The following is a 72,089-nucleotide window of genomic DNA, read 5'->3' on the forward strand; positions in this document are numbered from 1 at the left end:
TGGGTATTCCAGAAATAAGCCTTTTTATTGGCCAAAGTCAGAACTAGCATGTTTAAAAATATAACATTTAGGTTTAGTGTACAATAGTTAATAATGGACATTTTTGTAGCGGTAAAAACTAGGTTTCCCAAAGCTTGTCCTACCTCAACTTCTCTCAAAATTTGCTGAAGGAATTAAACCCAGACTTGAAATATGATCACCCTGAAAATCTGTATGAAAAAGAAAGTTGAATTTGGAGCAAAATCAAGATCTTTATGCCAGCAACTTTATGAAGTCATGCCAGACTTGTTTTGGCATCTGCATGATAGCAAGGGCAAACTGAAGTTAGAGGCTATGAAACTACTCAGCTAGAAATAGCAGCTTTATACCAGGTCTGAACTTTATCCAGCTTAGGTTTTTACTTTTATTTAAATAAGCAGATAGATCAGCTGCTTTCACTTTGCATAGTTCTGCTTTAGCCTTAGATATACCAGTCAGGCTTGTGCATTTGCTAATTTAGTACACTCAGATCAAGTGCTTTCTACTATTTAAACAATTTACTGAAGTTTTTGAGAGGAGTGAGAGCCAGTGACCTACCTTCTTACTAGTTCATATCACCATTTTAAACATGGAAAATATTTATAGTATTTGACACTGCAGCTTAGGAAAGGACATACATCATGGCTGTTCAGTTCTCAGGCCACAAGAGTGCTGAAGTCTGGTCAAAAAGCTCAAGAGCTTTAAGAAAGGGATATAAGAAATGCTTCCTAGCATTTTTATTCAAGTTTGATATAAAATGCAAGCATCAGTCTTCAACTACAAATACCAAGTTCCTCAGCAGTTCTCTAAAATGAGGAAATAACCTGTATGAAAATCTGATTCAAGCCTCATGCAGGGGGGAAGCCATACACATTTATGCTTCATCAAGTTGATTTTTAACTTTAAAATGCATTTCAGCTGAATAACAGTGTAAGCCAGCCCCTTCAGTGATTGTCTCCAGGTTTAAGAATTTCAACTACTTCACTACTGAAGGACTGATGCTATGGCCATGCCAGATTTTGAGAGTATATATTTAAAAGAAGTCATTCTAATAAAGTATGTAGCATTGTGCTTGTAATTCCTTGCCTTCCAAGTAGTTTCTTGACCCTTAGAAAGAAGAAAGGTAGCTAAATCTTGAATTCATTTTGATCAAGGTAACACTCTTGATAATAGCATTAAGCAGGAACTAAAACAATCCCAGTTAAATACAAATTACCCTAAATTATTCAAACTTGGAGACTGGTTCTGTGTAATATTTATGTACATTCCACATCAGGAAAGAGGTCAGTGATAAGTCTTAAAATTAAAACCACGGGCAAGATTAATACTAAAATGCATATTAACTTGTTTTATTGAGGCACAACAAGGCATTGTGAATAGCCCATACTTGAGGCAATCAATAGTGTAGTAAGCTGGACATCAATACAGTTTAGGGTAAGTGCAAACAATATACATTCACAGCTTTATTAGCAAGGCTACATCACAACTGATAAAGTGCCAAATTAGTGCTGATTCAGTACCCCAACTCCATGATTTCACCTTGCAAAACAGGACCACCATTTCCCCCCAATAATGGAACCACATATCCTCTATAAAGTCATTAGTAAGTGCAAAGCTAGTCCCACCCCCCTCACCAAGGTGTTTGGAGCAGCTCTTTTGTAAACATTGCACTGGATTTTAGTCCTGATAAAGGAGGTATCCTGAAAAGGTGGAGTATTTCCAGCTACTTCCATAGATGGCTCCCCGATGCAGCCGTAGCCAGATCTGATCTCCCTGGAACAGCTGCAGGACTGCATGGTTACTGGCTGTTTCATGGTCAGGAGCCCCATCATTTGCATATGCTGACACAAGGACCTCTTCATTCTTCATGAGATTCACATACAGAGGGACATTGACAGCCAGTTTCAGCATGTGGAAGATGAAGACATAGGTACCATTCACCGGACAGTTGAACCTACCAAACTGGATATCAAAAGTTTCTCCGAGGTTGTTCAGCAACAGGTCAAACACAATGGGCTGATCTAGAGTTCCAGGGGCCAGGTTGGATGTTCGAGCAGCAGAGAAGGCAACTCTCATCTGCTGTGGGAGCGGGTAGACATGCACCGGGAGTATGGTGGCAGCCTGGCTCGTCACTGGCACATCCACAGGGGTGATGCTGCGGGAGTCTCCCTGCCCAGAGTCCCCACTGTTAAAGGTCTCATTGTCTCGTTCTGGGCTGCTCACCTGAGAGGAGTCACTCCACCCTGCTGTTAAGAACCATTAGCAGTGATAAGTATTATAACAGAAGGATACCCTTAAGCCTGTGAGCATAATCTTAAGCAGCAAGTGTACAGGCTTCACAGCAGATTGATCTTTGAGCCACAGCAAGTTGTCAAAGGACCCCGGTGAGACCAGAACTTTGAAGCTGGCTTACACTCATCACACTTGCATTGATCAGGATGAGATATAACTGGGCTATGAACAATTACTTCTTATACTTCCAATTAGGAGAGGGCAGTAGGTTGTGATGGTTTTAGCTTTAGTATGTCATATGTCAACTTAAAAAGCATATGCTAAGTTTTGAGAGGGAATAAAATGTAATTGCTGAAAACACTGACAAAGTTAGAGCCAAGTCATCTTCAAGATCTCAATTTTCACTTCATGTTACTCAACATTGTTCTTCTGCAGTTGCATTTCTCATAGACCTTGTCAACTTATGTTGCTAGAATATTTTAAATCTGACAAACTAGTGTTTCTTTTAAGTCTTCTGCACCTCACTCCCCAAAATAAAGCTTGTTAATATTTCCAAATATCCAAGTTAAGAGGGTCTAGAGTGAAAACATTATTAGATCTGAGAAATTTAGAGTAGTTGCAGTCAAGCTGCAAACCACTGTTATTTCCACTGGAAAACAACACCTTAAGGCAGACATTAAAATAAGTGAAGTTGCTGTGAGATGAGTACTTCCATAAGCTATTAATTCACCACGATCTCCTATTTAGTTCTCTTCTGAAATATACTCTGAATCATCCCTCAAGCTAGGATATGACCTGCTTTATCCTAAAACAGCTTTCACAATATGCCATAATTTCCCTTGAGTCTCTAAAATAGTGATCTACAGCTTCTCTTCATCTCACTTCTCACCTGTAGCACTGGAAGTCCATCTTTTTCCAGGACATACTGTAGGAACAAATCATCTTGCTTCCAGCTTTTGAAAACACATGCTATTCATGTTTGGACTCAAATAACAAGCCTTATTTCTTTAGGTTTTATAGTCCACTATGGGAATACTGAGTAAACCTGTATTAGCAAATATATTTTCATAGAAAAAGTTAACCCAGTGCTTCTTCCCTGAAGACAGGGAACTGCCCTGTGTGTGTTTTCCTAGTCAGGTTATTTGTGAAGTTTGATAAGGTACCATTGTGTCAAAATTTGGACATGAAGACTCCAGACTGAGAATAGTGAAATTAAATCTTCTGCTGTGAAATGCTGTGGAATAACAGCACTCAAGCCTCCAGCTAAGCTTGGTTAACTTACACCAAACTTGATCTGGGCTTAGGTGAGTGACGGTATTCTGCTTTTTACACTGGTCCCAGTAACACCCCAGCTGCAATGCCAAGCACATACTGCACCACTGGGGTCCTGATTTTGGCCTTACCTCTTGAATTTGCTCGAGGACCACTACTTATCCCACCTCGTTTATAGCACTGCTGGTAATTAACGTCCTAAAAGAGGAAGATGGCTATAAGCAAATCTGAACTCATATGAGGCAAATACACTTTTTTGCACAATTAATCCAATCTCTAGAATAGATAAGAGCAGAGTTCAGAAACAAGGCGTAGAAAAACAGTTTTATTTATGGAAAATTTACTTTTATAATAGCTTGTATGATATTAAAAGATCGACTTTGATGCCTGTTGTAGCAAGCTGGCTTCTGAACTGTGGACTCAGTTGAGGTTACTGAGCACTACCCTTACATCAAGTCTCTTCAAAGTCCACGAGCCTGCACAGAAGACATTGACAGATCCTCCTCAAACCAGGAACTTTTGCCTTCTAACTTAATTTATGGGTTTTTTCGGTATTTTTTGTGGCCTAACCACATTGTCAGCCAGTCCATTTAGTTCATTATTTTACATTACAGAGGCATTTTAGTGAACCAACATTTAAAATAATACACCAGACTCATACAATGTTATTTGCCATCTGTTTGCATTTCAAAGATTCCTTTCAGACTAAAATCAACCTGTCATACAGAGATGTTACCTGTCTGACCTGACTTATTTCAGCTGCAGTCTGCCATTCCACAAAAAGGTTTGTCTGTGAAACAAAACTAACCTCTAGCTCGTAAGTAATAGTTCACCTGCTAAGATAATGAAAAACTACCATGTTAGAAGATTTGCCTCCTGTACAGTGGAAGGCTACTGGAAATAAATACTTACCCTCTGAGAATATGGCATTCCAGCATAATCTCTACCAGGAAACTGTAGCTGGCCATAGTTGCCATTAGTTAATGAAGGTGAACCTCTGTAAGCATCAAAACCTGTTCAAATAGAGTTGATTATTCAGTATCATTCATTGTTTGAATTACAGTACAAGTCCAGAATATAACTATAGCTCTTTTTTTGGCAATTATGTACATTAAGTTATGCAGTAACAGAGCTGTTCTTAAATTTGGTATTGAATAGCAACCTTGCTACTCCTATAAGAAATGTATTTCATTAGCTAGTCATAACTTACACACTGGCTATATCAAAATTGTATATTTAAAAATATTAACATCAGGCCTTATCCATTGCCTGTGATACTAATGGGATGTCACAGAACAGCTGAAAAGCTTGCTAAATCCAGAAATGGGATTAAGAAACACTTTCTTTTCTGTTACATACACTGAGCTATTACTTGTATACATTTAGGGACTACTATAATATTTGACCTCCTTAGCTATTAACTTAATAACTTAAGCTATTATTTAACTACCAAAGCAGAGCTGCAAGTAACTTCATACCAGACACCACCAAACCCTGGACTGCTGTTAAGTCAGAACTATAAAACTCATTATCTGGTACATGTTCCTACAGAGTATTGAAGAGACTCAGCCCAACAACTGAAGCACCTATCACAGAGTAAGTGCCCTTCCACTTCAAAGGGGAATAGGCCACAACCTGCAGCTGGTTGCTACCAATAGCCTTAATTTAGTAACTGCTTAAAGTCTGCTGAAACTCTCTATAGTACTTCAGCTAGCAGCAAAGGATTTGGTCGGCAGAGACCAAATAAGCCTCCTCTTAAAACTGTTCAGTTTGCTATTCATCTAGAAGGACTCTTCACTACTGGGAGCCTCTTTCCCATCCTAGTTTCTTCTGTGAATATTAAAGTGAGCAGTGCTAAGCAAAAAATACTTTATTTTGGGCAAACACAGCAAGTGATATCTGAAGAGAAAGATGCTTGCCCAGTTTGTCAGCAAGATGCCAAGAGAAAGAATTATGTGGGTAAAAAGTTCAGAACAGCAAATGAAATTGCCAACAAAAAAGTCCATGAGTAATCTAAGAAACTATTAGTCAAAGTTTCTATCTTCATATTTAGGCAAGCTATGAAACTGCTCTGCCATTTGGCCTGACATCTCACAAATAAAAGTAAGAATGAACTTCCTTAAGTTCTGCAGAGGGTCCCATTCTCTGTACACTCTTAGTCTTGTTTTGAGACATTTCACATGTAGAACATTAATTTAATGCTGTGTTGTGTTAAATCACATTCTACTGGCAGTACATTAGAGCTTCTTTAGGATGACAGTAAATACAGACATACCTTTGTACCCACCAGGGGAGCGATATGAGTTAGCCAGTGACCTTCCACCTCTAGCAGATCCTCTGACAGACCCACGACTGTTGAGGTAAGGCTGAGGGGGTCTGGGAATAACATTAGCCTGTGCTGGATAAAAGGCAAGGCTACCATTGATAACAGGAACAGCTCCATCAGGTTGATAGTTCACTGCTTAAAACAGAAGGCACAGATAAGTCAAAGCTTTTTATAACTGCAGTAAGTTACCCCACACAGAAGGGCAGTATTAGGACATTCAGAGACCAGTTAAGCTGTTCTGAATATTCTGTTCCTCTGTTCCTTCATTACTTCCTTTAATTGATTGGATTCTTCCCTTTGTTTTGTAAAGTGTAGTTAAAATCTACTGCAGACAGCACAGGCTCTCAGTGTAAGGCCCTAATGCATTCAACAAGAGTCAGCTACACAGGTGAGAAGTTAGCTAGCCTAGCATGAAAATACCCAATCTAGGTTAAAATCAAGTAACGTTTGATGAAGAATTTTCACCCAAACTAGGTCACCTCAGTATTGACATCCCTTGGAACAGAGACAAAATTCCATCACACTTCAATAGCAATAACTATGGAAAGCAGATGCTTAGGTTCAGTCTCTTCAATAGAGATTCCTACCACATAACTAGGCAGTTCAACTCCAAGCAAGATGTATTCAAGAAAGCTTTTCACTCACAAAGGTGAGTGAGTGGTTAGCTTTAAACACAAACCTTGCAACCATGAATGTACTTCACTAAGACCATGCTTTATTTCCATCCAAAAAGCCTAAAATTGCTCCAGAACCCCTATGTGAAGTCTGTACAGAGCCATTGCACAAGGCTAAAAAAACTATGATTTTCCACAAAAAGTCCAGGAGGCTTATCACATGTAGTCTCAGTGGCGAGAAAGAGCATTGAAGCTAAACATGCTTTCCTGACTGCTGCACTTACATTGTTCTTTTGAGTTCTTAATGTCTCATTGACTTCACACACTATCAGTCTGTTTTCAGTGTGAAAATCACTCTGGCAGTTGTAAATGACCTTGAGCTATTTCATTATATGGCCTTTTGAATACAGGTCCCTAGTTGTCACTTCCTTTCATCTTTAAAACCTCAAGACATTTAAGGGCCAGTTTCATGTCAAATTTAGTGTCAGCTATACAAATCCACCTCTTACACTACCTGAACATCAAGTCAGGTTTGTGTTGAATGCAACAGCTCAAGACTACTTACTAGTTCAGTATATCTCAGGTCAGATTGGAAACTTATCCCAGCTTTCTTACTTGCCATTCAGTAAATCCCAGTACTGACAGCACTATTACTGAGACCAAATTAATGTAGAGACCAAATTAATGGTTCCAAATAAGAGTATTGCATCATTGCCACTATTCCAAGGAAGTGATTGTTTGACTGACAAGTTTCACTGCATATTCGAATTTCTCACCTACTGGGAAATTGAGGCATGTAAGTGACAGTCTGTTCATCTAACACAGAAACAAGGCAAGCTTGAACCAGCCTTTCCTTCTGCTAGCAGCTTGGAAATTAAGTTTACATACCATCAACTACATTAGAGTAGATGTATGCCTAATATTAGACATTTATGTAACACCTGTTAAGAATTTCACTGGGTTAGAAATACTCACAGGACATGATAATGAATTTAAATACAATTTTAAGTTGAACATATCTAAAGACTAACTTGAAATACAGACATAAGTGCAGTTCTCACCGGAGGACAGAGATTCTTGTGAAAGAGAGGTTTGTTCTGCAACATGAGAAGATTGCAACTGGCATTGAGGAGGAGTCTGTGTACTTGCTGTGGAAAAACTCTGGTTATATCCTGCTGAATATGAAGAATCCTCTTTCATTTCCTGGTCTTTACGTGGAGGCAGTGGTGCATTCACTTTAAATACCTACAACATATTTGAAAACAAGTGCTTAACACCACCAGCTAAAGTCTCTGCCTAATGCCACCACCCTGCTATGGTTTGAACCCATATGCCTTTCACCATATTTCTAGAACACCAGCTGTTTCTTAGAAATAAGAAGAATTGTACATCAACCCATCCTTTTCCCTCAGTAAACTTACAGAACACACTCCTTTTTATGTAGCTACTACCCAAGGAACAGCTTGATTGACCATAGCTACTGTATTCTGTCAGTAGAACAATTACCATACAACAATATTTTCCTTCTATGGGAAATTCACTCTGAAATCCACTGACTACCTGTCCTACAGCTCAAGCTGAAGCTGGGACAGTCTATCCTGAGATGAGATATTCACATTTGGGAAGAATGAGTCTTTCTGCATGTCTTGGAACATGATATAACACTGCTATCCATTCAAAACACCGTATTAGACATCATTTGTCCCTTCAGTAAATGGAGGCTTCATCTTTCCTACTCATTTATCTTTCCCCAAGAGTAAGCACTTAACCTAAGTAAGTCTTGTCATTCAAATGTTATAGTCTGGGCACTACAATGATGAGCAGATATTACTGTTAGTTAAATTTAATAACCCAGACTCCAGTCACTCCAGTGACTGTATTACTTTATAGCCAATAACACAATTACCAGGAATAATGCTGTCAAAAGTGACAACCAGTATCAATGTCCAATACGTAAAGTCTGTTTTGATTAAAAGGATCTAACTTTCACATAAAGAGCTGTCAGCACTACTGGTACTCAGTGTACAGGTATATCTAACATTTTCCAAGGCTATAAACTCTCTGAAAACACTTGGACAAAAGCCACAGCTAGATGATGCAAGAAATAGCTTAACAATTCTTGCCATTTGCAGATCCCCTTATGATTAAAAAAAAACAAAACTTTTTTCAGGGTCAAGAAACCCAGTATTGCCTCTAAGAGGCAGTAGAAATGCCTCATGATACTGAGGTGTTGAGCATAAATTTTGAACCATTGTAAAGTTAAACAAGCTGTTTTGTTTTGAATTTTTGATCACTTCATCTGGTAAATGAAGTGATCCAAAGCTATAATTTTTCTAAAAGAAATTTGAGAATGCAGGGCAGTCAGGCTGTCAACATCCTGAAGAATTTGTAACAAGTGGTCTGCTTTTTCCTACAGTGAGAGTTACAGGTGGAATTCAAATCAAGTACTAGGGCTACAGGTCAAGCTTGCCTTTAAGTTTCCATAAGCACAATAGCAGCAATAGGATGTTTGAGGACTCAATCAGGTACTTCCATTATTGTCATTGTGATACCACTATTTGGCAGGGAGTCATCCTGGCTATCTACTCAAGTCCAGTGGCTGTGCTTTCCTGGCAGTAATGAGAATCTAAGCAATGTAGGAAGAAGAAAACCCTGCACTGCAAAGTTCAAGATTTCTACCACTACAAGAAGAATAAACATGCTCATGACTTAGTGACAGATGTTTGCCAGGTTTACCCAAAAATTCCAAGAGTAATCTCAGACATTTAATGTCTCTGAAAACATGGTATTAATTCAAGTGAACTTTCAATGGTATTGTTATGAACAAAGCACTCTGAACACAGCTAGCAAGTTCAGACATGACCAGAACATCTGAGACCAAGACTCCATATTTATACCATGACAGATGCCCATCTTGTAGACTGGGTCCCCAAAAGATTGGAGTTCCTTAATCACAGCATGCTGCCACTTCACTTTCAGGAAAAATCACCATCTAACCACTTAAGCTTAATTTAAACACATCCTGCTTAGTAAAAGAAACACCTCCCTAGTATGAATTGCCTTATTTGTAATGTGTATCACAATTCTGTGCCTCTGAGGTAGGCTCAACTTGAATCTCTTCTACAAAAACAGAAAACTAAGTAAAAAAACCCCAAAAATCAATGCAGTGATTTTACTACAGCCCACACCAGGATGTCAAATTTTAGTTAACTCCTGTGATTTGAAAGGCTATTAGATACCTTCTTCCACCAGTTTCTGCCACATACAGCTCAATACTACAAGTTGTGAACTACACTGACACTTCTGTTAAAATGGAGAATGCCTTTGGAGAACATAAATCTTGCTTTTGAGAAAAACATTAAATCAATGTTTCTATCATCTTCTGAAGAATGTACCAGAGGATTAAATAATGTTGCCTTCCCTGTACTTGATCTTAATGGAGACCCTTCCTCTAAACCTCTCTCTAAGCCAGCATTGCAGACTACCAGGAAGTAGTCATGTCTGATACTATTTTTCCAGGCCATACACAATTACTGATGTTCTATATTTGCAGTGAACATATCAGGCTGTGTGGTGTATTTCCTAGATAAGTACACTGACTACGTGTTAACAGCATAGGATAATGAGCAACACCAGTCTTCCAAAAAGACATTTTCCATGATTCCAGTGGGAGTTTTACCCACTGAAGCAAACAATAAAACAAGACAAACTCCAGCGTCTGAAAGCATTTTCTCCTAATATCGATATACTTCAGGATTCCCTTTCTCTAATGAAGTCTGTTGTATTTGAAATCTTTTCCCAAGAACAATGCAAGTACAGTCCACCTTGCTTTAGTGCACAGCTATCAATCTGTTAATTTCAGGCCTGACTTCTTCCTCTTAGTTCCTTGAGGCTACTAAGATATCCTAGTATTAGGTTTTTTGGCACTATACAGAGCAAAACCACAATCTTTGTTCTTAGATGATCTGTTTTAAGTTCTGAAGGCAGAGAACAAATCCAAATTTTATTGCTAAAACAAAATGATCTATCAAGTTCTGTACTATTCCAAGAGAAGCCAGTTCCTCAGTGTTAGTCCCAAGTTACCCACATCGTTGTCAGTCGTGTGTTGCATACTTACAGTCTGCATAGCCTGAAAGGGAGCTGCTGTTATTGTGACAGAACTGCTGCTTGCTGGAGGAGACTGAAAGCTTTGTGCTGGTGGCACTGATGGCATGGGGGTGCTTGAAGTAGGCAATGGTGACTGTGGCTCACTTGGGAGGAGAATAGTTGCCTGGGGGGAAGAATAAGTCTAATGAAAGGTCACTTGATAATTATCAGGCAGTAACAGAAGCAGTTAATTTGTTCTAAAGCCTAGACTGGCAGAAGTCAGCAGTTTCTACAGGATGACATTTGGACATAGAGCGACAAAATAGCTTTTGCTTACAATTTCAAATCTTGCTGTGCATCCTCAGCAAACAGTACTTCTATTGCAGTCTCTGCTGATTAAGTGAAATGTGCCTATGAGCTACTATACATACCATTCTTTGGAATAATATTGCCATAAAGAGACATTAGGTATTTTTCCCTACCACTAAGGACACACAGTGCTTTCTGTTCCATTTAGGAAAGGAAGATTCTTTAGCTGATATTAAAAATTACTTCTCTTTTCTGAAGGAAATTAGGAAATTTAGGGGGTCTGACTTTTTTCCCTTTCCAACTTATTTGTATTTCAGATTAGAAACAATGCTGAGCTGTCCAGACAAAGTATTAACCAGCATTAGGCCTCAGCTGTGCAGATGAAAGTGCAAAATGAAGTGTTGATTTAGAACACCAACATCTATAGGAATCAGGAGTCAAAAGGAACATGTCTAGAGCCTTACCTAAAAAGATTGAAGTTGCCCAGGTAAGCTATCACAAGTAAGGTAAATATTTAAGTTGCTGAAATGGTATCAGTGGCTCAGAAATAAATGAATGGTCTGATACAGGGGCTGGGAATTATATTTCTCATTCTCTTGAGAAAGTGATGTTGATGCCTAGAGGAAGCCATAATGCACCTGCTATTACAAGTAGTACTACAGAGTTCTGGTAAAGCTATGAAACACTAGTGCAAAAGTTGAAACAAATGGATTTTGAAAGACTGGGACAAGCATTAATTCCAAAGCCAAAGTATTAAACAGTCATCTTAACCAAAGCTTCAAGTAATTAGCTTTAGAGATTCAGATTACTCATCTGACAACTCGTTGCACAACTAGCCTTGCAAAGTCAGATCATTAAGAACAGTAGAAAGCTTCAAGCACTTACAGTGAAGTCTGCAACACATCTGTCTCACTGAATTAAATGGAAAGATGTGTTGTGCCTCTAGTAAGCTCTGTTGAACAAGGCTTTGCAAAGCCTGCGTGTTCTATAGTCAGCTCACACTTGTTTAGAAGTTGCTTAATGCTTAAATGCAGAGCCTAGGGGTAAAGACTACCAGTCCTATGCTCACCAGGTACACAGCACATTGCCTCAGATGGCACTGAGGTGTTCTTGCACACCAGGAGGAGCATTGTCACTGTGGAGTGTATTTCCTGGTTGTGCTGGGACCAAAACTAAACTACTACTTTCCCTGGAAAAGAAAGACACTAGACTTCAAGCTGAAGGGACTAGAGACAGGCTGGGCACAAGCAACCCTAATTCCAAACAATACATTTGCATTCTACTAAGTCAGATGTTCTAATTTATAGCACAGCACAAGCCTTCTGGATGCATATTGAACAGCAAAATTATTGAATTCTTATCAGCACAAGGAGTCTCATAGCACTGTAGAAGTGATAGAAGGTGTCAAGAACTGGGACAAAACTGCTAATTCAAGATGTCTTAAGACTAATAGCCCTATAGCATATATATATTATAGTATAATATATAGTACATTAAGAAATAGAGTAAGTACTACATACACAGGATGCTGATAACATGTACGTCAGGAAAACAAATGTAAAAAGCAAGAACATTTCCCATTATAAATCTACACACACTCAATTATAGAGTTCAACAGGAAAGAGCCAGCTGTGTACTTGAACACAGCAACACAATTCACAAGGGGTCTTTAAGACAGTGATCTGCATAAATTGAAGCTTTTCAGCTCTAAACCAAATGTGAATGTTATTTGAATGTTAAACTGCACATAAATACAATTAAACAAGCAAAGTTTTAGATCTTAGCTGAATATCAGGAAGTCAGTATTTCTTCAGTTAGTGTTTGAGAGAATCTCAGTCTTCAGGTTACACACGGGTTTTCCTATTTCATGACAATACCCATCCCAATTTATGCAACCTCTTTGTCATCATTAGAGGGAATATTCTACACCATAACCAAAGCAAATATTTATGCTGCTCCCATGTTCCCACAAGAATGTGCATCACACTTTTAGTGAGCATTTTTCATCCCACACCCTTCCTGTGTCAAGAAGCAGACTGTTCACTTTGCATTCATGCAGTATTAAGCAAGACTTTTCCACCCATCTTTAAGTATTCCAGACTGTAGGCTATACTACTGCTGTTACTTGTATGTTGTTCAAGTACAGTTACTCAGGAGGGCCCCAGCTCAGCATTCTGCTAGGGCTGGCTGTCACAAGATCTGGATGCCAGTGAACCCCAGGGTATGGTACCTGTGGTGTCACCAAGTCTTCAGTTTCAGAGCCAGAAAGAGCATGATCAGCAGATGCTAGGGAAGTGTTTGAACCATGCAGCGCCATGGGTGAAGCAGCAGCCTTGCAAGGAGAGAATACAGAGAAGGTTTCAGAAATATAAAATGTAAATGTTTAGTTTCACAATACTCACACCCTCAGCATGTCTAAGTAAACCTCAGAATAATGCAGGGACTGAAGTGTTTTCACCAGTCAGTCAGTCTTTTAGGAATTCTTGTTTGTGGCAAGGAAACACATTTGAAAGCAAAAGTCACAAGACATGCAAGCACAATGACCGAATTTAAGGTTGATTTAACCACAACTACCAAAGCTTGAGATACAATCTTTAGTGTGTGAAAACACACTGTCCAGGAAAGAAACTAGCTGTTCTGCACACAACTACTGGCTATGACCTTAATCTATAGGTAAAATATGCAAACTATTTCAGCATGTCCTCAACATACTTCAAGAAAGTTCAAGTATTTATTGACCCTTTTCAACCAGAAAAGCAGCCAGCTTTGTCAGCATTTGAGTGATCTTAGACTCTCACGCTATGCTGTATGAAATACAAAACTACTGGCAAGAAAAACAACTCAAGTATAAGTCCATGCTGGTAAATAACCTATCTGCCTCTTAAGGGCAGCCCTAACTTCAACTTACTTGAAGAGGTTGTTGAAGAAAATCACTCTGACTTGGCAGTTTCTGGTCTTTCGAAGCTGTAAAAATAGAATGCATTAAGCAACATTTACTTTTAAATTCAAACACTACATATCATTTTAGTGGGTAGTTCTATTTTTTAAAACATTTAGTATGTGAAGATGCAAACTATTTTTACCATGTGGAGTGCAAATATTTAAGCCTAGCATCAGCAAACTACACCCAATAAAAAACATCAGGTTTTTGGCAAAAGAAGACAGGTATTCAACGACAAAAATATTTTTAACACAGAAAAGATATCCACTCACCCAATTAAGAAAAAAAAATAAACTGGGTAATTGACTTCTACACTCCAAAATCCACCCAGTCTTTTAGCATGGTCTGTTTTTTATATTTAAACAAGCGGTCTTCAACAGGCTACTGATCTGCAGCCCAAGCAAACCCTATTAGTGCTTGCAAAATTTAGCATACCGTTCACACTTAGAGTATCACCTACCTACAGGACTACTTGCTGGAGTAACTGAAGGAGGTTGGGATGAACCAATGGCACTTGGTGAAGCTTTATCAAAATCCAGAATGGACTCCTTTAAAAAAAAAATCACCATTGGGTAGAAAAAAATTAAACTCTAGATACAAATGAATCATTCTCACTTGACAAGCTGCTTTTAGCTAATTAGGATAAATTCATTCATTCAGTGCCAACACACATTGTCCAGTACTGTTTTCCCTAACCCAGTAGGTACTTGAGCTTTGTGCTACAACAGCAGAGAAAAACATACTTGCATGAAGTTGTAAGTCCCTTGTATCTGAGTCATCAGATCCTGAAGTTTTTCCCTTCTCAATACTGGATCTTTTGGAAGAGTTGAAGTAGAGCAAAATTCTGCAGCTGGCTGATGTACAGGTTTAGGCACCTAATACGGAGAAATTTTATTAAATCTAACACTGGAAGCAAGACAAGCTGCCTTATTCAATATACTTCCAGAGTAACCTCGAGGTGTCAGACACTGCGGGCCAAGCAATTCTGTGCTGTTATTGATATTTCCTGAATCAAGTTCTCACTTTATTAGAAAAAAAAAAAAATCAGCTTCCTGTTGCTACAACTAGTTAAGCCACAGATTTCATAAAATAGCTTAGATCAAAAGAAAGCTTGAAGACTAACTCCAACCCCCCTGCAATGGACAGGAATACCTCTCACTAGATAATTCACTTCAGTTTCTTATAGTCAAATGTAAAGAAGTAAGTTGCCTACATCTAGTGCAAAATTAAGTGCTTCCATCTGAGGAAACTCACATTTCAGTTGAGGGCCAGAACAAACTTAGAAATCAAAGCTAGATCACTCAAGGTTTACTTCCTCCCAATAGAGCCTACACCAGTAAGTACAGATCTTTCATTAGGAGGGCATTTCCAGAGATTCTGAAGAAATTGCACCTAAGAGCTATATTGCAAGCAAGTAACTCAGGATGAGACCAAAGTATTTCTACTAAAAAGTCAGATAATCTCCTGCAGAAAGTATTACATCTGAGTTGGACATAAATACAGCCATGCATCCACACAAGAGCCTAACATGGAGTTTTGCAGGGCTTTATTACTGCTTGATTATTTCAGCAGGTTCCTTAAGAGTTCATCCCAACTGATTCTCACTCCATTTTAAAAGAGGGAAATGTTTTGTCAGAGAACAAGTCAGTCTAAGGTAACAGAAAAATCATCATAGTAAGCTCCTTAAGCAGCAGAAGCCTTGTTATTAATAATACTAGGCTGTCTAGATACTCTAACATGTCTTTTGAAAGCAACATGGAGAAGAGGTAGGCCCATTAGAAGTATTTTAAACCAATAGTTTGTTGTGGTTCTCTGAAGTTTTAGAGAAACTCAACTGGCCCAAATGTTGAGGTGTGCAGGAACATGTGAAAGTGTTTATTTTTCTACAGGACAAATAGCTGTTTTGCTAACAGGAGGCTACAAATTCAATATATTGTATAGTAGTGTTATTGACCATTTGCATGGAGTCATTGGAAAATACATGGCAGAAAGGTATTTGTGTTATGATGACAATTGTCACACTAAATCCACCACAAACTGATAAAGGGCTCTTTGTCCACTTTTAGGACAAGCCTAAAAACACTCTTGCATTTCTTTTGCAACAGTTTTCTGAAACTAATCTCTGGCCTTTGCAGAAATTCCAGTAGCATGCACAGGCAAGAAGCTCACAGCACATGATTAACTCTGGAGGACAGTTTCTAGTATCTATGTGGCCCACATAATAGCTGCTTGGTGAGCTGTGAGAAGTTTTACTTTATTCTATGGTTAAAAGAATGCATCTTTGTACAGCTCTATCTTAATTAGAAATCCTGCTGCTCAAGCACTACCTTTAACTACCAGTTAAATACAAGTTTATATTGCTATAGTTTCCAATAATGAACCCTATCTACAGCCTTTAAGGATATAAATGCAGGACAAAAGATACAGTTGAATTAAGTTAATCTCAGCAAGTTATAGATTAAGTTACTGGCAATCTGGATCTTTCAGTCCTCATAAAAAGTCTTAATTTTACAGCACTCACTGTCATAGTCAATCCATTATGGGTTAAAGCGATTCATAGTTTTGCTACCCTCTTGCTCCTCACTACTATTTCTACTAAGACACAAGGACACTACCAAACTGGTTCTGTGTGTTTGAAAATGGCTAACAGAAGCTTTTCACCTTTAGGTGACCTAAATAGGTCAAGTCTGGCCGGGTCTAAAGCTCTTAAGATAGGCCACTAGCTACAAGTGAGACTTGTACATCAAACATTAAAAAAAAGGTTGAAAAAGCCCCAAGAGCATGGAACCAGAAAAGACTTGTCAGTTTTGCTTCCAAATATAATAAAATTCCTGTATGCTTTTACAAACTGTCAGAGCTTTTCTCTCCTTCCCCAGCTCATACTCTAGCATTCTGTTGGTAGCATTCTTTACTTCAAGAAGCACAAGAATGCAGCATTACATATATATGATATCAGGGCTTTAGGCTAGAACTGAAACACAGACTTTGTATTCCATACAAGTTATTTCCTAGCTCATATACATATTAAAATACACCAGCCAGAAGAAGCTGCAGTGAAGTGCTCATATTGATTGGCTGCTTTGCTGGTACCTAGGGGTTAAAAATTACAGTATTTAAGTGCAATATAAGCTGACATACAGAAAGGTATCAGGAAATTAAAGTATTTCAATTTTTATGCTTTTTATGAAAATAAATGCTTTGAAGAAGAGCAGGTATTTGACATACTTAAGACATTTCCTTTCTAGCCTACAGCTAGATGCTGTTTCTGGTAGCCATTAAAAACTAGCAGACTCTGATCTATTAGTCTGGCTCAGATCAAACCTGTACATGCTAAGATCACTTAACATTAACCTGAATGTTACTTGAACCACTAGAGTTGAACAGCACCAGTAAACTCAGAGTCTAATTTGTCATAAGAAATGTTTTTGAAACCTAACTTCAACACTACTTATACATTCAGCAAAACATATCTTGACTTACATCCAGAGAATTGACTGAAAGTAGAGGTGAAACATCTAGAAATTTTTTTCTAGGACCTGTAAAATCCTTGCAAGTAAACCAATGACCACTTTGGAATTTAGCTACTCAGAATGCCAATGTACCAGGGACTCCTGTTAAAGCTGGATTTTTTAGAGACTGAAGGTGTACTTACATGCAACACTAACATACCACTTCAACTACATAATTTACTAGTGAAACTTCATTCTATGAGACAGGACTTCAACTCCTCTTTAGCTTTGTTAGTTAAATGAGGTCGAATGGTGATACCTAAGCTGCAAGCAGTGATTGCCATGTAGATACACAATTACAATTCTCTTTCTACTCAGAGCAGTATTCACAGCAGGTATGAAATAAATGATATGCTGGATGACAGCACAAACCAAACTGTTTTGCTTTCCTATACCAGGCCACAAATTCAGCTCTAACCAAGTTTACTGGTCCACAGGTTGCAAAAACACTTAAACAGAACAGTTGAACAGGTCTGCACATCAGCTCACCCTGCTGTCTTCAGCTCAGCTTCGTAGGTATTGCAGCTTAAGGTATGTTAAGTTAAAAAAGCATATTTCAATATCTCAAAACACAGTTTTTTTTAAAGACCTCAGAACTCTTAACAGTTAGTTTCAGCTCAGAGGGCATTAGCAGTGGCACAAGTCTTTTATCTGCCATGCCTGCATCCCTGCACAAGAGCATTTATATATTCTCAGCCAAACACATCCAGCTACAGCACTGCATTGCCTCTTTTTTATATAAGGAAGGGCAAGAGGAATGGTTATCTGAAAAGTTTAACATGGTTTTAATTGTTTCTTTTTATGCACCTCAAGTCCAAGATGTCTTTTTTAAAACCTGGTTATGGAAACTAGTTATGTAAACATAACACTGTTTTGTTAGTATGTTTACATTACACTGTTTTCTACTCATTCAATACACTTTCGGTATTAGGATTTCTCAATAGCTACTAAGCAAAAATATAGCCAGCTGATGCTTTCCTATGGTCGATGTAAATCTACTTGAAAATATGCTTTATTTTCTTAGTTCAGTAATCCCCCTTCAGTGACCTCACATTCCAGCATTTAGTTTAATTTTGCCAGTATATTGTACACCTGCACACTACTAGGGAGATTCTGAAGCAGTTTGCAAGTTTCTCCAGATGACTGGAGACCCTCCTCTTTACTCACTGCAGCACTTTTCTCAACCACTTAAGCCATCCATCTACTCACCCCATATTAAAACAAGAGGAAGCATCTTCTCATTAGGAAGCATCTTGCATTTACGGTAATCTGACACTAGAAATTCCAAGGCACCTTCCAAGTGCTTGAGACTATTCCAGTACTTAGTTTCAGTTACAGGAATACTGTGCATAGTGGGTGCACAACACCTATTTGTGCTCAGAGTTTAGTGAGGCAACCAGGTTTTCCACCTGTACCACCATCACCACCAGTGGACACAAGATTCTACTCAGCTTGAGTGTAAAGATGAATCAAGCTGAAACACCTTAATTCCATACTGTTACCCAGTGCTGCATTGTTACATACTTTTTTAATCTCGCATTCAACCTTCGGTTTGCGGTCCCGCCTCTAGGCACAAGAACATCCATTTTTGAGTTATGCCAAGTTTACTGACAAGATACAAGTTTAATCATTTGCCATGAGTAACATGTGATGTACTGGTTCCTGCTTTCTTGCAGGAAGACAGTAGTGGTGACAACACATGTTCAGAGAACTGCCCAATTCCCCATAGTTTCTTGCTGAAGTCTACCCTTAGATTAACATTTCTCTTAGTGACCTAAGGCAGATATAGCAGAGCTCTGTTACCTGTTTTGACAGTGATCAGTGTTTTTGCCACCCAGGCACAGGTGAGAAAGAAGGTAACGTGCCCAAAGGGTAGCAGCCTGTTCAGCTGTCAGCCATGCAACAGCTTTCATTTTACATTTCTATCACTATGTCATTGTTAGACTCCCAGGACAGCAATATGGTTTATGCATTCATCTGGAAATACATATTTAAGCCCTTGTACAGTTGGTATTGCTTGATCTAGATATTAGAGCTCTCTTGAATCAGCAGCTATTTTAATCAAAAGCCTAAAAATTACTGAAGCGATATTTGCATGCAGCCACAAAGTATTTGATCCCTGGATGAGTCATACCTGCTTTGTACTGCTAACAGTGGCCAGAGCCAAGAGCTGCAGATCAACCAAGTTAATTCTTCTGTCTTATGCATAAAGCAGTTATTCAAGGTTCAAACAAGAAATACTGTGCTGATGTAAAAAGTAAAGCAGGCCATCTTGCTATTCAAATATAAACTTGTTATTCAGATATAAATATAGCTGCCAGAATGATTTACCCCAAGAAAGAATGGAATGGGAGTCTAAATATTGGCCTGCAAAATACACCTAAGACACCTCTGCTAATAGGTGGTTTTATTCCCATACACTAATGTCAAAAGCTTATGACAGGTAATACTACATATGCCAACTCACTTCTTTGGGTTCCATATCAAACTTCTTTGGCCCCATCTGTTCCTTTGGCCCCATACTGGCAGCTGCCCAGGACTTCGGAGGGTTCTGTAACTGCGGTGATGACACTTGCTGCTGCCTGTCAGCTTTTTCCCAAGCCTCTCGAGTCTCCTGCTTCTTTTGTTCTGGCTCCTCCCTAACATGTGTAGCCCAAGCCTTCACAGGCTCCTGCTTCTTTTGCTCTGGCTCTTCCCTAACAGGCACTTCCCATGTTTTCAAAGGGTCTGGCTTCTTTTGTTCTGGTTGCTCCCTAGTTTGGGTTACCCAAGGTTTTGGAGATTCCTGCTTTTCTTCTGGTTCTTCCTTAACTTTGGTTACCCAAGGTTTTGAGGACTCCTGCTTTTTCTGTTCCTGCTCTTCCCTAACTTTTGTTACCCATGGCTTAGGTGATTCCTGTTTCTTCTGGTCCTGCTCTTCCCTGACCTTTGCTACCCAGGGTTTGGGAGACTCCTGCTCCTCTCGGACACGTGCTACCCATGCCTTTGGAGCTTCCGGCTTCTTCTGTTCCTCCTCCACACTGGTCTCCCAGGGCTTTGCAGACTCACGCTTCTGTTCCTCCTCTTTAACAGAAGCTTCCCAAGGCTTTGGAGAATCTGGTCTTTTTAGTTCTTGCTGTCTAACACGAGCTTCCCAAGGCTTTAAGGTCTCTTGTTTCTGCTTCTGTTCCTGCTCTTTAATATCAACAAGCATCTCCCAGGACTTTGGAGGTTCTTGTTTTCTAACACACTCGGCTTCCCAAGATCTGGGCTCTTCTGGCTTCTTCTTGACAGAGTATTCTGCTTCAGGCAAATAACGCCTGTTGAGAAACTATATAGACCAAAGAAACTTAATGGCTCCCAAGAACACATTTTGCTACTACAGTTCAGGTCAGTTAAATTAGGTCACCCAGCTACTGAAAACTGCTGACTAAAAGCAGAGCCTAGACAGTCTAAGCACTAGTCATAGAAACTATGTGGCCATGGCTTTATCCTACAACACTGCAGACTAACTTTGCTTGGCATGCCACAGAGAAACAGGGAACGGTGCTGAACAGCACAAGTAAAACCCAGCTGAGTGAATCTACTGCCCTTATCCTCAAAGCTACCTCATATTCCTAGACAGGGACAATATCAATACTGATTTTTATAAAGGTAGCTCTCCTTCTAGGGACCTAAAAAGCTCTCATACTATATTAGCAGACATTCTGCTATGCACCCCAAAAATACTAGGCAGTAACCACATATAACCCTCATTCTTACTGGAGATGTAATACTAAAATGTCACCAGATTCTCAGATTTAGTACCACTGGACTTCAACTGCAGGCTATGTTTAGCATCAGTAAGTCTGAGAGTTCAATGATGGTGTCCTAAGTTTTTCTATGTTACTACTTTGTCATGAACAGGAAGTAAATACATGAAGTATGTACAAGGCTCACTGGCTGAAGTATTTTTTTCTAGCTGAGTACCAGATGAGATCAGGTAACAGTGTTACCAGTAAGTTACAAAAACTTCTAGGAGTACACCCTCTAGTGGGATACCTGAGAAACAGGGATTCAGTATTTCAAGAACCAGTATTCCCACTTAAAAAGAAGACACCCTTTCCCACCTTTTGAACCAGGTCTAATGATTTCTATGCTACTGACAGTCAAAGCCTGAGTTCGGGAGCCTGAAGAGCTGCTGAAACAGGTCTACACACCCATGTGCACACAAGTCTGCCTTGGATTTCCTACTTTCCTGAGAAATCAGAATAAGACCAACAACATTCTCAACTCCACCAATATCAAGCCTACTGCAAAAAGCTTAGCTTTTAAAGACAGCTTTAGTAGGTGTGTATTTTCTCTATTCCACAGTACACAAAAGATCAGTGTTTCCACTCTAAAGGCTAATTCTTTGTTTTATTCAGGAAAGTGCCAGAGCATTAAAGTACTATACTGCTTCATGTAATCCTGCTCCATTTATCCCAAAATAAAACCCCAGATGCCATAAATTTGGGGTTAAAAATAGAAATGCAACCAAGTCTTTAATGCTTCCTACATCAAGCAACACCTAGATTGCTGTTCAGACTCCCTTTTCAAGTTTAAAAAAGGGCTGCAGAAAAGCATTTATGTATCTGATAAATCACAATACTAAAGGCAAGCAATTAACAGTAGAGTATCTTACCTCCTGTGGCTGTATTTCAGATTTCATAAGCTCCATAATGGATTCTAGAGAAAGGATGTTAATTTGTTTCAACTGATCAAATGCAGAAAGGCAGATCAAACAGTATCAACTTCTTACATCTATTTAAATAGCAGTACCAATTTGCTAAACCAGATATTCTGAAAGCTCAGCCTGCCATTCCACATGCTATTTGCAGACAAGCTTTTATTTTCTGACTAAGTTTTAGACTAAGCTGCAGAAGTTTAGAGTTAAACAAGAAACACTTCATAGTATTCATAATTGTTACCTTAATATGTAACATTTCCCACACACCAGACCGTTCCCACATCTTCAACTTGCTCAGAAGGCAAGAGCACTCTATTACTATGATTTAATGTTTTTCCTACATTATTAGCTAAAATATGGCTGCAAGCTCTACAGGTTCCATTTCAGTTTCTACACTGCAAGTAAGTTACAGCACAGCATTAGATTTAGCACCAAGCTATGCAAAGTCAGTGCTCAGTTCAAGCCTTTCCCAACACTGATATAAAAATTGAACCCTAATATTCCACCTGGTTCTTTGGCAGACTCTCCTTTTGACAGTTGTCTGGTTTTCTCAGGTTTTCTATTTACTTCTTCCAATTCTTTTACTGGCACAGTGGTGCGAGGAGTTGGAATACTTTCAAAGTAGCCAGAGTCTAGAAGTTTGGATAACAGGTCCTTCATGTGTTTATCTAAAGAGCAAAAGCCCATAAAGTTAAAATAGCAAAATCTGAAATAAAAGGGGATTCAGATTAGAGATTAAGACTCGTTGCTTCCTCCCTTTATATGAACTCCAGTTTCTCCAAGTTCACACATCTTACCAAGCTATAGCAATAAAGTGTTTTAGTAAAGAAAATGATTTATTAGACTTCAATCTAATGCAATTGAAAATATCTTTGCAATCCCAGGGCAAGACTGCAGCTTGTGTTTAAATGCCCACAAGGTAAACACTGAGCCAGCTGGTCTCTCACATGCTTAGAAAGAGCTTTGTTTTACCATGTAGAAGCTAGCAAGCATTGATACTAAAGTCATGTGAGACTCTTAACAGAGGTAAAGCTAAACAGTCACAATGGAACTACTCTACAAGACACTCTTGCTGGTACCAGGATGGTGTCTCAAAGAAAAGTTAAGAGCTATAGAAACAAGCAGGGGAAATGCAAGGGACTGATGCAAGACTGAACTTGTCTGAAGCTGGAAAAATTCAGAGTTCACATGGTTGAACAAAAGCTTAACTGTGTACTCTGAGAAGCACTACCCAGTTTGCTCCTCTGTGCAAACAACAGATAGCAGCTTAGAGGAGAGAGGAAGACTTCAGAAGTAACAGCGATTCTAGAAATTATTTTAGAGGAGTTGGAAACAGGGCAGCTGTTGAGAACAGGAAGAGCATTCAGCAGGAGATCACTCCTACCAATGACAACCACACAAACAAGAATTCTAGCTAGAATTTAATATGGCTATAAAAAAAACTACCTTCCAAAGCAATGAATGCTAGTAAAACAAGCTAACAGCTTAGCTGAAGTCTAGCTTGCACACAAAGAGATTTGAGACCGACACTAAAGGGATAGAGCTACTGATAAACAATCTATTCATGTCAACAGATATAAGGCTAAAATTACCAGCCTGTAGCAATCCAAGCTTGCAGTTTGTCCAGAACTACATGGGAAGATTTTTAAATAAACAGATTTTTAGTCAGTTCAGCTACATGTGGAAGTTAAACAGGGCACACTAATGCTCTGTTCTAACAGTTTCAGCATTGTCATCATTAACAAATGAAAGATTCCTGCCACACAGCTGCTACAAGATTGGCGTAAGCACAACAAGCAAGGGTTGTTTGCAATAGGAAAGACACTACAACTCAATTAAGGCCAGTTTCCTCACAAGCAATAGTAAAGAGGAGCACATTGTGTATGTTGGCTTAAAACCAGGGATTTTGGAACTGTGCCACAAATGAACGAAGATATGTATAGAGTCCCACAGATTTTGGTATGCTTGAAAAGTAAGGACACTTGCATTACATCAAAGACAGACTGCACTGTGCACAATGAGATATGTCAGCAAGTTGCATTAATGACTACCCTTCCTAAGTGCAGTGAGCTGCACTGTAGGGAGATAACAGGTATGAGTCTAGAATTCCTACAAAGAAAGGAGGCTCTTCAATGCTGTGGAACCTTCAGCCCAGGGTCAATGAAGCTTTGTAATACATTAGTGCACTCAACTAATCATTTCATGGCTGGGAACTGTTCTAAACTTAACTCATTTGCACATAACTATACAAAAAGTTTCCCATTGTTCTGTAAGGTATTCATGCATCAGATTTTGAATTGCTACCATCATTATTCCTTAAAAATATGCTAGTACACTGACTGAAGAATAAGTCTTGACTGGAAAATGAAAGCATGTGGCACTGTGATTCACCTGTACTTAACTGAACCAGGAACAGCCACTCATCCTTGGATAATCAAGGTACACACATCACTTGCAAGCGTTTAATTTGGTAGCCTTCCATGTGTATTCACTGATTTTAAGATGTTTAACAAGTACATAAATTTTAAATTTTAAGTTATATCTCTAGATGAGACACTCACATGTTGTTCCAACCACAGGTTTCTCACTTCCTTCTAGAAGGTCCCAGAAGTAGAGAGATGATTGTTCCATCTGGTCTTCAACACTAAAACAAATTACAGTTTTATTAGGTAGAATCATAGCTAAGATCAAGTGCAGCACTATCCCAATACCCCTCATTTTATGACATTCACTAATGTCCAGCCTTCCAAACCAAGGCTGTCTACACACAGTGAATAGTAAGCCCTGAATCACTGGAAGCGATTCAGTTGTCTTTGTCTGCACAGGATTTAACCTACCAAACCTAACTTCTTTTGTTGGTCAATGTAGAAATCCTAAGCACTGTCCCACAAAAACACATGGCTGAATTTCATTACAAGCCAGGATTCCCAAACAGGGCAACAATTGCTGTTTAACAGTTGGTCACATTTACTGAATGAACTTGTACAGGTGCAACCAACAATAGCTGCCATTCTCACTAACTAGTAGCTAATGGCAAACTTTGCTAGAGGTCCAAGTTCCACCTCCTCCAGAAGACAGAATTTGCTGTCCACTGACATGTCTACTGTGATGAAACACAGTATCGCAAAGGAAAGGATTATGCGTCTCAGTAATACTCTTAGAGTAAACTAGAAACAAAGTTACTTCATTGGGATGAGACACTCCCGTTGTGTAGCTTTTTATAAGCAGCCGTTCTTTGAAAGTAGTTAACTAAAGAGCAAAGATTAGGCAAGTCTAGCATGTGACAAGTGACTAGAATTTCGAGGCACTTAAAGAATTAGTGCATATTCAATCATGGCTTATCCATGAACTGTCTCAACTTACCACCTAATAACTACTTATTCCATATTCAAATACAATTCTTGCTGCACTACCCTACTAGACAGGCTGTCACACTAAGCACGAGCCATCACAGCACCAGAACAGTGCCACACGAGCACTGATACTGACATTACCTCTGTTGACAACTTAGGAACATGCATGACATTTAGTGCAGAGGTATCAAAAACTTCAGGCAATTTTTTAAAACCACTTTGAAGCCAACAGCAAGAGTGCCTCAGGAGCACCATCTTACATTCCTCTGGAATAATGCAGCACATCTGAATCTTCAATGTAAATGGAATACAGAAAGAGTTCTGATTTTACCGCATTTTTTTCACTTCATGAACAGTGAGACCTCAGAAGCTGTACATCCCCAGCCTTCCTGCTCAGGATGGTATTGGACTATGTCGCCTCAGTCCCACAGGGAGACATAAAATGGCAAAGTCTGTAACCTTTACCTGAGGCTGTAATTACTGCAGCTTCCCTCTAATGCTCTGAGTGAGGTAAATCTGTTACATTCCTAAACTCAGACTAAAACAAGTGTACTGAAGAGAACCTTAATTAATGATCCAAAACATGGTCTTTAAAGACATGGCAGTGTCAAACAGAGGACATTTACCACAACCAATGAAGCATACTAATTAGACAAAACCCCTTGAACTCACCTCAAGTTCTCATTTCTTTCTGGACACGTCAATTTTGCAAATCTTATGAGGTAGTCTAGTTCTTTAGAAGGCAAGTATATTGCACCATTCACACCACCTTTGAAATCTTTCTGTACATGCTCTTGAGTGAAGTTCTGCAGCACATACTGGACTTGAAGTATTGTACGCAGCTTTTTCTTCTCTGCTTCAAGCTTCAGTAGACTCTCTCTCCGCTGAGCCTTCTTCTGTGCTTTCAGCAGCTATTTTAATGCAAAATGCAACAGTAAAACACAATTTAGTGTGTTTAATCCTGTTTATTAACAAGATTCTAGAATAAATATTGAGTTCTAGTATTGATTATCCTACAATGAGGAAACAAACTATTAATTTTGGTTAGATAACAGAAGCTCCTAACTCTTCAGATATCCAGAATCTTTTAAACTCCTCCTTTGGAAGAGCTCCCCATGTATCTAATAATTGTCTACCCATCTAATTTTCAGTCAAACTAGATACTGGTAGCTTCCCTTGTGATATGCCTTTGTGATGCTAGACCTGATTAAGCCTGCTAGTTGTTTTATTGTAACAGCTGTTAAAGAATTGATAGAATTGATACCAATGCACCAATCCAGACCTAGCTGACTTTAAGCATTTACTACAGGGTTAGAGAGGCAGAAGTTGTCTCAAGTTTCTCCTAGTAAAACAACTGCTCTTCACTTTTGAATACTCCAGCTTAAAGGATACAGCAGAATCCTACAATTATTTCTGTTGGCAGAAGACTAAAACACTCATTACATACGGAACAATATGAGTTACAGAACACATTCAGAATATGCATTCAAGTTTCTCATCATGCACTAATAGAACTACCTGGCAGAAGCTAGCCAAGTAACTGCAGAATTTAAAATGCCTCAATATCTGTCAAGATCTATGAAAATTTTGTTCCCTACAACACACTGCAAAGGATGCAAGGATGCTGTTGTCAGAATGGCCCCTAGCGTTCCAGTAACAGCTATTGGCTGTAGAATCCAAGGTACCAGTCCTTCAGCATTCTGTAGGAGGCAGAGAAATCATGCCAGAGCAGTGACTCATCATGTTTAGCTTCCCTACCTCTACCTTGGATCAAATCTTCCACAAGTGTAGAATTTGCTTAAGCCAAGAGGCCAGTTTCTTCAAGGATAAAACACTTGCTTGCATAAAAATAATGTATGCAGTGCTTTAAATCCTGAACAAAGATCCAAATAAAGCACTAAATCTGTAACTTGCCACAATTAGAGACAACTATAGCAGACTAAGTAGCAAACTCCACAAGCTTCAGTTAAATTTTACTGAGGGATGTACTTATCATTGAAGTCAAAGTGATTTAATACCAGCACTTTCTCTCAGCAGAAGCATTAAAAAAATCCGTTTGGAAGAGATCTTGGGACATTGTCTAGCCCAGCCTCCAGAAAGGCTACAGTGAATCAAGAACAGATCGCTCGGAGCTTTGTGCAGTCAGGTGTTGAAGAAATCCAAGAACAGATTTTACCACTTCCCTAGGAAGCCTGCTTCTAATGTTTAATCACTCACTGAGTGACCATTTCCTCCTACCTGGTTGGCATCTATTTCAAGTAGTGATAATTGCTTCTCTTACCACATCTCTCAGCAAAAATCTCAGCTGCACCCTTTCAGTATTTGCTGTCTGAAGGATAATAGTGCATCTCCTGGCAAGCCTTCACTTCACCAGGCCCAACAAGCCCAGTTGTTCCAGGCTCTCCTCACAGGTCTCATTTTCCAGGCCCCAGCCATTCAGGGGGCCACCACTGGAGGCATTGAAGCTTCTTTAGCCTTTGCCTACCAAGCGATCAGAAACCAACAACTGGTTATCAAGCACCAGATAATAAGTTCTCCTTAAGCAACTGATCCTCAGCCTAGGCCTAGTGTAGCCATTAAAGTAGTAGCAAAAAATTTTGCAGTTACCTTCCATCAATATAGAGAAGAACAATTATACTTACATCTTGGCTAAGCCCTGAAAAAGTCTTCTGAAGCTCCTTGGCAAATTCCAGGTTGTGCACTACTTCATCATATTTCTCTACTGCCTCCTACAAAGGAATAGATAAAAATGTATTTTTCATGCTTAAGACTACTGATTGCCACTCTATTGCCTTGTACTGAAACTCTCATTGTGAAGTTGTCATTTCATGTGGTCTTTTCAACTGTAGTTTTTTAAGATTCTGTAGCTGGTACTTTAACTTTAGTTGCAAATATCATTCACCCATAACTGTCTGAGATGCAGTTCAAAGCCAGCTCATACCAACAGACAGATATCCTACAAGCTTGCCTATAGAGGTCTTAGCAATCAGAGGTAGACAGCTATTTAAAAATCAGACTAGTCTGAAACCCTGGAAGAAATACAGGAGAAGTTCAGCACAGATCTTCTACCCTCATCCTTAACTGAATGCCTTTGATGAAGATTTATACAAACTTTAGAAATATACAAGGCAAGTCATACTTCCAGAAGAAAGTCTAATTTAGTTTTCACAAAAGATGCCATGTTCCTGTCTTCACACTAATGGCTTTAACCAGTATTTTACTGGCTAGTCATCAAAAATACTAGTTGCAATAGATTATTAACTGCATTTTGCATACCCCATTTTTAATGGGTCAGTTCATTTCTCCAAGTTCCCTTGATGGCTCTGAAGATAGCAAAATGCTGTAGTTCAGACATGCTGCACATATCTTCACACCATGAAGCATGCAGCAACAAGTTTAATTCCAGTTGTTCACATGCACTTTACAATCGGTTTGGTTTAGGCTCCTGACATGGTATCACAGGTTTTTCTAGAACAGGCCCATCAGTCTAATATAAAGCTCTTTCACAGCAGTGTTAGCGTTTAGTGTTTCATCAGTGCAGTGACAAAAGCTTAATCTACTGTCCCAATAAGATTTGGGACATCTGCAAATTCCATATGTGTTCCTAAGCAACTGGAAAACAAGTTATATGTTCATTTGTTCAGTTGGATTGCTGTTACTTTTATTTCTTTGTTTGTGGTATACTAGACATTACCCGGACCAAGCTACTCAACACGAAGTGCAAGCTCTCACCTGGTACTTTAGGTTGTCTTCACACAATTTACCAAGCAGCTTTGAAGTACTATTTAGCAATTCACTTAGCACTAGAGAGAATGACTTTTAAGAATCCAAAGCCCACACATTTGAGGAAGGCTCACAATTAACACTAACAATTTACTAGTCAGGTTACAGTAATTGGGCTTCTAACAACACAAATTGTAGAGTAAACCTCCCCACCTGAAAACATCAAAAACAGCTACCACTGCTCTCATGACAAGCTGTGCCTCAGCCCACAGGAAAGCATTACCTTTCTTCTGTCACACCTGTTATTAGCATTCATTAACAGCATGTTGGAAGAACAGTACTGAGGAAAATCTGCTCAGCTTGCAAAACAGCACAATTAGAGCATTTAACTTGCTGGAAGCTCCTCATTTTTGAAACAAATATTTCTTAATGTAAGGCTAGCACACACGTATGGTGCATGCCTGCCAGACCTAAAGTAATTACAGCTTAATCCAAATTGCTTGCAAAACAAGTTCATCAGACATGCACTTCTTCCTCTATGTGAGAAAATTAAAACTATAGACATCAAGTTACAAAGAGCACTATTGTATTATAGGCAGCTGGTTTCTTTAGGCGTTAAGATCTATTAAGCTCTACTCCAGCTTCAAATTGTATATACACCACAAATTTGCATCTGAAAATTACAAATGCAGTAATTCTATATCTTAACCACTGAAGCAGAGGACTTCACAAGATTATTAATTAAATATTGAGTATGCTTCTGCAATAGTCACCTGAACAGTCTGACTACCCCTTGTCAGTTCACTATAAAGACTGAACCTAATTCTTCATTTTAGTAGCCTAAGATACTCAAATTTAAAAAGTGAAGCCATATCTAGGAATACTAAATTCCAGTAACCAAGTTAATGCCACTTTTCAAACACTGTCACCTAACAGCTTTTCATAGTCCAGGGCATACACCAAAGTAGTCAATATATTCAAGGCTGTTCCAACTTAGAGAACATTGTTCAATAGTCTCACTGTTCATGGCAGCAAACAGATTGTGAAGAACACCTACGATCTAAACAAAAAAGTTTCTTGCCCATCTGATTAAAGAGGGAGTCGAAAGGAATTGAAAGGTCATCAACCTACTCCAAACCATCAGATTTAATTAATTTACTTTTGCACTTGAAATAGCAAGAGACCACATCAGATTTTGCAGTTAAATACTAAATGACAATTTACTCCAACAGGTTTACTCTATTTCTAAGGAGTTGCCATCTTCCCCTCTTATCCCATTTATGTCTAACTCTTTTACAAACGATTCACAGTAAGAAAATAGAATTTCTGTTCTCAGACTGCTGTACTGTGATAAAGTTAGCAATTAATGACATTTTTCCAGCTGGCTCATTAGCAGGATCAGCTTTATCACTGAAGTAACAGTAGCCCTCATCAAACAATTACTCTTTAGCAGGTGTCCACTACATTTTAAAAATGTGATTCCTAGATTACTAGATCAATAAACTCTTTGGATTATGTGACACAGCTATTCAGCACTGCTAAAGCTTTTGTGTTACAGAAACTTGGTTTCAGATCTAGAATCCATTCCAGACCAAGCCAAAAAAAGACAGCTACTTGTAACCAACAGCACTGTACAGATAACAGACAATTTCAAGCTATAGCTGCTAATTAAGAAATCATGAGGATTAATTAGCCACCTCAGAATTCTTGAGGCTTGAGTTCTAACACTGCACTGCCATGTAGATCAGCTGCACACATATCTCATTAAGAAAAAGAGGTGCATGAGCACTGAAGCTGATGCTACAGAGCAAAGATAAACAAAGATTATCTATTACTTCAGGGAATGCCATGAAGGTTAAAACAGATGATGGAGCTTATGGGCTCAACATTCAGCCCGATTACCAAAAATTTGTTAATTTGGTTTTGTGAAAAATATCTTTGCAAGCCTGTAGGCACTGCTTCTGTAAAAACACCCTCATCTCCTTCAGCATCCCATCCTTCCTGTCACATCAGAAGGTTTGGAGGCCTTCCACTCCTGCATAAAAGCAAGCTTACCAATTGGTCTTGATTGAGGGTTTCTCCCTTCTTCAGACGATCTTTGTAGTCTTCTAGTTTGAGCTGCAGAAAATTCAAAGTAGACATTGTACAGAAGTCAATATAAAAATTAAGTAAGGGGTATGAGTGAAATACCGTAACATAGAGTAGAAAATCTACTTGCTCTTGTTTCTGGACAAAGGAACACAGTTTTGCTATGCCTTTGTTTTGGCTATTTCAGTCTGCAGAACTGTCTACTTCCTTTCCCTATCACTGATCCTTCTGTTCTTATTTGCTACTTTTGTTTCATTTAAGGACTATTAATGCATTGATCCAAGATCTTTAAGTGGCTTCAAATACATCCTGTGTCCTTGTTTTAGTTAGGCTTGTTTAGCTTTCCCAAATCAAGGTGGGAATTCAGTTATATTATCCTTAAATAATACTTGTTAAGTCTTTCAAAAATTTGGTTTTGTTACATCAAAAATGTATAGCCCTGTTGCCTAAGAAAGTGGACAAGCATAATCAGGGAATAAATAAGATTTCCAATATATCAAAGCAGACTTTAAATGCCGATGTAAACAGTACAAAACTAAACTATTTGGCATTGAAAACTTCTTTAGGGAAAATTACTTCAAAAGGTGACTTCACTGCCATGAAGTCAAATACTATTCCATTTGTGTATCTACAGCTTCACTGACAGAACCTATAGGAGCATAAGACTAGGAATACTGTCTACTCATTTTAGTAAGTCACATTTATTTGCTGATGAGGCCATATTGTCATTTATGTGAAAACTAAAAGTACCAGAGAAATTCATAACAAGAAGCTTCCTTGGACAGAATTAGAATACAACACAAAGTAATTTTAATCACACAAAGGAAGGGTGCTTGTCTGATATTATTCAGAATTACAGCATGATGCATGACATGAGACAGCAGTAATACTGCATCTCCTGCAGAAGGATCAAGTCTTCTAAGCATACGGCCAGATGTCTGATCTACTCTCTCTCCTTGCCCTAAGACATAACTAAAAGCTTTTCAGACATTTAGAGTAGCACAACATATTGCTTTACTTGTAATCCTGATCCAGCACTGAAAGCAACAGCAGCATTATTTCTTTTATGCAGCAGAGAATTGTTGTAGCCTGGATAGCTGTTAAGATGGTTGCAGGTAAAGAAGTAGAGAGGGTTTTTGTATGAGTTCCACAGAGATGTTTAGTTCAGTCAGGCGTGTGGGTAGTCCAGGATCAGAGGCAAAGGCAGACCTCGTGGTGAGGGTCCAGGTTCAAGTACATGGGATGTTCGGGGCAAGGGGGAGTATCAAAGACCAATTACCAGGGGATATGGGGTGGCAGAAAGGTGGGGTTAGGGCATGGGAGCCAACAGGGAAACAGGGTGGGAATGACCAAAAGACTGAGGGAGAGGGAAGGGGGCACAGGCCGACCAAGGGAACGGAACAGGGTACATAAGCATTTGCTGTGAGAAAAGCTTTTTGTCTCTCCCTAACTGGGAATGCCTCCCAGTGTCTCCACAGAAAATGACATTCTCAATTCAAAACCAAGCACACAGCCTTCAGCCACCTGCCAATCAACTGAAAAGCCTTAGAATGCAGAAGTCTGAGTAGCCACAGCTACAATGTTTCAGGTAAATAATTATCTCAGTTATTATTCTTACCAACACTATTCTGCCCACCCCCACCCCCCCCCAGCCTCAGAAAAGCAAAGGTCAAAACAAGAGATCAAGTTTTGCAAGATTTCTGTATAAAAGTTTTCTAGCCAGTAACATTTGCCTGCATTTTAAATACATAAGTGAAATATTTATGGAAAGTGAAGGACAATATATATCCGATATAATCTAACATATCTACCGTCAGAGGAAACATTTGTTCTAACTTCCAATTTTACAAACAATTTACATCTAAATTAGTATCAGATGCATGTAACTGATGAAAGATTTCTGCAAGACTAGAAACCACGTTTAAATGAGATCCAAGTTTGTTTTAACCTGATTTGGTCTAGAGAAGAATCTTCAGTTTTGATCAACATATATTTGCTCTCTATATACACCCATAATCTTATTCCAGCTATTAAAAATAATGGAAATAACACGAAATATTATTTAAAAGGCAATGAGCTTTACTATCTGGAGCTTAAGTGCCACGGACAAGAAAACCAAGTTACCTTCTTTTTCTCGATATTCCTGATCTTGTGTTTGAGGCAGATGAGCCCGTTGTCGATGTAGATCTCATACGCCTGGGAAGGAGAGGCCGCCGTGCTCAGCGCGGACTGCAGGGGGCTGGCGGGAGCCGGGCTCTCCCCAGTCGGGGTCACCTGCTGCTTGGCCGCCTTCATCCTCTTCTCCTCCCCTTCCTCCAACCGGCCTGAAGGTGATGATGGACGATGGAAAGGGGCTTGGGAAAGCTGCACCATTGAAATGGATGGAGCTGCAAAGAAACTCTTATTTCGCTCTCTCACACCATGCTCTCCCTTTTCAAGTTACACCTTTCCTAGTCACATCACATATTCAGAACATGTAGCCACAAAACTGAGCCTCGGGAAGGACCGACCACAATTTTTCCACGCTTCTGCCTCCCTTTCAAAATATCTGTAGCGAGAATTTCAAAGCAAGGCAAACTTCGTATTGTTCGAAGCCTCCCCATCCATCCAGACACCAAAAATCCTTTGCATAGGCAGAATCAGGCAGCACAGGGGATGATTCCAGAAACCCAATATAGTGACCATATAAAACTAGGCAGGTTTCCTGTACGCATCACCCACAGGGGAAAAAACTGCAAGCAAGCAATTGCAAATCACGCCGCCAGCCCGGCATCCGGGCTGCAGCCTGAATGAAAATTTAGAAGTGCCATGCCTGAAGGTATACTCCCTCTTCTTCTCCACCCCGTTAAATCGGATTTACCCTTCCATGACCTCCGCAGCAATCCAACCGAGAACTTAAAAGCAATTCAATTGAAAAAAACAAAAAACCAAAAAAAAAACCACGTTTGAAAAAGCAAAGAACTAGCTTAGTTACAACAGCATCATTCTTCGTGAGGAACTGGTCTCAGCCTACACCCATCCAAAAGACGTGCCTGTGCCACGGTAAGACACCGGCTTCCATTGGAGAGACTGTAACCTTGAGCAAAGAGTTTCTGCAAGAGATGCTCGGCCACCCTCATCTTCAACTACTTACGGACACCTGCTCCTGGAAAGCAATGACACCACAATTCTGCCTGCCCGCCGCCGGGGAGGCCGCACCACACCACCCCAGCGGACAACCAGGGCAAAACCTGCCTTTCCCCGGAACAGCCCCCGCCGCCGGGGGAGCCGGGGCGAGCCGCCCATCGCGTCCTTGCCAGGGATGGGCAGGGAGCTCCTCCCTAGGGGAGAAGGGCACGGCAGCCACGGCTCCCCGAGCGGGGCGGCGGCGGAGGAGTGAGGAAGAGAGGGGCAGCGGCTCCTTCCTGCCGCGGGATTCACCTCCTCCGCCTCCTGCCGTGCTGCGGGGGCCCGCGGTCCGCCGGACCCGCACCGCCTCGCTCGCTGGCTCCCGCCTCCCCGCTCACCTCGATGCCCGCACACGCTCAGGCCCGCCCCAGCGCCCGCCCCCCGCCTCATATAGCGGCGGGGCGGGGCGGCTCCGCGCCGGTCACCGCCCGCCTCCCAATGGCCGGCGCCGCCTCAGCCGCCCGTCCTGCGCCGGGCCTGGCGGGCGGGGCCGCGGGGCGGCTCCCGTGAAGGTCGGGGTGTCCCGCCCGGGCACCGCCCCACAGCTCTGTGGGATGCTCTGCGCGCCCCGGGGAGTGGGACGTCCATCCCAGGAGTGGGATGTGGTGCTCCTGCAGGGACCTGAACGACGGCCCCGGCGAGGAATGGGGCGACCGGGGACAGTGGCCCTGCCACCCGCTTGGTGGGGAAGGGAGGTCAGGTGTGACGCTCCGCCATGCGCCCTCCGCGAGGGAGAGGTTTGGCACTGCGCCCTGGCCAGGCCACGATGAGCTGTCGCACCGCGTGTATCGTGTATCGCAGCAGCCGCTCACGACAGCCAGCCCGGGGCAGGCGGGCAGCGCTCCCCGAACAGCCCCACGACGAGGCCTCCATCCTCCCAGGGCAAGGGGATCCCCTCGGCCTCCACCCTTTCACTGCCCGCTGTTCAGTCACACCTTTGGGCTGGTGGGGCCGTGAGGCAGGAAAAGTGTTGGTCTGTGCCTGAAAACCAGGGCCCGCACAAAGGTCCTGGAGGAGACTTGCAGGACTGTGGGTCACCTTACATAACAGAAGTGTGAATATCCTCTAATAATCACAGAATCAATCAATTAGATTGGAGTCCAGCCTGTGACTGAACTGTATGCTAGACCAAGGCACTGAGTGCCACATCCAGTCCTTCCATAAACACCTCCAGAGACACTGATTCCACCACCTCCCTGGGCAGCCCATTCCAATGTCTAATCACCCCTTCTGTGAAGAAATTGTTCCTAATGTCCAACCTAAACCTCCCCTGGTGCAGTTTAGGGCTATGCTCTCATCCTATCCCTTGTTACTGAGGAGAAACTAACTCTCCACCTGGCTACACCCTCTTTCAGGTGCTTGTAGAGAGTGATTAAGGTCTCCCCTGGACCTCCTTTTCTCCAGGCTGAACACCCCCAGGTCCCTCAGCCACTCTCCATAGGACAACCCAATGCTACCCAACCATGTAAACTCCTGATAACTAGTAAAAGCACTTTAAGTGAATTGAAAACACACAATAAAGTAATCGCAAACAAACTTCTGTTGACCCCTAGCAATCAGTGCCGTAGAAGGTATCAAAGGCTGGAAGAAGAGGGAAAACAGACCTTCCAAAGATCAGAGGACTAACCTGGAAATCTGTGTTTCTCTTTTTGTGGCCATTACCACAAAGAATTAATAAACCATATGACAAGTTCATAGCAATCCTGAAAGTCATGAAAGTAATGAAAATAGAGACATTTTGAAAGAGAGTAAAGTGAGTCAGTGAGGAAGGATTGCAAAGACAGGTTTTACAGAACACAAGAAGTATTTATGTAGTACATGGGATGGATGGGGGAAGAAAGGTTATACATAAAGAGAACTGGAGAGGAAAGGTTATACATACAAAAGATTGCTTTTAAGAGTAAAACAAGGAAATGATACATGATTCAAACACTAAGGAGAATTCACGGAATATTGCAGAATCAGATTCAGTTTTATGCAACCACCCATAGCATCCACAATCTTGCCACTTCTCAATGTGTCAAATTCTTTAATCACGTGTCTCAAAAATGTTCATTTTTTTAAAGCCCTGGCTCCTAGAATGGGGTCACTTTGTGAGGCAGTTTTCATGACTGAAAAGAAATGCTAATGAGTAAGACACAGCTTGTGTCTAGGATCAGCAGTGTGCTCTGAGAGTCCTTCCAGTAGATTTCTATGGGTTCTTTTCAAAGCTAGATCCTTGAAAGGTAATTATAAAACGAATGATCAGTTAATGCATTTATTAATAATAAGTTATAATTAATGTTCATACACCTGGGGCTATTCTGTAAGTCATAATTACTGCTGAAAAACCGCTTTAGAGTGCACATTTACAATTATTTGTATAGAAGAGGAAAAATCAAAAGGAAAATATACACAAGCCAAATCCATATTTAAAATCAAAGGATATTTTAATTTCATTTTTAAAAAATAGAGAGTAGCTAATTGAGACTAATGCTATATACATTTGTAGTATATCTGTGGTTTCTAGAGCACTGTAAAGAGTGTATTAGTGTGGTGAGGTCAAGCCCAGTGAAGTTAGGAAATGCCAGGATTAAACACAGCCTAAATTTATTAGTTTAATGCCATTTTGCAGATCCATTGTGAGATCATCTCTAAGTAGATGATCATAGGTTATGATTGTCTGGCCGTGCATCAGTCACAGCCATGTATATGGGCCTTTTACTCCAGGATCAGAAGGGGAATACACTCTAATGGCTTAAGAAAAATGTTCTGTTCTTTTTGTCGTGTTTGACTGATTCTGCTTATCCCCTCCCACTGGGACTGCCCTGATTTTTTCCAGTCCTAAAAGTTTATCTCACTCTCATTTTTCTCAGATTCCAGTTTCCACTCCTGAACCCCAGGCTCAGTCTTTCTTCCCAGGTCTGCATGTTGTCCAACTCAGAGGCCCCTTTGAGAAGGAGGATCTCCTTTGCACACACTTTCAGCCCTTTGCCCTTCCAGGTTTCCACACCCGACTCTTTATCCAACCCAGTAAATCCCCTCCTAATCCCAGTGGCATTCAAGGACATCTGTGTCCCTCTAACTGCAGTGGGCCAACCCACAGCCAGCTGTGGTGAACACTGAGACCAGGTTCCCGTTTTCATTCCTTGCCATCCCTTCTATTACTGCATTGTGAAACTCCAGGAAATCGATGTGTAGAATAAGATCAGCTGCTTGTTAACTTTAGGAAAGAAAGACAGACAGTGAAGATATTCCACCAGTAGTCTAGAGAAACCTACTTCAGTCATGGAACATATTTCAGACAGGAAGGCTGAGGAATTCTGGATCCAACATGAGATGAATACATTAGGTCTCATAAAGAGGACTGTTAGTCAGAATTGCACCCAATTTATTGGAAGAACCTGCAGGAAATATGTTGGTACAAGGCTGTTTTATGCTGCAAGGAGTTTTTTCCACATATGAACCTTGTGGCTGCCAGTCTGCTGTTCAGAACTCAGAGCCAAGGGATCTGGAGAAAGGTTACTCCACTCAGGGTCCACCATTGCCTTCCACAGTGATTTCTAACTTTGGCAATGCTTCTTAAACATACACTTCTCCCTTCACAGTGCAGCTCCTTGTCTTCTGTGTTTTCATCACAGGATCCTGATTTCAGTTTCCTTGTATGGAAATTTTTCCTCCATTTTTTCCTCCACGTTCAATCCTGCCCAGCAAACTGGTTCATGTCCCTGCTCTTCACATGCAACCATTGCCAGGCACCCTTTCCTGTTCCCAGCCAGTTCCAGTTGCCTGGCTCACTTCTCACCAGAATTTTAGATTCTATTGATTCCTTTCCATTCCCCTCATTTTACTTTTCTTTTTTTCACTCACTTTCTGTGTTTTCATCAGAAAAATTCTCCCAAAATTTTAAGGGAAAGAAGAAAGAGAGCAACAAAACCGAACAGAAATAGTTACTGTACCTAGGAGCAGCCATTATAAGCTTAGCCAAATTTCACCTATGTAGCTCCAGGCCAAACGGCATGTGTTTAATTAAAGTCCATGTTAACACCTATAAGATCTGCAAGGGAATGGAGTCATGCTCCCTGGCAGAAGCTGAAATTCCTGTTTCCAGGCTGTGGGTTTCTGGAATTTCAGAGAAAGTGCAGAAAGGATCCTGTGAACTGCTTGTTCTTTCAGTCCCACCTGGAATCACGAAATGATTGGGGTTGGATGGGACATCCAAAGATCACTTAATCCAAACACTAGGGTGTCTCAACTCAATTTCAAGCACTCATCCAGAATGGAAGAGTTCATTCGGAACTGAAAAAAGTCTTAAAGCAAAAGCAAATTTTAAAATTGCTGGGCAAGCTTCGTAAAAAGGGCCCAGCTAAGCAGAAAGATGATGTGATCTGAGCAGCGAAAGCAGCAGCATCTGCCTCTGCTAATGTCTGTTAATGACATTGCTTACGACTTAATCAAACCTCAGTTGCAAACGGGGAAATGTTACAGGGCAGGAATTAATATGGGATTTATTTATTGTATGTGCATGAGGAAATTTTTTTTTTAAAATCACTAATTTGCAGCTGTGATATTAGAGTTATGTGCCTGTAAATGCTTCGAAACAGGGACCAGTCCATGAAAGTGGATGTGTTATTTGTGTCAGAAACATTTCTTTTTGATACAGTGATACATGTACACATGGAGTGTTATTTTCTGCACAACACCTTTCCTATCCCCTTTTTCTGTGCCTGGCACGGATGGGGCCTTAGAACAAAGCTGGGCTGTGCATAAAACAGTTGAGTTCAGGATACATTCTTAGGTTTTGCAGGATTTAGAAGATTTACAGTGAATGAGCAAAATAACTGCAGGAAAAGATATTTTTATGGAAATGCAAGTGAACATTGACCTTTAAGCTAAATCAAGCTATCTACTACAAACCTCTGAAGAATTTTACATAGATGTGTTCTTCATTTTCTTGATGAATTAGGATCTGGTTGTAGGTACAGAGCATTCACAGCTGCTACTAACATAAACAAAGGGGATGCTTTGAGCATAATATGGTCTTTTGAATACAAATATCCTGGAGATTGAGGAATTGTATCTTGAATTATGTCCTCCAAGTTAGTAGCATCTGGGACTTTTGGCCGTAGAAAAGAGGGATAATCCCACCTCAAACATTCACAGGAATGCTGATAAAAAACTGACCAGAGTATTTGTCTATTTGAAACCAACAGTGTCTCCAAAACAGATTTTTATTATTTAGTTTTGTTAGTCTGTGGAAAATTGTTTTCTTTTTCCTAAAAGGAAAGGTGAGTTCTGTGGTGGAAAGAGTTTATTGAAAAGAGGAACTATGGAACTGCACATGCTCACAGTTCTGCACAGGGATTAATCACATGGTGCTGACATGCTGGGGGTGCTACCTTCATCTGCTCCTCTGGCAGAAGCCAGATAGTCCAGGGATTCTTCACTTCCCAAGAAGTACTTATGAATTTCTTGGTGTCCTTGTCCTTCCATTGCAGCCCAGAAGAGCTGTGGATGCTGCAGGTGGCCATTAAATTATTACTCTGTTAGGTTGTGTTTTCCTGCTGCAGCACTATGTTTTTTTGTTATGGTTTTCATTTCCATTAAAGTAGCTTCCCAACTGTTTTTATAAACCTTTCTCAGGTCCTTCTCTCTCAGATTTCTGAGTTCTTATGTGATCACATCTTTTTCTCCCAGAATTTGGTTTGCTTGTCCACTGGCTCAGCTGCAGGATCCTTAATGGCTCATGGCTCTGGTCTCTGTGTTACAGGGGACCTCACAAACATGAATCTGAGACTGGCTGTACCCTTACAACCACAGCACATGGGTTAGAAATATTTAAGTTAAACAGCTTTTAAAAATATAACAGCCTGACTTGCTTGGGGTTTTGATCCAGTTAATCATCTTAAGTATGGTTTAGGTACTAATGAGTTGGACAGTTTTCATGTCTTTTACTCCACAACCAATAATCTGACTCCTCTGGAGAAGCTAATGGATTTTTATTATTCCCAGGGAAATGCTAAGGAGATTTATTTCCTTCTTATTGCCACCTAAATACCTTTGATCTCAGCCTTTTCAGGTGGACTTGTGGAAAATGTTTTCACTTGTGTTTCCCTTTGAATCCTACTGTGTCACTGATGCATTCTGGGACTCAATTAAACTTAATTTAAAAGTCTGATTTCAGACCATTGTAGATTATCTCTGCAATTTGGTAGCTTCCTCTGCATCATCACCCAATAAGTTGAAAGAAAAGGAAAAAAATAGGCCCCACAAAAAAAAGATTTTTTTTCTCATTAGGAAGAAAGGATGAGTGGTAGACAATTGACATTCCTGAAATCTCTCTGTGACCTGAATTCAGGACTCAATTTCTGTGGCTTAATTTTTTCCTTCTTCAAGTTTTGAGCAATTTAATATGCAAAATGTTGTGCATCTGTATGTAATTGAATAAAAAGAGGGGCAAAATCTGACAACTTCACAAAGTGCTATTGTGAGATTCAATCAGGAGGAAAAACCATACAAAATTATTAGTGAACAAAGCTTGAAGACTGTAGAGATTTTTATTATCAGTTAACTTATTTCATTTATCTGTGTCCCTGTAGATACTTGCATTTTACATGAAATAACATGGTATTTATATGGTGAAAATGTTGACAAAAGTTTAACATGCATGTTAAATAGAAATTACAGGGAAAAATCACAAAGCAGAGACAAAAAACACCTCTCTGGTACTTTTATAAAGCAGAGAAGTGTTTTCTAAATATGTGCATGCATATGTAAAATTTTATTTTGGCCATTTGGTCACAATAAAAAGCTATACTGAACACATGAATGCCAATAAACACATTCAAGATTTAAAGATTAGGTCCTGTCTTTCTTGAAGATTTCCAATGATTCCTTGCAGAATGCAAAGTATGAAACCAATTTTGATAATAGTCCTTCATTTTTCTACTTTTTAATAAAATCCAGGCCCTTCATTAATTTATATTCTGAAAAGATCTTATCCTGCAACCATTATTTTCTTAGACTCACCAGCAAACAAATTGCTCTTAAACCTATCAGTATGTTTATAAAAAATAACCATCAATTTTTATGAGAAATAAGAACATTATTGACAACTTTTAACATGGCTGAAGCCATCCCAACAATTTCATAAAGCTCTCAGAGAGCAGCATGCATTTGTCCAGGGATTTTGACAAGTTGGGCCTTAATATTTTTTATACTATTAAAATTAATTCAATATTGGCCATTGATTTAAACCCCTGCCTCATCTAACTCCCATTTTCATTTGCTTTCAATATCTCTTACTAAGAAAGTTGCCTCTTAAAACGTCTGCATAGAAACCAATCTGGTTTTCTCTAACCTTATGAAGTTTTGCCACAAGAAAGAAGCTTTCACTTGAAACAACTTGATTAAGTAAAATCTAAGTATGCTTCATATCTTTTGATTAAGAACTTTGCGTTTGTTAATGTTCGTTGTGTTGATGTAAATGTAGTCATTCACATGAGTGTCAGAACATGGAACCATAAGGACTGTAAACTGCAGCTGAACTTCCAAATTATATTTTTATCCAGGACCCTTATTAGCCATCTGCATAAGCCCATGAGCAATTAACTCTGAACAATTGACTAATCCCACTGACTTCATTAAGACAATATGCAAGTTTCACTTTTATTAAAAATTCGTATTGAAAAGCATGGGGTTTTTTGCCTTTGCTGTTTTTCCTGCTCACAAGAGTTGTGATCTTAATGGGATGGTTCATCTTAAAGAGAAGTTGTAAGTGCTTCCTTGACATAAAAACCGAGACAGCTTTCCAGGACAGTATTAGGATGCTAATGAAAAAAGTTACATGAAAGAACTTTGCTTAGAGTGTTTATGAATAATTATTTATTCTCGGTATTATTCCTTCATCTAATTCAGATACATATGTATTATTATGTTTAAAAGGTTATGAATACTGGTCAATTCATCCTGCTAAAAAAAAATAAATAAACCAAAACCCTAGCGTTTCTGCAGCACTTTGAGCATGCAGACATGTAGCAATGAATGATGTCAAAATCATACTGCTCTTATACCTCCTAGAGCCAATGGAATACCATTTTGAATGGTACATGGAACATTTTCTGTAAAAAAAAATACTAGAACCATCTCTGAAGCTTGACAGGATATAGGAGAACAATTAAATTTTCCTGGTTTTCAATGGGCTGCACACTAGATAAAAAACCTGTGAAATAATGAGAGCCACCTTCAACCTCCAGACATGGTAAGAGCAGCAGAGTATCTTCAGATCCTCAGAAGAGCAGTCTTGCACCAGCACTGCTGATAACGAAATGAAGAGTCAGGAGTGAGCTTGGGAGGGAGACAGAGATTTAGTGACCATCTTACAGCTTAGCAGAAAAACCATAAAAACCACAACAAAGCACAGATCTTCTCTTTCAGTAAGGCTGAAAGGCAGCACAAACAGATCTTCATGTTTCAATGATAAATAAATATGTATTCATTTCACAGAATAAAACACCCTGGATTGACTCAAGAGTCAACAGCATGATGATACACAGGATTGTTAATATAAACTGAAAAAAATTCCCCTGTGTGACTGGTGAGCAGATCAGAGCTCGGATGCAGAACCAGGAGCCATTTCATCTTAACATCCTCCAAGGCCCCTGGAGTAGGTAGGACCCCAGGTTGCTCTAGACCCAGCAAACAACTCTATAGCTAAAAGCGTCCACTTACAGAAATGCTGAAACCCCTCTGACATCAGAAGCAACCAGAAAGGTCCAGCCACTCTGGAAACCAAACCAAAAGGTCTGTCAGTATTTGTTGACACTTTTATGTTGAAGTACATAACTAATCCTGCAAGACATCACCCAGCCTTCATTGAAGGCATTGGAATTTTGCTCTGGTCTTCTCACCGGTCAGTATTTTGCCCCTCACTCCCTCTGTACTTATATATTCAGTGGAGACTAAATTTGACTTCTGTGCTCGCAAAAAAGCCCCAAACCAAAGCAAGCAAACAAACAAAACCCCTCAACAAACAAAAAAACCCCCACCCTGAATATTTGGATATATTTTATGAGAAAGATTTTAAATTAAAAACTTCCACATTCCCCCTTACCTTGCCATGATGCCTACACATGATGCTGCTGTTAGTTTTACATTTCCAAGGGTTTACTAGTTGCAGGTTTGCATTTTAGTTTGCTCCTGTTGAAAGTTTCTTTTGCTGTGTAGTTCAAGTTTCTTACCCTTACAAAAAAAGTCCCTCAAGCAGTGCCTGACTACACTTAGGTGGATGTTTCTGCACTCTGCAGGGAAACATACACTAAAAACTCAGAGGATTTTGAACATTCACTAGAAACTGCATTACTCATCCTGATTTTATAAAGATACTCAGGTGTGATGGCCATATGAAATGCCAATATAATTTATAACTATTCTTTTGGCAGTTATTATTTGTCTTCCTTCAGTGGATCACAGGCAGAATCTCAGATTCTCTTACTTAATAGCTGTGGGGTTTTTTTCAAAAGACACAGGGGATCCACAGACCAGGAATAAAATGGCTCTACACAGAGCAGTACAATACTGCTCAGCTTCTCTTCTGCTCTTTTCTTTACATGGTGGGATGTATCAGAGAAAACCCAATATACCAAACCCCAAACAATTATGAATGACCTTAGGGTGGAATCTATATTAGTTGCCTAAATTTCCAATGCAGCTTAAAGAAAATATTTTTATGAAACTTCTGCCCCTCCAGCCTCACAGTAGATGACCCTTCTTACAGGCAAACAATTATGTGATTATTTACACTGAAATTATATATACGGACTTCAAGTAGAAAAATGAAAGAAATTTAATGGGCTACAAAACATTTCTAAACTTCTTTTTCATGTTTAGCTGATGTTACTCTTGCTATTAGGAACTCATTCAAGGCAGCAGGTGAAGTCGAACAGAACTTTAAATGGGAACTTCCCTTGAAAACCAACATTAAGGATAAAAAAATGTGTCAAGTAGCAGATTGAATTTTAGCAAATTGACCAGATGCTTTCTCTGCCTTCCAAACAGCCTGGCCCTCCAAATATGCAGAGGAAGAAGAAGTTGCTGTACTTTTACCTCACAATCATCAGAAGAGAAGCATGTGCTTCACTGTGTGTGTGTAGGAGCAGGGGGTGTTTACATTTTATAGATTGAGAAGAAATGGGATTATTTCTAAGTAGATGCATTTTATGTGATTAGTATGTTGCCAGTCCAGCAAAGCACAGGCTTAAATGTGCAAGAAATTAATTTACTCTATTTTAATTTGGCACCATTATGTGGTGTTTTTTTTAGTTTCTTTAGGCTTTTAAAAATACACTGGTTAGCTAATAAGTTGTGTGTTAGACTCATCGATTATTCCAGCAAGTACTGTAAGTGCAGCACTCAGACAGACCTCAGTTAATTTTATCCAGCACCTTTTATGGGAGTCTCCTGGTTGTCTGGAAGTTTCCCATCCTAGGAGAGAACATCTGTGATGATGGATAGCATTCTGATGAGGGAGGGAAGTTAAACAATGTTTTTTAATCATCTGTTGATTAGTTTCATCCTATTTCCTTTTTTTATCCACCCTCCAAATATTCCATGGTCCTTAGGGGGTATAAGACCTGTGTCCAACCCGTCTTCATTGATGATGCTTCTTTCTCATAGCCCCAGGCTATCTGCTTCCCTTCTCCATCAGACAATTACACGGGATGAAATGTGCAGTGTGAAGTGGAGGGAAGGAAAGGATGTCTTGAACTCATTATTTGGAGAGATGCTTAAAAATGAACTATTTGTGATGCTGTTGGAATAACATATGAAATAAATTAAGTGGAATTGACTTTGCCATTTTGCATATGGTAATGGAGAGTTTTAAAGCAATGTTTTAAAAAATTATGAAGGTGATTGAAATTATTATACGTTTGGGTTCTACTCCATACATTAATAAGAGTTGTGGCAGTGATTTCTTAATAGATAATAGAAAACAGTGAACTCATACACATGATTTAAAACCGTAATATGAAAATTTCCCACTTTGTTGCATAGTCATGAGGCTTGTTACTTGTACATTTAATTTCCTTTGAATCTTTTTAGCCCACTGAATGATTATAATTATTAAATGAATGTACTGAAGACTGAATAATTTGTTATTTTTATTGATATCTAGACACTAAGGCAGGTGGAAGTAATGATGAATGTGTGGGGTTTTTTAAAGCCAACTGTACTTATTCTGTTGGACATAAGTTTTCAACTAACTTGAAAATTGAAATGAATTTACAGTTTACAAGGGATGACAAAGTGCTGAAAAGAGAAATCTCGTTTTCCTTTGTGTTGCTCAGTGGTTGCTCAGAACAGCTACTTATGAGGTCTATGGCTGAAAACAAGCAGTAAAGGTCAGTTAATATCTACAATTAATTTTCATATTGGTTTTGTTGTCTGGCTTTGATGGAGTTTTTTTGTTTGGGTTGGGTTTTTGATTGTGTTATTTTTTTTTAAAGAATGCAACAAGCTTTTAGAAAACCTGAAGTTAAAAAAAAAATTGAAATTAGTTGGAAATTCCAAGGGGAAAGGACAACTTTATAAAGTTAACAAGGAGTCTGGGTAAGCCACCATCTAATGCACATACACATATAACTTACACTCTTGCTACACTATAAATGAGAGAAAAGACTGAAACAAAAAGAAGCAGTTTTCACTATTTTTGTTGAGACAAAAGCAGACCTGACAACATAATTTTTGTACTGTCTACCCACTAGGTTTAGCCAACAACTTGGCAGTAACTAATCAAATTCCTCTAAACAAGGAGACAGGCATTAATTTACACAGTTTAAAATACCATTTCCATACTCATTACAGAACACAGAGCTGTGAGGGCACCCATCCTGGGTAATGGGGCGGATTCCCCTGCAGCCACAGGCAGGCAGAAAGCATAATCCCTTACACCAACATTGGCCTTTTACTTTGGCCAGCTCATAGGTATATAATCTTCACGTTAGAAAATCGGGAGAAATCTGCCTCATGGTTCACAGCTCACAGACGTTGCTCTTTTAACCAATTCAAGCGATTTAGGAAATAGTAAAGCACTAATGCGAAAGAAGGCACAACTTTCCTGAGATTTTTGTGTTAGAAAATCAATATCAAATCTTACTCTGCATCCCAGCACCAGAATCACCTTCCAAACCTCACGGCAAAAATTTCACCTCCATAATTTTCCCTAGCTCCTCGAAGCCTACAAAACTCTGCATTACACTTTCCTGCATGGGTATTAAATCAGTCCTATTTAGTTTCAGCTTCCTTTCTGTTTCGCCTGCAGGTAAGACTGGGTGTGAGGGATGTCCGCAGGTGCCTGTGGTTGCGGATTTCTCCCGAGGGAAGCCGGCTGTCCCCGGGCAGCTCCAGCGGCCGATCCCGCCTCTCCCGCAGCCCCTCGCTGTTCCCGGGCAGCTCCAGCGGCTCCGCAGCTTCCCACGGCAGCTGGGCCGGGTCCCGCCGCACACAGCGCTATTCACCGACGATAGCAGAGGCTTAGCTTGTGAAAACCAGCAGAGGTGCTGCGGAGGGGATGGGCTCTTGGAGGGGAAAGTGCCTGCCCAGCCAGCAGCCTGTCTGCCATGGAAAGCTGCGAACACAGACGAGGGGAGCTCATGCCTCCTGGCTGCTAACAGGGGCCTTCCAGAAGCACGAGAGACAGCAGATGGTTACTGTGTGAGAACACTGCTGAAAAGCTGTTCAGGTCCTGATGCTTCTCAGCTCTACTCCTTTTCAATATTCCCATGTATCTCCATATTCTCTCAGACCCTTCCTAAAAGGCGCATTCCTCACCTGCAATGAGAGCATGCATTAACTACTGTTTACATTTTGAAAAAAAATATCTTTCCCTTCAATCAGAAAACTTATTTTTTTTCTGTTTAAGAGACGCGTTTGCTTAGTCTTCCTATGAAATCCATGTGGATACTCTGTTTTCATTTTCCGTGTGATTTTTGTCTCAAACATTCAACTTGTGCCAGGACTGCCATCTACCCTCAAAGGTGCAGAGTCAGCAGCAAACCCAGGATGATTAGTTATCACTCAGACTTCAAATGTGTGTCCAACAGGCTAGACAAAAATGACAGAAACATTAAAAGAGACAAAGCTGAGAGAAAGGGAGAAAAGAGGGCAGGATCAGACTAAGCAGGTGATGTTACTTAAAGAGAGTTAGTATACAACATGATTAGATTTTACTTAGTTTTTCTTTTAGGGTACCTTGACCTCTTCATGACTATTTTGAAATTTCTAAAAGCTCTGTGAGAAGAGAAGAGAAGAGAAGAGAAGAGAAGAGAAGAGAAGAGAAGAGAAGAGAAGAGAAGAGAAGAGAAGAGAAGAGAAGAGAAGAGAAGAGAAGAGAAGAGAAGAGAAGAGAAGAGAAGAGTTCCTATTTTCCTGCTTTATTTCAGTGAGACATAAAGGGGCACAATGAATCTGATGCCTCTTCAGGACATAAAATAACTGCAGCAGTGTCTATACCACAGCAGCTTCAAGAACAATGCCTATCTTGTTTCCTGCCCTGGCATTTCTGCCCCTATGCCTGGCTCAGCAGGAGCCTGTGGACTGGCTGTGTGGCACCAGGGCACTCATGGCACTACTGTGCCCCAGGCACATTGATTTGTGCACATGGAGCATCCCTCTGCAGGTGCACCCTGTCACACTGATGCACACTGCACTGCAGTTCCTGCCAAGGTCCTCAGCAGGGTTCTTTGGCACAGTCCCCTGAGCCCCAGGGAATTGTCTGCCCAGGGAGGTGGTGGAATCACCATAGCTGGATGTGTTTAAAAAAAGATTGGATGTGGCACTCAGTGCCATGGTCTAGTTGAGGTATTTGTGCATGGGTTGGACTCGATGATATTGAAGGTCTCTTCCAACCAGTGATTCTGTGATTCCATAAAAGGGTTGGGCTTTTTGGTAAATCAGACATAAAAAGGCTGCATTCACTATTAATAATTTACATAGCTCTAATTAGGTCCTTGGGAAGTCTCCCTGTGCCACTGTTACCAGGTGGAAGCCTTTCTGTAAAGGGTTCTGTAAAGGCTGTGGTTTGCTCTCTAATTCCTCACAAGATGGCCTTGCCATGAAAACAATCCTCGCCAGGAGCCATTAGTGACTGAAGTGATGCTTCACCTGGATTCAATCCACTGCATTTTCCCAATTACTTAGTCAAGTTTCTCAAGCAGGTGGAAGACCTCCTCCCACTAGATCAGAACCCTGCTGCAATACCAGACTGCTGTGGAATGCCATGGGCTAATTAAGGCAATGTTAATGAGCAGCAGGAGCACATGGATGTGAAATCCCTTTGGAGTGGAACAGAAGTTGTTGATTCTAGTTACATAGTGTCTGGGAATCAGCTGTGAATTTCACAGCCATTTAATTTGCACCTGTTCTCAGATGAAAGAACAGGACCTTTTGACTCAATGCAAAGATGCAGTGGCCTGCATCTTTGAGCAGGATTTGACCCTTGATACTTACTGTGCTCTGCAAGTTAGAGATGCCATGTGTGCCTCCTGCATGTCCAGAACTTCCATTTCTTAAAGATAAAAATCTTAGAAGGCATGCCAGCAGCTATAGGGCAAAGCAGAATGCCAGAACCTCTCAATGTAGCAGCAAAGCCCACCTACTGATTTGTGACCTGATGTGTGCTCTCCCTAAAGCAGAGTTGAAAAAAAGACTGTAAGTGGATATAAAATCTATTTCTCTCGTGGTCACAGGTGGTGGGGAAGAAGTCACAGTCCTTGGTCTTCTCGTTTCAGATAGAAGGGGAGCTCAGAGATCATCACTTGGAGGCAAACACCTAGGATCCAACTCCTTGATCTGACAGAGCCATCAGAAAGCAACTTCCTAGATGTCAGAAGGTGAAACAGTTAAGAGGTGCAGCACTGCCAATCACCAGGGCATCATGCTGTTCCATAGTTAAAATTCCTGAGAACAGACCTGGCAGCAAGGAAGTATCTTTAGCCCAGCTTCTAAGAAAATTGCCTGCCGCGTGTCCCAGCCTGCAGCAGTGCTGGGTCTGTGCGCTGCTTTGCTCAGAACAGCCAAGTGGAAAGCTGCTCTCAGAACCTCGTAGGGCAGCCATATCTTCAGAACAGCAGCACCCAGGCCAGGACCACCATGAGTATAGCTGTGGCTCTCCCATCATCGCACCGTGCTCCAGCAGCAATGATAGCACGCAGACGTGCATCATCCACCCAGCTGCTTTCCCTGCGGATCCCACTGGCAGTAGTTCCTTACACCTCTCTTACAGTTGCCAACTATTTTTACTGGGCCAAATCTGATGCCACCTGGCTTGGATGAGACAATGACACTAATTTACTCAGGCTGGCAATCATAATCTTCTGGTATTATTTGTGTTTGCCCAGGTAAAATTTTTCTCTTTTTTGTTTTGTTTTTTTGTGTCGAATAACTCTTTGCCGAGATGAAATTAGGGCAATTAAAATCCCAGTTTCCTGCGGCTGTGAGCAAGGACGGGCGGCGATGAGGTCTGTGCTCGGGTTTTGTGGCTGGAGAGCGAGGCCAGCTGTGCCGGCACAGTGCGGAGAGCCGAGGGCTGCCCGCGGTGCCTGAGCCACAGCAGCTCACAGCTCGATCCCGGTGCTGCAGCTGGGAAAGAAACATTGGGACTGCAACTGGGATGCCCAGGAGGCTAGGACTGCAGCCGGGCATGCAGAGATGCTGTCACTGCAGCCGGGAACAGGGATGCCGTCACTGCCCAGGACGCGCCGGCCGCAGCCGGGACCAGACCCGGTCCGTGTTGCCCAGCACCGGGCCGGGCCAGCGCCACCTGGTGGCCCCCGGGGCCGGCGAGGAGCAGGGACTTTGCAGCCTCCTCGTAAACATCCGTGGCCTCCCTGGTATTGTCAGGCCGTGCTGTAGAGGTCGGCAGTAAGAGCCACCCGTGCCACGCTTCTTTGCAGCCCTCAAAGAGCCCGATTCCCTCGTACCTTTCTAAGAAGTCTCAGCTACGGCATGTTTCCCCATCCATTGCCAGTGCTCTCCCATCCTCTTGCTTCTGCAGGGATGCTGGGCCAAGTTCGCAGCTGAGGCATGAAACCGTGTCTGTGGTGATGAGACATCAACAGCGAGGGCAAGGGCTGAGCAGGATCACGAACAGCTCCTTCCCATACCCAGAACCATTTAGGAAGAGTTTCCCTTTTTCTTACATTATACTGAAATGAATTTTTTATATGACTACAGAGCAGCTGTAACTTTTCAGTCACTGGGACTGGATGGGACCCAGTCATCCACTCAGAAAGCGTGTCTCAGGTTCAGCATTGTAGAAGTCAGAGACTTCAAAACTGTACAAATCAGAATAAAATTACTCTTCATGCAGCACCACACAAAAGCAAACAGAGTTTGCCATTGCATGCTTCAGCAGCAGCACTGGAAGCTCAGGCTTTGGAAATCTTGGATCTGCTCCCTGTCTACTGGTGACCTCCAACAAAGTATCTTCTTGTCCCATGCTGTGCTTTTCTCATCTTTCAATACAATCCTCTCCAAAATATCTTTATAATGCATGCGCTCTGAGGTATTTTAGCAGATGTTGCACTTGTCATTGCAACAGCTGACCCAGGTGAAGCACAAGAGGACTTTACACCCAGGATTTTGCTTCCAGATTTTGTTTCCCGTTGCTCTGAAGATTCCTCCCCGATGTTCCCCAGAGGAGCTTCTGCCTCCACAGCTGTAACCCTGTTAGATTTTCTGCCCCGCAAAGCCCTCTATCCATCAACACAGATGTCCTCAGCACCCAGAGGTTACCCTGACAGCAGCTGTAGTCACTGGTGTGCAGCAGCAGTGTAAGAAGTGAGAAAAGGAACTAATTGTTTGAAACAGGGTGGAAAGTTGCAAATAATGGGTTACAGGGTAGATTACTTGCTTTCAACCACCTTTTGGTGCATCTGCTTCTCTTTAGTGATTTTACATAGAGTTTCTATTTTAGGTGAACCGAATTATGTCCAAGGTATATTCAGCCATCTACAGCAGGTAATGCAAATATCAGATACTATTGTACTACAATCTGGCAGTCTATGCAGAGCTTTCTGAAATGATTTCTACATGCATCTCTGAATACCACCGTGCTCAATTTGTAAGAAAACAGCCAGCACATCAGCAGGAATAAATCAGCGTAGCCACCGAAGTCTAAAATAGCCTCTTGCAACACACCATCATGCTTAAGGTTGCAATGTTTTCCCCATTATCTTCTAAACTCAGTTACTCACAGCTCCTACCAGAGACCTTGCTCCCACCAGTCTGCTGGAGCTCATCCAGCTGCCTGTGCCTGCCGTGGGAAGGAACATGCCAGGCTCCAGCTCCAACAGAGGAGCACGAGTCTCTTCCACCAACTCCTCTGGGTCTGGACAGGGATGTTTCCAAATTCTGTCAGCACCAATCCTTCAGTGATGGCCTTTGATGAATGCTGGTGTGATAGAGAGAGAACAAGCCCCCTGGGAACATGGAATGCCAGCACCACCCATTCCCAGTAAAGGAATGCCTGACACACATGCAGTGCCAAGGAAAAGCTTGTGATTCTGCCCCGAGACAGCTGTCTGTCATAACAAACACCACCTCCTTCCCTTGCTCTGCTCTTCTTTCCAAATTAAATAGGAAGGGAATTACCTCACTTCCCTCCCTCAAAAAAAGGCTTGGTCTTGTTCAAATAGAAACATGGGTTGCCTGGACTGGGTCCAACACTAAAACTAATTAACAGAAGAACAGAGCTGAAATAAACACAGAAGAAGTTGCTTATTTTCTAAATAAGTCAAAATTTATTCATTACCCTAGTAAAAACAAAGTTTGGATTACAAGTGTCTGAACAGTATAAAAGTACAAAACAGGTTCCATAGATTTCTAATACATTAATACAAAGTGCATGACTACTCATTTTGCATGACTACCGGGAATGGAAGAGGTGGGAGGGAGTAGGGGAAGCAGTTGGCGGTTGAACTCTAGCAATAAATAAATAAATACAGAAGAGATGATCCGTATCAGAGCACATCCTACCACCAACACTGCAGCCTTCTTAGGCAGATGCTGAAAACACAAATTCACATGAAATAGGTGTCTGCAAACACAGCGAGGACTCTTGCTCAAGCCCTTATTAGACATGACCAACCTAGTTATGCCTTTATACAATCAAGTATCCATTATATCTATGGCTGGACTCAATAGGCTTGGGTCTTTTCCAACCTGAATGATTCTATTTGGTTGAGAATAAAAGCAAGGTAAGCAGCTTTGTCCTCTCCTAAAAATCTCAGAGTTTAGGAAAAGCAAAATGCATCCAAGGAAAGCTCTAAGGTGTAAGGCTGTGATAAGTCAAAGCCCTGTTTCCCCTGATTTTCTTTCTCTCCAGAGATTGGCTGAACCAACAGGAGAGGAAAAAAAGAAAGAAAAAAAAAAGCTTTGAGGGTAGAGGCTCCTCTTAAAACCTGCATATCTTTCCCTATCTATATTTTCATTTGCTAAGTATTCGTGTTTCAAGAACCGAGACTACGTGGAAATCCAGTCCTAAACCCTACCCACCACAGTATTATGCCAATGACTCTCACAAAAAGGAAAGCTTAGAATCATAGAATACGCTGAGTTGAAGGGACCCATCAGGAACAACTCCAACTCCTGGCCCTACACAGGACACCCCAAGAATCACACCATGTCGCAATCCATTGTAGGATATCCCAAAAGAGTAATAAAAAAAAAAAAAATCCTCCCTCCCCCTAAAACAAGGAAAAAAAACCAAACAACCAAAAAGCAGAATTCCCAACTCACACAGGTAAAACCTTCATAAAAGGAACGTGAAGCAACTGGGAGCTAGAACTGCAGCACAGCCTTCCAGGAGGCTGCTTCCATCCTACAGCAAAGCAGAGTTTCAAGGAGTGTCACAACAATTTGCATATGAGCTTGTCTGGGAATCTGTGTAGAAAGTATTATCTTTTGATTGCATATGCAAACAGAGCTGCTGCCTTGGTTCAGCACAGCACCATTCTTAGCAGAACTTTTCAGATTCAGTATTCACAAAAGTGTTGATCTAGCAGTTGCTTAAATAAACAAACGGGGGGAAAAAACCCCAACAAAACCCAAACACAGAGAAGCACTGCAGGGGAAGGGTTTCAAAACAGTTATTGTGAATCCAGACCCCAGGCTGCAACCAGATTATGTCCCTGGGCCAGAGCCTGATTTGCTTAGCAAGGGGTTTGGTTCTTTGTCAGGTCCAAAAACAGGAGGAATCTTGTTTGTGGTCACATTTCAGCTGTACTGGGCCAACAGAGAGCAGTTACCCAGTTTTGGTTGTCATCTACACCTGACTTGGGCATTAAGATGTTTCTTGGTCCATCTCCAAACACCAGGGGTTACTACACCAAGCCCAAGGGTGACTGCTGCTGGCTTAAAACAAAGTAACCTCCCATTTTGCTATGTTCAGTTCATAGGCAAATCTTAATCTTTAGCTAAGGTGGAGAGCTCTCCCATCCCTTCTCAAGAGCACTTTTATGCTGGAGGCTTTCTCAGATAGCTACCACTTGAAGTAGAGATGTCTGCAGATTACCAGTCTGTGTCACATGGGAGGGATGAAATACTTGTCTTTGTTATGTCAGTAGTATAGGGTGAAATCGCCACACCTTAAAAAATATATATTTATATAACTAGAGAGGTGACTTATAACATTTCTATGTATTAGTTCATCTTATTGACTCATACATGTCTAAGAATGAAATATTTTCTTGGAAATTTAGGAAGTTTGCCAACCAACTTTTAAAGAAAGAAGAAAAACAACAACAAAAGCCTTACAACCACTGCTTCTTTCAATACAGAAACATGAACTACATATACTTTAATATACAAACCCCATCCTCATATTCACTTGGGAAGTGAGTGTGGGGGAAAATTAGACAACCTTGCAGCAGCATTCAGCTTTGCCAAGTGTTCCATAGCATCTTAAATATTATGTACAGTCTTTCTGAAAGGATACAAACTGGCTTCAGAGTTTGTGGAATTGTAGCAGTAAAACCCAAAACAGTTCTAGGGAATAGTCTTTTGGCAGCATAGCAGGTGTCCAAAGTGAACAGTCACTTTTCTAGTATTTTTCCAGAGAATAAGAGGATCTGTATAACCTTCTGCAGCTACCCAAGGACGTCACCACTCCTCTTGGGTGGAGATTGCTGGAGATTGGGGTCCTTCTTGCTCTGGCTTTTCAGTGGCAGACTTTTTATTGCTACAACAAGGTTTGAAGAGATGAGTGTCTATGAGGACTTCTCCAAAACGCCCTTTGTAAATAATTCCACAGCAGACCTTTTGCCTGGAAGGAAGACAGATACTTCGTCTGTTTAGATTATACAGAATTCACAAATATGCAAAAAGTAAGTCTGACCCCAGACACTACTTTACTGAGCCTCCAGCCCAGAGGCAGAAAGACTGCTCACAAACAGAAAACAAGTCTGTGTCTAAATCCACAACAGGTCTTTGGGGGAAAAAAAAAACAAAAAACCACCAAACCCCAAAAAAACACATAGAAAAAAACCAAACATGTCTATACAAAACCAAGTCTCCCACTTTGCTTCCCAGAGAAGTTTCAGACACAACTATCTGGGCTGAACCAATCTTGGCTACAATGCACTTGCAAATATTATTTGAGAGGAGGCAGCAAAGTCACAACAATTTCAATTGAGCAATTAGCTAAACAAGGGATTACTGTGCCACAACATGCAATAAAAGATAACAAGCTTGTCAGCTCCCAGAAAACCTTGTGGTTTTCCTCCCATTCCAGGACTTTTTTTTTTTACCGAATGACTACCATCACAAGTCAACCAAATCAAATGCTATGTTTTACTGGCAAGCTGAGAGCACTCTTGTATGTGGCAACACATATCTACAGGGCATAGTTTTAAGAAGAGATAATGACAGACAGGAATATGATCTGCTATTCCCAAAATCAGCAAAAAGTATTCCCCAGAAACTGTTTTAGTGTTTAGGGAGATAGGGGAAAATGTCTTAAATGCAAAGCATTTCTTTCCAAGCACGGACAGACAGGTGCTGTGTAACGCCCTGTGATTTAAATATGTGCTTATACCAAATCAAGAAGAGGAGGCAGAATCAAGCAGCACGTATGCAAAATGCGCTTGCTGCCTGCACAGAGGGAGTGATCTGTTGCTTTTTACCTTTTCCAGTAAGTGAGATCTAGGAAGGAGAACACTGGTGTTCTGCTGGCCCCAGCGCTCAGCTCTGTGTCAGAGCCATCGTCCGACTGGTTACTGTAACAGGGCGACTGAGCTGGGGAGGCACTCGAAGTCGTGCTGTGGGCATCAGAATCTGTAGGACAAAGAAATACAAGGATCAGGACATGCATCCAACGACTTACCTTCCCCTCCTGACTTGTGGATTGGGAACAGAGGCACGGATGTGTCTAAATTAGCAAGAAAAACCTAATGATGACAAGCCATTTATTTCACTTGTTCCTGCCTGTTTCAAAAGAGAGTGTGTCAGGATTTGTGAAACAGACTTCAGAAGTGGAGAGAGTCCTTGTACACGAGGGATTGGAAAGAGGCTCAGGATCAGACTTCAGTTTCTGGCTCTTAAACAAAGCCCACACAGGCCATGCTCGGAGATCCCTCCAGACAGTGGAGATCTGTGCTCCAGACTTTCTCTCTCACCCTTTCAGGTAAAGTGCTGCAAGCTTCTTCCCAACAGTGCATTCTATATACGTATCTATATATCTATATCCTCATTATGTGTTTGTTGGGTAGTATTGAGCTTTTGCTGGATCAACAGACTACAGAACTACAGTCAGTGCAGACACACAACAGTGTCTACTCTCCTACCTTTCAGCTGTTCTAACAACTACAGTAATACAATTAGATTAACTATAGTGCCTTGAATGAGAAGATAAAAGCTCATTGGGCCAGGGCCTTTATTGATTGTTCAGACTTCTTCTGACTAGGCAGGATAATTGAAAGAGAGAGAGAGTGAGAGAGAGAGAGACCAAGTCAGCAACAGTTAGGAAGCTGGAAGGTTTGCTTTAGAAGAAAAGCCATAAGTACTGACACACATTTATAGCATAACTGGCAGATGGTTTCGTTGGAAAGCTACGAATCCAAATACGTTTGGAGTACTCCAGGAAAGAAATCACTGAGACTGGCAGAGGAAGGTATAAAGAAACACGGTAGGAATTTAAAGGGGGGGAGTTAAATCTATGTTAAAAAGTATGTATGGAAGAAAAAGACTGAATTTTTTGAGGAAAGAGAGCTGAAAACAGCCATAGCACATTACTGAATGCAAGGAGAAGCCTCTTCCCATTTCCGTTTCAATGAGATCTTTGCCCAAAATGTTCTTTCTAGGCATATGTCATTTAAGTGTGGGACATAAGCTACAACTGCCTGCACTTTCAAGCCAGACTCGCCATGCTCTCTTGCCACTTCTCCACCTCTGTCTTGCAGCCAATCCTGCACACAAGCTCTTCCTCCTTCTCATTCCACACCCTCCCCAAGCTCTCAGAGGTTGTAAAAACAGGGAGAGCCCAAACGTGTGAGTGCACAACCAAATCTAGAGAGTGATTCAGCTTGGCCAGTTAACAGTGAGCTGTGTTAGGGGAGGCTGAAGTTTATCGCCAAAATCTCTTTGGATTCACTTACTGTGCCGCTTGAATTCCTTTTGCAGTTTGCTGATTTGATTGCTCTTTATTCTGCTTCCAGACAGAGTTTTCATTTTCTTTGGTTTCAATGTTGTTTTAAGGCTGGGTCCAGCCCTGGCATCTACCACCTAGAACAGAGAAAATGCATGTCTGAATACTTGTGCATCATGCCCAGATATTGCCCCAGACAAGACAGAGGTACTGACTGAGCTGAAGGTGCTCAAAACCCCCTTAGTTAATCCCAGGCAGTTCTGTGCACTGACACTCTTGTGTTTCATTTAAATCTGACTGAATCTCAGCCTCTGCAAGAGGCTGAATCTGCAGGAAAACACAGCACACTAGTTTAAAAAGCACATTTGATTCATCTTTCTGCCAACTTCCCATATTTGACACATTCAGTCTAGAAACAAATAATTGTTTAAGCATATATAGGTCCAGTTAAGGGTGTCTGCCAAGCATTTGCTCTGGAGTTTTTGGGGGTTATTTTAATCATAAATTCAACTTTTGTGTAAAACCAGTAGTAGTAATAACCATAGTTCTGGATCCCACTACTATCAAGGCATCCTGGATAAAGATTATTATATACACAAGGAATTCTGATCATTCTCCCAGCCCTAGGCCTGAATTGAATTAGATGTATCAAAACAGAATATATGAGTGAAAATAGCTCCAAGATATTAGTCATTGTAATTATCTGATTAAATGAGATTGATTTATGTGTTGTTTGAGCAAGTCACTTTGCTTGGGAAAAAAAAAAGCAACCAATTTTGGATAAAGGTCAAACTTGAAATGTTTTGTCTTTGTTTGTTGTTTTTTTTTTAATGTCATAAGAGACTTTTGGACAAACTTATGAGCTTGTGAAAACAAGGAATTACAAGGTAAGTCGGTCTGTGACTCCATCTCAGGCTTGTATAATCACCATTTGCACATAAGCAAGTAGGAGCCACATAGTAGTAAATACTCCAGGAAGGATTTAGAGATGCTGAGGGTGGGAAGGGAGAGTGTGGGTGAAAGAGAAAACCCCAAATCCCTGCCAGCACCTCCCCTCTATAGAAAGAGTTGGTTTTGGGGCAGAAGAGAAATAAATTACTAACGTGATTCCAGTTTTTTTTGGATCCTGCTGGTAATTTTTTCCATCTTTTCACCAAAAGAACACAGGCATTGCAAATATCTCCTGAGCGAGCCTCATGGAGCCTGGTAAAAACAGAAGCAAAGATCACTTAACAGCAGTTAAAAAAGCACACCCCCACTTGGTAACAGCAAGAAATATAAAAATTGATGAATAAGAAGGGCTCTGAAATTCAGTTTTTCTGGCATTACAGTTCGTCTGGGATGCTCAAACAGTGACATTTAAAGACCAGGTCTCATTTTCAGAAAGCACTCTTCCACACAGAAATAAAAGGTGTCACAATCTGCCTCCAGAGGGGCACTGAAAACAACAGTCCTATCACCCGCAGGTTTTGGAATTTTTTCCCCCAAAACCAAGACACAATTGCAGTGGATCGGTTAGTTTGGAGAAGGAGGAATAATCATGTTATTCAAACGTACACTTGGGAACAAACATCAAAAGCTTACTCAGGTCTTAACTTTCTCACAGAGCTTCAAGGATGAGTAACAAATATCACCTAACACACTCCCACATGAACACAGGATAAGGTTTCAGAAACAGCAGTCACTGGAATGACAGCAATAGCTGCTCCCTCTAACAAGCTTTCTTCAGGAATCGTCTCTACTGCTAATACATGCTAAAAGAAATATAACAGGGAAACATTGTAGAATTTTTTGGCTATTTAAATAGGAAGGCTTTGGATAATTTATAGATGAATGAGGCAGACTCAGAAAACAATTATTTGCCCAGTGTTTAATCTGCATTTTTACCTTGGCAAACATATTTCAGATAGCACAACAACGGTCCTGGTAAACTGCAAGTTGCTTTATTGCAGTTAAAAACAACAATCACAAAAAAAAAAAAAAAAGCAATGGATCTGCACACAGCCTTTGACTGCCAAGGACAGTAGTTAAGAAATACGATAAGGAAAACTGTCACCACCAGACTTGTGTACAAAAATCCAAGGTAAACACAAAGCACTCTAAAGTTCACTACACGAAAAGAGTGTTTCTAGAAAAAGTGGGGAAAATTCGTGAATTTTATATAAAATTTCAAAGCTCTTCAAAAACATTAAAAAAATTTGAAAGATCGCAGTAACTGGTATAAGAAATCGCTAGTATTTATAGTTTTATTTGCCAATGCTTTTAAGTAACATTATCTAATTGGAAAGCTGAGCACTTTCCAAGAGAATGGTTTTCCAATGAGAAGTTTTAATAACGCATTGCTATGTCCTATTTGAACAAAGACACTGATATTTGTAACAGGGTACTCTGCATAAACCCTGCTGAAACTGCTAAATATTTACTCATCAAGTTTTATCTAACATTCTTGACTCTTCAGAGCCAGAGAAAGCCCCCATGGATCTGTAGAGATTATTATTTTATGTAGGTGTTTACACCTCTATGGAACCAGCAAAAAATGCACAGTCTGAGAGAAGTCTAAAATCCCTGCCCGTGCTGTGAGGTGGGAGAGACATGAGCCTGACCCTTTGTTGTTATGAATTACCAGCTCTCCCCTGGCAGTGACAGTGGATTGAAAACCAAATGGTATCGTACACAGCAGCAGAAGATCCAGTCCCTCCTGGTCTGCCCAGGAAAGCTGTGAGGAAGCTGAAGAAGTCTTTTCCCACCACTCCCCTCCGCTAACCTAATCTTTCAGGCTTTCAGAACAAGAAGGACAGTACATGAGGTTTGCAGCTTAGAGATCAATGCCAGAACTGATGACTAAGGTGGGAATCTTACCCAAAACAATTCTGGAAATCCTTTTCATAACGTTTGCTGTCAGTGAAACGAGAACTGGAAGACTTTGCTCTGCAAATACAGCAGCCCTCTATACTCCGATACATCTTCGGTTTGTGAAAGCCAAACATCTTTTCCTCCCAGCTGTAGCCTGCGAAAACAAACAGAAACTGGTGTCAATTATCACTTAGATAATAAAAGAAAAAAAAACTGCTACATTAGAGCACAGGTTTTTCATGTTGCCTCAGAAGAACAGATGCACCTAGAATGCAGTTGTTTAAAAAGTTATATAATTCACAGCTGGAATATTAATACCCAGCAGGACCCATAACAAGCTCATTTACTGCACAAATCTACTCCAAGGGCACATCTACAACAGCACAACCCAGATGTGTGAATGCAGCCAACCTGGCCAAATCAACTCCTGTGCATGTGGCAGAACAGACTGCAGGACAGGCCGTGTGAACCTGCCCAAGCCCATGGATAAGGAGGTGGCAGCTGAACTCTGGGTCACTGAACTACTTCATCACCACCACCATCGGTGCTGGTTGGAAACACCCCTGGCAAACTTTGCTAAGAGTGAGTAGGAGTAATTTTAAATGAGCTGCAGTCATACCCCCAGGCTGTAGGGCAGACATACCTGAAAAGCTGCTCTAAAAACAGCAGGGTGGAGTCCCACCCAGCCCTCAATGGCCCTGTCTGCACTGCAGGACCCGGGAGCATTTCTCCGTTCTCAGGGACCGAGTGAGCATCCCAGCTCCATGTCAGCACATGTTCTGTTCTCGCCCTCCTGCCCTCCCCACCCTGCTTTCCATGGGAAGGAAACCTAGCTAGGAAAGAAAGGGCCATGGAGCAGGACCCTGGGGCACATCTCAGCATGTGCCTACCACACATCCAATACGGACGGAACTCCGGTTACAGGGAAGTTGCTACTTTGCAACCACCAGCTCTGCACACTTGGTGCCAGCCCAGAAAGCCAAGAATTCCCTCCTGCTCTTAGAGATCTGCCTGCTCTTTTCAGTACACCAAGGCTGGCCTTTGCTATCAGAGCAGGTATCATACAGTGGAGCCATCTTCCAGGCAGAAACTTTTGAGGTTAGTTACTGCAGCCACCATGATAAAGACCCTTTCAACACATGCTGACCCCCCACCAAAGCAGTTCTCTCCTGAGTTGGTTGTTCCCCAGTGCAGACTCCTGTTAGGCACAATCTGACACGGCATGAGACATTGTCAGAGCAAACAGGGCTCCCATAGTGCTTCAAAAACCCAAACAAAAAACTGAGCAAAGCTGCTGCTCTCCTGGCGCTGGGCCTGGACACACAGCAAGTCCTCACAGGCCACACAGCATCTGTCTCATAACACAGGCAGGGACTGTTCCAAGATGTTCTCCCTTGAACAGACCCTGCTGCAAGGTTTGCTTCCAAGACCTGCTGCAAGGAGCAAGCAGCCACCTCTGCTGCTCATCACACACCAAGTGCTCAGAGAGGGGACAGACCTCTGGCTGCAGGAAGCTCCAGGAGAATAGGTTCCCACTGTTGAGAACTTCTGCTTTAAAAAAATTAAAACTGGATGGAGCCATGCAAATAACACATTTCCCTCTCTTTCCCTAACAAAGGCCAAGCTGCTGAATTCATTAAGTAGGTACAAAAAATTACGGAATGACCCAGCAGCTCAGGAAGGACTTTCAGGAGAGGAGCAACTCCATCACTTGTGAGTTAAGTGTGGCAAGGGGGAGCTGTCAGTCACTTCTCAGTCCCAGATACTACCAAGTCCCAGTAACCCAACTCAGGTTACTGGTTAACGTTTGTGGCATAGGCATCTGTCCCCAAATCTTCCACCTTCAGAAAGGTAAGGGCTGTAATCCTTCTACCCCCTAGTGATACAGAGAAAAATAATCTGAAATCTTTTGTCTACACTGACAGGACTTGCTGCATCATTATGGCAATAAAATATTTTGAAAGGCAGGTTCAGGTAAGGTCAGAAAAGTGCTTCCACAAAGCAACCATACCCAGCATCACACTCACCTGACTGACAGGGAGATTGTGTGCACCAGGAAAAGATCCTGCGCACTCCTGGGGGACCACAGCTAAAGCTATGGAACCACCCAAGCCCAGCCACAGTCCTACAAAGAGGTGAAAATACATCCCCCCATCCCAGGAGGGAAGATCAGGAGTACAGGAGCACAGCAAAATAAACATGCAGTTTCCCAGGTTTCCAAGAACAAGAGAAAAGTAAAAATTGTATCCAATATTGCTGGCTAATATTCTGACACAAAATCCATTAAGGAACCCATTTCCAGCTGAAAGTGTCCATGTTTGCATTTCAGTCTTGCATATATGAGACCATTTGGTGCTCACTGAAGTTGTGGCTCTTTGCAAATACTACTGCACCAACATTGAAGAAGAGGAAGACTCATAAAGCTTGTCTTGACCTTGTAGAGCCTGTTGATGGCAAGAGACTTGCACAAGCTGAATACCAAGGAAATCCTCCAGGCCTGGGAGAAAGATAGGAGAGGATAAGATTTTCCTTCCCTCCTGTCCCAGCTCACACTGTCTTCCACAGGCTTGAAGTGCTGAACTCCTTTCTTCACATTTACAGCACAAGGAGCTCACCTAGGGCTGCATTCTCCCAAGGTTAACTTGTGCAAATATCCAGCAAAGTCAACCCAAGTGGTGCCAGGCTTTTTAGGAGATACACCACTCCCTGTATTAGTACAGCACTGGCCTGAAGGCCAGGAGTAGATCTAGTAAGTAAAAGAAAGTATCCAGGTAGAGACCTGCTGAATGGGCTCACTGAGGGATGGTTAAACTCAGAACTACTCTCAGTCTCTGCTGGATGTGTAGCAAATGAATGCACAGCCAAATCAGGTGAACATTCCTGTCAAGACCTGCCAAGAAAATAAACAGAGTATCTAGGCAAACACTTTGTGTATTTAGTTTCTTAGCACCCAATGTGCATCTTCAAGAGATGCTCTTGAGGACATTGCTCAACAAGACTCTGGAGATCCAACAGCGTGCTCACCTGGGAATTTTCAACTTCCAAACAGCAATTTTAGATGTTGTTTGGCTACTCCAATGTTAAATCTGCAGTCTGGTACTTTTCTTTAGAAAGTCAAAGACTAATTGCAGACACAAAGTTCATCAGTGCTGCCAAACTTAAACGGCAAGAAAATCTCAACTGCTATGTGGCAAGAAACAACTACCAACAATGTAGTTTACTTTCTAACCCGGTTCCTTCCAGCAGTCCAGACAGTGATAAGATGATCTCTGTCACCAGCTGGTATTTACACCACAGTAGAATAAGATGTATGTTTTACAATCAATGTTCTGGCAAAGACTGGAAAACATATATATTCTGAAAATATTTTAGCTTGCATCATTGCTGCCATTCTCACAGGAGCAGCCTTTCAACACCATCCCTCACTAGAAGGGAAGCTAGTGCCATCTGTTTCCCACTTGATGAATGGTCAGCAATGATATTACCACACATCATGTCTGAATGGGGAAGAGCTAGTAGCAAAAACCACAAGTTAAACAGATTTGTCTGACAACTGCATCCAAGTGCAGTTATAAATGGAAGGCGTCAGTCCAGTTACACATTTAATCCTAAACAGTTGCCATTTGACCATTATACAATAAATATTCTGTCAGCTGGAGAGCTTAATAGCTAATATGGACTTTGAAGTCAATATGGCTGTGCCCTTTAACAGGTTTAACTTGAAAGCTTTGCAATTTACATTTTGAGTTAGAACGAGGGAGTTAGGATGCCAGCTGCCCTAACACCTGAATCTTAGTTGTGGAACTTTAACCATGTGAAATCTGGGACACACAAAAAAGATGGCAAGTAGAAACTAAGAAACTTGCTTAGAAATGAAAAAGCATTGCACAACATAATTCTGCAAATCTAAGCATGTTATTGATGCTATTTAACTTTGTTATTATTTGCCAAATTTAAGCACGTTATTAAAATACATCAGCAGTTGCACAGAAGGGACAGATCTCCAAAAAAGAATCAGAAATCTTAGCAGAGTGTTATCTGTCATTCAGCAGAATGAAGATTTATCTGCACTAGTTGGAAAGCAGTATCCTTCCAAGTCAGGGTAAAAATGATCCTCCTCCCTCTCTGGTGTCCCTCTCCTCAGCTTCTCCTTGTAGAAGTTGCTATTCCCTCAAGTTCTGCTTTATACAACTGCTTTAGCAACTTGAATGGACTCAGAAAAGTCTCCAGGAAAATGCTCTATTATTCTGCCCTCTCACTTTTAAAAAAGCAACATCAAAAATAGAAACTTGTCTTGCAAAAGAGAACAGTAAAGTCATGAAGAGTCAGGAAGAGAAAAGTAGTGGGAAATAAAAAAAAAATTCCCCACACTCTGCTTATTACCTTTGTGAAAGGCTGGTACAAAGAAGCATGTGTGTGAAAATGGTTTCATGTTTTTGTTACCTGTCAAGACTAGAATTTGGTGCTTAATTTTCTTTGCAAAGTTTAATTTGATGATCTAAATTAAAAGGAGGCATTGCTTCAGATGCTCATTAAGTTTTCAAGTTAGGGAAGAACTTCTGAACTCTTTCAGATCTTAAAGTAAGCTGAGCCACTTTCATTTGCTTTTCCAGATTCCTTCTGCATTCTTTCTGATCACCCAAGAAGAATGAAAACCTTTTATAATAGAAAGGACTGAATTCCTAGAAGACAGGCATGTCTCTCTTTGTAACACAATTACCAGTGGGAATGAACATGCTCACCTGCTTCTTGCAAAGCTGAAACATTCCCTGGAGTAACTGGGAGAGCAGAGGCATGCCAGTCCAAATACTCAGTATCCTCCTCTCCTCCCATCTCCCCACTGATTCAGGATCATTCACCCTTTGTGCAACCCAGAACTGCCAGTGTCTTTGTCAGACAGGGGAACAACGATTTGATTTCCCTTTCTGTGTACAAAACAGCCTTGGCACAGCCTCCCTTAAAGCTGGGCTAAAGAAAAATACCATCTACCCTACATACTTTGATGCAGCCGGTTCCCGTCAGTAAAAATCTCACAATTCTCTTCTATACACTGGAACGAAGAAACACAGCCAAAATTATACTTTTTTTTTTTTGAAGGGAACAAAACAGATGCCTTAATATAGAAGGAACATAGGTGCTCTGGCTTTTACATCTGCAAGAGCACCCAGGCACATGCACACACACGAAAAATGCTTCCAGAGCTGTCTACGGCACCAGAACCAGAGTTGCTGGTCTCAGAATAAATTCTTGGGCCTGCCCCTCTGCTGAAATAAACTGCAATACTGCTACTGAAAATCAACTGTAAGACAGAGAATTGTACATCAACAGAGGAACTGATCTGTATCAGAGACTCAACATAAACATACCTCCCCTGAGTTTACAGGCTGCTGCAAAAAAACCTTGGAAGAGAAGTTAAAATTGGATCCCTCAAAAAAAAGAACATCTGAACATGCACAAAGCCAGAATGCTCCAAGGATGTTGAGAGACCAATCTACTTGGGAGTCATCTGAAAATGCAACTTCAGTATTTGCAAAAATATTTTTTTACTGACATCTCTCCCTACAGTTTAAAACGGAGTTGGTTTAAAAAACAAACAACCATAACCTTGGAATTGTGCATAGTGTACACTCTTCTGGTCCCCTAGATCCTCAGACTTTTCCTTCCACTTTCCTTTCTCTCGACACCCAAAACAATTTTACTTGGAGGAAAGCTGTATTTGGCTACTACAGCCCATGAACATCCAAATGTCACAGCACGTAGCAGAGCTGCCACTTATTAAGCCAAGTAAAATAGAAAAAGGTGAAAACTACATCTTCAGGAGTCTTTCCTCTGACAAAATAAGCAACTCACTCTTTTGCTGGTAGATGTCCACAGCTACTGTTGTGTGCTCAGTACTGAAGTGAAATCTCAGCACAGCCAGTGCACCTAGAAGCAACTACTAAGCACGTATCAAAAATAAAACTGGACATTTCTTTCCTATGTTTGAGTCTCCATGGCATCCTGGCTGGAACAAGCTGTCCCTAGCTACATTTCCAGAAGCAGTCAAGTCATAAAGAAGCCTGCTCACCTGTTTTTATCTTCCCTGGGAAGGAAGTTCCTATCTCATTTAAACTAGAGAACTGAAAGGCTGTGCCATGTGGGTGTTCCTCTGAACTGCCATGTGGTTACTGCTCCAGAAGGGATAGGCCAAAGCATGAAAACAATAATCAGTAAGATTTGCATAAGGGGAAAAAAAATTCCAAACCTGTCCCACCTGCAGACATTCCATCTTGAAAGATGACTTCCCCCTGCCTGAAACTCCTGTTGCATAACTAACACCATGCTCCGCCTGAGCATAAGCCCAGCAAGGAAAACTGGGATGTTCTCAAATGTGCTGGAGTTCAGCCTGTGATGCTTATCTGAGTGCAGTCACCACAGCTGTTCTGATGCTGTCTGCAAGCACCTGCTACTGAAAAAGCATCACAGCCACTTGAGATCATGAGACAGTGAAGAGTTTTGGTTTGTAGTTTTTGGCTGGGTTCTTTTATGTTGTTTTTAAAGAGGATAACATACCTGGATGGGGATTTGAACAGAAGGAGCAGTAATTATTTGGCAGAACAGCTGAAGTGACTTCATTAAAAAGGATACATTTCCATGTCCTTAAGCAGTATTACTGGTCATGTCACTGGGACTTTGGACGGAGCACATTCTACAGAAATGCAAAGGCTCGAGTTGTGAAATGGAGTCCTGCCCAGGCAATTTTCAAGCCCCAGCTCACTGGCTTCTTCCTTGTGTTAAAAAGCAAGTGCTAGAGGGGGTGCAAGAATGAAGCCGATTGTCAAGTAGGACCCTGTGGATGTAGTTCATGTCATTATGAAAGAGGTACGAGGTATCAGGTGCTAAGAATCAATGCAAAACAGAGTTAGCTAACACAGAAAGAGCTGTTCGGCATGAGTGAGACAACAAACCGTCACAGTTTTAACTTTATTTTTAGCCTCTGTGAATTTATCAGCTTTTTTAACATCTTCTGCAAAGAAGTCAGTGATATTTTCTTCTTAAAGGAACACTGAATACATAGGCAATTAGCTCCTTTTAGAGGATGAAGTGAGGAGGAATTTTTCCCAGAGGCTCTGGCACTCAATCCCACCTACTTTCAGTGGGAGCTGAATGTTGCATGCCTGTGGGTGTGTTTGAAAATCCCGACTTATTACTTGCTGCTTCTCTACCAGGGAGCACAGATCTCAAGAAACCTACTGTTCACCTGTATATTAAAGGAGTTGAGTGTCCACTGGTATCAGTGGAAAGGTTTCCAGTTCACTGTCTGTCCCTGTGCTGCAGAGTTTGTACAATCTTTTATTTTAAAAAGCTGCAAACTACACAGTGGATCTGTCTGCGTGCAGTCTGGTGAGAAGGGGGTGGGTGCACACACCCTGCACACGGCTGCCAGGAGCAGTCTCAGCTTTGGAAGCAAGCACACCGCGGTAAAGGAGTCATCACCCTCACCGACTGCCTTTCCCAAAGAGCGAAACGCTTGTGTGCACGGCTGTCAGCCTGCCGCCTTGCTAAGCGCCAAATTAAAAACTCAAAAAAAAGAGCATCGCGGGTTGTGCTCAAGCACAACTAGTGCTGTTGCAGCTGCGGGCTCAGTGCAGGACGCTGACGCTGGGCCTTCTCCTGCCGCTCCCCAGCCACGAGGGGACGGTGGCAGGGCCCGGCTTCCAGCCCAGACACGTGTTCAGGGCACAGCAGCGGGCAGCATCCTGCATCAGCTGCCTGCAGCCTGCACAGCCACCGTGCCGGGGGGCAGCTCCCAAGTTTTTTTGCAACTGTAATGTTCACTGAATAATTTAGGTCCGAAGGACGGACCGTCAGTCGGAGACGAGGCTCTTTGTAGGACGAACTGGGGCCGTTCCCGCCAGGAAAGCGCCGCTGGGGGGGCTCCGGGGCAGGCGGGATTCAGCCCTGTTCGCTGCGTGCGGGCACGGCTCGAGTAAACAACAGGTTTGGCAGGTCCCTTTAAATCCCTTCAGCTACACGCATCCGGACGGGGGGGTACGAGAGGAGACGGCAACTTTTATCTCATCAAAGTGAGAGCGGAACGGGGAGTACCTCCCTGGCGCAAGATTGCAACTTTGAAAGAAAACAAAAAGACACCAGACCCTAAAAATTAGCGCTAAAAAACGCCCGAAAAGGCAGAGCTCGGTCGTACCGCTCCCGCCGGGCACCGCGTGGCCCCGGGCACGGCCCCGCTCCCCCCGTTAGCGCCGGCGGCCGGAGCCGGGGCCGGGCGGGCGGCGGCGCCGGGAACAAAGACCCCCCCCGAGGCACACGACCTACTTTCTCGGGCGGCCCCGCCGGTCAGGTGGAGCCGCGGGAGCGCACACGCGGGTGGCCGCAGCCCCCCGCCCTGTGGAGGGCTGCTAAGTGCTCAACTCGCCGAAAGACGAGTAAAATTAAATATAAATTAGAAGAGCACAGGAAAGGGAAGGCGGCGCGCCAGGGAGGAAAGCCCCGAGCGCGGAGGTGGGCGCTGCGAGGCGGCCCCCGCGCTGCAAACACCGCCCCACCACGCGGTCGAGGAGCAGCCGCCCCATCCGGCGCGGGAAGCGGGGATGGAGCCGCGGCCGCACCACCGAGCACTCGGACCCCCGTTCCGGCGCCGTGACTGTCGTGCCCTGCCGCCCCCCCGGTCCTTCCCTCCCGCCCCGCTCCGGTTCCTCATGGCTCGGCCCTGACGTAATTCAAACATGGCAACAGTTTCACTTCAAAGGGCCGTCGCAGACCTCCCGGCAACGCGGGCACGCCGCGGCGGGGGCGATGCGGACCCCCAGAGCCGGGGCAGCCCCGGGGCGGCCGGCGGGGCCCGCCCGCCCGCGCGCCCCAGCGCCGTGCGCTCAGCGCGGTGCCGTGCAGACCGCGTGTGTATCCAAAGTTTCACCGCCCCTCCAAACTCCTCTAAAACCGGCAGGCAGTCGCTTAAAAACACCGTCCCGCACACGACAAGTGTCACCTCACCGCCACCCGCCACCCCGGGGCCGGGCCCCCGCCGGGTGCGGACGAGCGCTTTCCCCCGGCGCGCCGGGGAGCCGCGCCGCCCGCAGCACATGCGAGCCCTTTGTTTTCCCTGCAGCCGGGCGCTGCCTACGTGCCGCGCCGGGGGCACGCCGGCCGCCCCGCCGCCCCGCGCCGCACAGCCCTCCGGAGCCCCGAGTTAAAACTTGTTGGCGCCGGGCGCCGGCAGGAACGGGAGCCGCTTGCACTGGCAGCGAGCTGCTGGAGCGGCAGGACGCCATCGCCGCCCGCCGCACCGTCCCCACGCCGGCAACGCCACGCACGGGGCAGGGAGCAGGACGGGGAAGGCCCCACGCCGCGACCTGTGTGACCGACAGCACGTGTGCCACCAGCCCGCGGCCGCACGTTTTGCCCCTCTGCAACGTGCAGGGACTTGGACCCCCCCGCAATTACTACTGATAACTGGAAACAATAAGAACTCCGCCACTCTCCCCACGTGAAACACGGGGAGGGAGAGGTGGCGGGCACCAGCGGACCCTCCTCCCCTCCGCCACCCCGCTGGCACCAAGTTGTGCGCGGGAGCTACAGGTGTGCTCTGCGGGGCGCGCCGGGGCCGCACCTGCGGCACCCGCGGGGCCGCGCCGCCCGCGTGGCGAGACGCGGCCCGGGAAAGGCGCCCTGCAGCCTGGTTTTCCAAACCCATTCCGCATCTTGGGACTGCTTTCGGAGTTAAATTATCGGGAACTGGCTACTCTTTCCTCCTAAAGACCTGGAGATTTCATCGTACTTTGGGGTTGGGGGGGGGGGAGGGGGGTGTGGGGGTGTAGGCAGAAGTCAGAGTTTTAAGGATGGGTCCGCAACAATGCGGGAGGCGTTCCTCTCTGCTCGCCCATCCTTTAAAACTCTACTAACCGAAGAAAAAACCGGGAGAAACGCCGCTTACAGAAGTCACACGCGTGTCAAAGTGTTTCAAGGCGGCAAAGTCTTTTAGCCGCTGCGAAACTGCGGACAAGCTCCAGAAAATAACTTAGAATGAACAGAAACTACCGGCTACTGCAAAAAAAAAAAAAAATCCCAACACCACCAAAAGAAGGAAACCCACCAAGAGCAAACAAAACAACAAAATAACCCCGAACAACAAGAAACTCAGTCTGAGCCCGCCGTTCCCTCCCGCCCGGGAGAAGGCATCACTCACCGCCGCGCTGCGCCCACCAACACCCGTGCGGTGCGCGGCGCTCCCGCCGCTGCGCGCGCTCCCCGGCTCCCCGCGCTCTGCCGCGCGAGCCCCCCCACGCCCCGCCCTCCGCGCCCGCCCCTCGGCCGCTCTGCGCAGGCGCCGTTCCCACGGCCCTGTTCTCTTCAATCGAGCTCCGCCGGCTGCGCGCGCCCCATTGTCCTTTTAAGGCAGAAAGGGCCGCGCGGGAAGCGCGGGAGGGGGCGGAGCCCGCCCTGACGGCGGAGGTGACTTCACGCACGGGGCGCGCGCCCCCGCCTCGCCACGCCCCGGCCCCCCGCACCTGCCTCGCGCCGCCCCGCCCCGCCCCGCCCGGCGGCGGAGCAGCCCCGCAAACACAGCCCCGCGGGACCGCCCCGCAAACACAGCCCCGCAAACACAGCAAACGCAATCCCGAAACACGGCACAGCTCCGAAACATCACCGCGAACGCAGCCCAGCGCCGCAGCATCACCCCGCCGCAACACGACCGTGCCATCCCCAGTGACACGCCGTGACACGCCGCCCCCCTCGCAGCGCGGAGCATCCCGTCCCCACCGCGTGTAGCGGCCGTCGCTGCCTCTCCGCACCCAACCCCGCGGGTGGAGCGTCACAGCCTCCGCGAGTAACAGGGAAAGTTTTTTTTCCGCTCCGGGTTAATTTTAAAGTTAGTTTTAAAAGTCAGCAGTGGCTTATGCAATTTTTCCTGCAGCGTCACAAAGAGTGAATTAAAAAGTCGCGTCATCGCAACCTTTGGGTTCACGCTCTTTTTGCAATTTTGGAAGAACTGCTTCAAGGGGCGGCTGGCAGGTTATGTTGAAATAGATTTACTTTGAAAACTGTGTCAGACGGATTAGCATGTGATATACAAGGTAACACCTAAGGAGTTATGATTTAACACCATTACAGCCTCTGACTGTAATAAAGCTGCGAGCTACTCCCTCCCGGGCTGGCACTCAAACCGAGCCCAAATATGGATTCCCTTCTTTTGAACTACTTGAAAATTTAAGTTTCTCACAGAATCAACTGCAACTCAGGCACCACATGCAGGTGTTGCTGAATATTCTAAAACACTGAAATAATGCCAATGAGTTTTTTATTAATTTACCCCCCCCCCCCCCCCCCCCCCCGATAGTGACCTTTTCAGTCTAATCCTGATTTAGGCACAAAATTAACAACTCACCAAGAACTTTTGCTGAAGTTATCCTTCTGTTTCCATCAACAGCACTAGCTAAGCTCTGGGAATTTTCAGAGAGCAGGACAAGTCACTTTTCCTTACCTTAGTCTGAGGATCTTACATTTTCTCTACTTGCTTGTAAATCCATGGTAATCCTACCCCATCTCCTTCCTCAGTGCTGCCAGACCAGTCAGTCTGGGCACAAAGCACAGGAGAATGCCTCCCAAGGAACCCTCTGGTTATCATTTGAGTTTTGGGGGGTTCTTTTTGAATGACCATAGAGTGCTGCCTTTGCTACCAGGGCTTCCTTCCAGACACAGATAAACCTAATCACATTCAACTTGTGAGCCACAGGTGTACCAAATGCTGAATATTTTCTCAAAATATTTCTATAATTTTATATCACTGTAGGGGTGGGTGCATCATACAATAGACACACTACATTTCAGAAGGCTGATACTCCAGCTCTCTTTTATGCAATTTATCCGTTGGTTATGATCAATCAACATAACGTTCACTGATGTAAAACCCATCTCCGCCTCTGTTTCTCATAAAACTTTTCTGAAAATACTTTTCCCAGCCACAGGTTTTCTTCTGCTTATCTCCTCCTTCTTCTCTTCTTGGTCTCCAGGCCAGCAGCCTTGGTCAGAGAATACTTCTCAAAACAAACCTCATTCATTAATCCTCTCTAGCCCACAGACCAGCTGTGGGTCCTACTATAATTTTACTGCTTTTAACTGGTCTAGGGAACTCTACCAGCACTTCTAACAATTTTAGTTTATATATAATGTGTCTGATTTCATCTGCCTCTTTCTTTTTGTTTGAAGGGAATGTTTCTCTAGGATTTTCTCCCATTATTTCCCCATTTCTTTATTCTAGCACTTTTCCCAAGGCCCCTCGGTGCCATTCCTT

General features: G+C 42.2%; 2 protein-coding genes across 8 annotated transcripts; both read right to left on the reverse strand.

Annotated features, from left to right (window-relative positions):
• Positions 1–1,346: 1,346 nt before the first annotated feature.
• Positions 1,347–34,658, reverse strand: CAPRIN2 (caprin family member 2). 7 transcript variants are annotated; one of them, XM_088165423.1, is made up of 18 exons: positions 33,283–34,658; positions 31,126–31,188; positions 27,990–28,076; positions 26,020–26,258; positions 24,556–24,638; positions 22,501–22,662; positions 21,950–21,993; positions 19,775–20,617; positions 14,542–14,673; positions 14,259–14,346; positions 13,766–13,821; positions 13,088–13,189; positions 10,580–10,732; positions 7,524–7,707; positions 5,798–5,983; positions 4,435–4,535; positions 3,654–3,720; positions 1,347–2,264 (listed from the first exon to the last, which is right to left on the reverse strand). In XM_088165423.1, the coding sequence occupies exons 1-18, from the start codon at positions 33,529–33,531 to the stop codon at positions 1,696–1,698; spliced, it is 3,408 nt and encodes a 1,135-aa protein (XP_088021549.1). In that variant the 5' UTR covers positions 33,532–34,658; the 3' UTR covers positions 1,347–1,695. The 7 variants fall into 7 exon arrangements, with proteins under 7 accessions (XP_088021549.1, XP_088021552.1, XP_088021550.1 ...); XM_088165426.1 differs by having other exon boundaries at positions 5,798–5,920; positions 33,283–34,655; XM_088165424.1 differs by having other exon boundaries at positions 5,798–5,980; positions 33,283–34,655.
• A 17,422-nt stretch (positions 34,659–52,080) lies between these two features.
• SINHCAF (SIN3-HDAC complex associated factor) lies at positions 52,081–70,059 on the reverse strand. Its single transcript, XM_014877058.2, has 6 exons — positions 69,984–70,059; positions 59,804–59,951; positions 58,048–58,147; positions 56,955–57,081; positions 55,485–55,635; positions 52,081–54,625 (listed from the first exon to the last, which is right to left on the reverse strand). Exons 2-6 carry the CDS (start codon positions 59,929–59,931, stop codon positions 54,463–54,465), a joined length of 669 nt encoding a protein of 222 aa, XP_014732544.1. The 5' UTR covers positions 59,932–59,951; positions 69,984–70,059; the 3' UTR covers positions 52,081–54,462.
• Between the last annotated feature and the right edge of the window lie 2,030 nt (positions 70,060–72,089).

The sequence above is a fragment of the Sturnus vulgaris genome, chromosome 5 (genome assembly GCF_052056855.1).
Source record: "Sturnus vulgaris isolate bStuVul1 chromosome 5, bStuVul1.hap1, whole genome shotgun sequence".
NCBI lineage: Eukaryota > Metazoa > Chordata > Aves > Passeriformes > Sturnidae > Sturnus > Sturnus vulgaris.

Coding starts and splice junctions, on each gene's coding strand:
- CAPRIN2 (XM_088165423.1), bottom strand. CDS start 33,531: ATGGTGCAGCTTTCCCAAGCCCCTTTCCATCGTCCATCATCACCTTCA. Junction 28,077..31,125: donor CCCTCAATCAAGACCAATTG/GTAAGCTTGCTT, acceptor ATTCCTTTGTAG/GAGGCAGTAGAGAAATATGA. Junction 24,639..26,019: donor GAAAGAAATGAGAACTTGAG/GTGAGTTCAAGG, acceptor AATTTGTTTTAG/TGTTGAAGACCAGATGGAAC.
- SINHCAF (XM_014877058.2), bottom strand. CDS start 59,931: ATGTTTGGCTTTCACAAACCGAAGATGTATCGGAGTATAGAGGGCTGC. Junction 58,148..59,803: donor GATTTCCAGAATTGTTTTGG/GTAAGATTCCCA, acceptor TGTTTTTACCAG/GCTCCATGAGGCTCGCTCAG. Junction 54,626..55,484: donor GATCTCACTTACTGGAAAAG/GTAAAAAGCAAC, acceptor TCTTCCTTCCAG/GCAAAAGGTCTGCTGTGGAA.